At 33.0% G+C, this 72089-nt stretch overlaps 3 protein-coding genes and 3 long non-coding RNA genes across 9 annotated transcripts; 4 read left to right on the forward strand and 2 right to left on the reverse strand.

Moving 5' to 3' along the window:
* Positions 1 to 2192: 2192 nt before the first annotated feature.
* Positions 2193 to 17419, reverse strand: LOC112025003 (protein disulfide isomerase-like 1-6). Its single transcript, XM_065782408.1, has 13 exons — positions 17327 to 17419; positions 13911 to 14305; positions 13472 to 13617; positions 12294 to 12382; positions 10043 to 10111; positions 7734 to 7814; positions 7555 to 7644; positions 7069 to 7140; positions 6911 to 6979; positions 6106 to 6186; positions 5104 to 5224; positions 2734 to 2816; positions 2193 to 2648 (listed from the first exon to the last, which is right to left on the reverse strand). Exons 1-13 carry the CDS (start codon positions 17417 to 17419, stop codon positions 2553 to 2555), a joined length of 1485 nt encoding a protein of 494 aa, XP_065638480.1. The 3' UTR covers positions 2193 to 2552.
* Positions 3379 to 5293, forward strand: LOC136071313 (protein disulfide isomerase-like 1-6). The gene is made up of 6 exons (XM_065782427.1): positions 3379 to 3482; positions 3572 to 3661; positions 3783 to 3854; positions 3943 to 4011; positions 4736 to 4816; positions 5096 to 5293. Exons 2-6 carry the CDS (start codon positions 3572 to 3574, stop codon positions 5276 to 5278), a joined length of 495 nt encoding a protein of 164 aa, XP_065638499.1. The 5' UTR covers positions 3379 to 3482; the 3' UTR covers positions 5279 to 5293.
* Positions 17420 to 25891: 8472 nt separating the features above from the next.
* Positions 25892 to 29147, reverse strand: LOC111990941 (uncharacterized). The gene is made up of 3 exons (XM_024022713.2): positions 28188 to 29147; positions 26737 to 26922; positions 25892 to 26513 (listed from the first exon to the last, which is right to left on the reverse strand). The coding sequence occupies exons 1-3, from the start codon at positions 28650 to 28652 to the stop codon at positions 26235 to 26237; spliced, it is 930 nt and encodes a 309-aa protein (XP_023878481.1). The 5' UTR covers positions 28653 to 29147; the 3' UTR covers positions 25892 to 26234.
* An 11830-nt stretch (positions 29148 to 40977) lies between these two features.
* LOC136071314 (uncharacterized) lies at positions 40978 to 42134 on the forward strand. The gene is made up of 3 exons (XR_010632590.1): positions 40978 to 41332; positions 41695 to 41820; positions 41925 to 42134. It is a non-coding gene; the product is annotated as an uncharacterized LOC136071314 (long non-coding RNA).
* Positions 42135 to 42986: 852 nt separating this feature from the next.
* LOC112011685 (uncharacterized) lies at positions 42987 to 48243 on the forward strand. 2 transcript variants are annotated; one of them, XR_010632588.1, is made up of 5 exons: positions 42987 to 43196; positions 43608 to 43754; positions 43851 to 43922; positions 44609 to 44680; positions 44859 to 48243. It is a non-coding gene; the product is annotated as an uncharacterized LOC112011685 (long non-coding RNA). The 2 variants fall into 2 exon arrangements; XR_010632587.1 differs by having other exon boundaries at positions 42988 to 43196; positions 47647 to 48243.
* A 7127-nt stretch (positions 48244 to 55370) lies between these two features.
* On the forward strand, positions 55371 to 57570 carry LOC111992104 (uncharacterized). Of its 3 annotated transcripts, none has more exons than XR_010632589.1 (4): positions 55371 to 55858; positions 56070 to 56217; positions 56959 to 57084; positions 57189 to 57570. It is a non-coding gene; the product is annotated as an uncharacterized LOC111992104 (long non-coding RNA). The 3 variants fall into 3 exon arrangements; XR_002880804.2 differs by having other exon boundaries at positions 55381 to 55858; positions 56959 to 57041; XR_002880803.2 differs by having other exon boundaries at positions 55442 to 55858; positions 56959 to 57570.
* The last annotated feature ends 14519 nt before the right edge of the window (positions 57571 to 72089 follow it).

Raw genomic sequence — 72089 nt, forward strand, 5'->3', positions numbered from 1 at the left:
TATACTAGATAATTGGCACAATAAACAAAAGAATAACTTAGTAAGTATTGACATATTTATAAACATGACAAATATATATAAAAATAAAATAAAAAATAATTAAAAAGATAGCCTAATAGAGACAATTGATGAAAGAAATGACATAAAGACACTAAAAACAACTCTGATATATAGTAAAAAAGATAGTCACATAATGTAAAAGAAGTCAGGAATGATAGAAGTAGAAAAAGAAAGTAGTCTTATAGAAATAATGTAAGAAGAAGATGACATAGAAAGACAAAAGAGTAATAATAAGAAAGATGGCCTAATAATGGAAAGAATAACATGTATAGAAGATAAAGGAAAGAATCCTAGTACTATAAAAATAATGCAAAAGAAGAACCTAGACATAATTGATGAAGACAAAGAAAAAGGAATGATAAGAAAAGGCTTTGTAAAAGAGAGGTTAGAGAAAATTGAAAGACAAAAATGATATCATTGTAAAGATAGAAGACGTAAGAAATTAGATATAAAAGGAGATATAGAAAGAGAAAGATAAAAGAGTACTCTAGTATAACTAATTAACAAAGGATAAACAAATAATAGTCCTAAGAAAAATGATAGTTTTAAAAATTGATAAAAGACTAAAATCAATTAAAAGATCTATGATATATACCCAAAATAATAGTTTAGCAGAATTAACTAAAAAGATAGAAATTTTAAATTCACCTTTAGATATAGAGTATAGATAGAAAAAGAGACATAACAGATTTAAATACCACCAAGTCATTAGATAATAAGAAAAATAACAGACACACTGGAAATACTATTTGTCATAAATGTAAACAATATGGACATATCAAGAAACAATGTAATAGACATAATAAAATTGTTAAACAAATCAGTAAATTAGAGTTTGAGAAAGATGTAATAAATGAATTAATGGAAATGTTTGACGTTAAACAGAAAGAGATAGACCAAGTAACGAAAAAGAAAGAACTAGAATCAACTAACCTGCTCAAAGTCAATAAAAGAAAAAGGAAACAAAAAGACATAATAATGAAATTGATAGACAATCTATCTAATCACCTAAAAAGATAAAAAAAAAAATGCTATTTACTAAAATTGAAAGATTCTTTAGACATACCTATTGCTTGTATTAAGTGAAGAAAATATGGACACAATATTATGAAATGTGGAAAAGGAGAAAAAACTAAGAAAAATATAAGAAATAAAAGACAGAAATGAAACAAGATGGAACAAACATAAAACTAGTAACTCTACAAGACTTAATGACAGAAGCAAAAATAGTAAAACAAAAAATTAAAGAGGATAATTCCATAGACATAAATGAACAAAATATTGCTAAAATAGTGAACTTGATAGATTTTCCCACAACAGAAATCTAGAGGGGGATCCTAGTGGTATCTTTCCGGAGCATACCAAAACATAAATAAATAATAGTATTCACTTTTTGCCCATAAGATGACCCGAAAACCCCATGAGTCGAGCAATAACATGGTGGATACAACTTGGAACCTTTATATTTACGGTACATCACCCACCACTTGGGCTATCCTTGAAGGGGCGATACTAAGATTTTATTGCAATTTATTCTGTTGGGTCTATCCAAGCAATCACCTAACAGTAATCTGCCCACATAGAGAAATAAATAACTGCACATTGATAATCGCACACGCTCAGAGAACCCAAAACTTGGAAAGCTTTCAATTGCTGATTTTTCACATAGAAATGACTCATAATGCACACCGAACCTCCCGCGCCAGATATCAGCCCACCAAGCCATGAATATCCTAATAGACACTAACATGACCGGTTCATTGGCATAACACCAACATTCAATGGGCTGTGGCTGAGTACACAGTTTTTTTCTGGATTATTAATGAGGATCTTGGTACCAGATCTAAAACTAAGAGTAAAATGGTCAGCATATAAACGTTACCATTTTGATCTTCATCCTTTTCTCCCATGCTATCGTAGTATGATACAGGAGAAAAAGAAGGCATTGGGAAGCAGTTGTTTCAATATAAAAATTTGTACTCCTATAGCTATTCAGGTGTTTTTATGCCCCAAAACGTTATTCAATGTTTACAAAGGCTGACAGGGGCTTCAAGGTGTCTTGTGTCCTGAGACACTTCAAGGCATTATATGTCCCTTTCAATATCCATTCGTCTATAAAATTTTCATATAAATTGCTTATCAAAGGTCTCTTTTGATACTTCAGTTATCCATTAACTTTCAATAGAGTTACATAATCAAATGAAATGAAACTTTAGCTAAACTAATCTCAGTCATCTTGACAATATCACCGTCACAAATAACAAAACAAAACCCCTTAACTTAGTGTCTACAGTCTACTTTGGTAGGAAGAAAGACATGTTTATATATATTTTGCTACTATGGAAGAACCTTGACCAACAATGCACATATTGATGCCAAAAGAATGTTTATTCTTCCTTGATTGAGTGCTATTTTTTTCTCTCGGGATTCTATTGGCTAAAACTAATCCTGTATCATTTTCTTTAGGGTTTATATTCAGTCGCTATATTTTTCTACAATTCATCTTTCTTGACATGATCATTGGCTTTCAAGTGTTTGTTGATAGATGCTGCCAACTCCTTCAAACCGGATTTGGTAGATAGCTTAATCTGCAAGCATAGTAAATTTTTCCATCAATTGGCTGGAATACAAAAGTCAAAATAAATATATACAGATATGCCATGAAATAATTACCGGATTTGCTTTATCATTTGCTGGGTATAAGAAGAGTGCTGGATATTCATCTACCTGCAATATCAAACAAAAACAAAGGTACACTCATCAGATCATTATTCCATCTCACAACTTTAACAAAAGCTATAAGGCCAAAAGTGTTCCTCATTAATGAGCTTCTAACATTCTAAATTACAGGGAAACCTGAACTATGTTTATTCTAATCTTAATATGAATTTTTTTATTGGTAATTACACACGCATATAATGGATTTTGAATTCAAGACCTCACCCTCCACCTTATTCTTATAAGAAAGGAAATGCCATCTCATTAACAATGATAAATACTCAGGGAGAGACAATCAAAACAGATTACAATGCTCAAACATATCTAAAAGAGAAAAACAAGGAGGAGAATGAAAGGCAAGAGAAAAAATAAAGGAACTCTTTCCCCCCCCCCCCCCCTCCTGCANATGGAACCTGGTTCCTCCTGCACTCATATATATGTCTACTATTCTATTTTTCAAGATGCAATTAGTTGTTACCTTTTATATCAGTAGTTTGTATTTCTTTCCTGTAAAGCATTATATCCTTGGTGAAGCTTAATGCTAATTACAAATTATACATGCCACTACACCAGAATTGCTTATAAGGTAAATTTATTAATGAGTTGTTTTCATTATTGGCCAGGTCATTGTCTTTGCAGAGGTTGATGAATTTAAGAATCTTCTTGAGCCTCTTCAAGAAGTTGCAAGGAAGTTCAAGTCTAAAGTAACTTCTTTGACCTACATTTGAAGCCATTATAGCAATTAGGAATCTTCTGCTGGCGTGATTATCCTAACATAATCTTGTGAATGCAGATGATGTTCTTATATGTAGACATTACAGATGAGAACCTTGCAAAGCCTTTCTTAACTTTATTTGGGCTTGAAGAAGCAAAGAACACTGTGGTCAGTTTTCCAATTAGCAAACTAAAATTTACTGCTATTTTGTTCCTATAAGCTTTTCTTTTTTGAAAAATATTTTGGTGAAGCTATAAACTGATGGTATTGTTTTCTTCTTGTTCCATAGGTGACTGCATTTGATAACAAAATCAGCTCAAAGTTTTTGTTACAGTCAGACCTGACCCCAATTAACATAGAAGTAATATAACTTTCTTTTTCCAATTTAAAATTCCTTTGGACATATATCTTGAATAACTATAATGATTTTCTGAATTGGCTTTTTGTAGGAGTTCTGCACAAGGCTTCTGGATGGAACTCTTTCTCCATATTTCAAGTCACAGCCAATACCAGATAATGTGAGTGGTTTTTTTCCCCCCTAACTTTGGATAAGAATAATGTGAGTTTAAAAAAAAAAAAAAAGATTTTTTGCAACTGTGATTGTAGCTTGGAGCATCCTTCTTAGTTTTTCTTTGTTAGAAAATTCAGGAATAATAGCTCCTCAGCCAATTAGTGCAATTTGGTGACATCTTAAAAGTAATTAAGAAAAGGATAAAGTTTTCCTCCAAATCAAGTCGGATGAATCTCCTCCAACCCATTATATGGTGGTTCGTAAGACCATTTACACGTCTTTTAATTACATGACTCATTAAATAATCTAAACAAATTGCATGACTATTCAATAGGTCATGTGATTAAAAGTTCACATTGCAACTTATTTGAGCTGCTAGGTAGAGGGTTGGAGGAACTTTCTTTTAAACCGATATGGAGGAATATTCTGTTCTTAAGAAAATAGCTTAGAACATTTAGTTTTATACTTTAGTTCTCACTGTATAATATGTTGTTAAATGCACAAACATAAACTCATAAAAATGCTATCAAATGTGTATAGGTTCATTTTCAGTCCAATGCATAAGCATAATATGATGGACTTGATTAATTTTCTAAGACAAGTATGAACCAAAATATATAGAAAATGTTTGTTTTTTATTTTATTCTATGTTTATAATCTTTCAAATTTTTATTTTATGTTTACAAATCACTGTAATCTTCTAAATATGTTTTCTATTGCGAGAATTGCAGATAGAGGCAAGCATCCAAATCATTGTAGGAAAGACATTTGATGATTTGGTTTTGAGCAGTCCCAAGAATGTTCTTCTGGAGGTTTGATACTTTTGTGCCTTCCATCCATTTTACCTTTGCTCCTGACATCTAAGCACTGTTATGTTGATGGAAGTTGAAATATGAAATATGTGATCATAGTGAGCATTTTCTTGGTAATACATTCCCAACACACCAAACCATCGTTCCTTTAGCAGCCCTATGGTTTCAGAATTTTGTGAACTAATTTTTTTAATTTTTTTTACCTATCCAAAAAAAAAAAAAAAAAAAAAGAGTTCAATTGTCTCCTCAAAGGACCTTATATTGACTGTTGGAAAACAGGTACATACACCATGGTGCATCAGCTGTGAAACCACTAGCAAGCATGTTGAAAAGTTGGCTAAGCACTTCAAAGGCTTGGATAATCTGGTCTTTGCAAGGATAGATGCTTCCACTAATGAACACCCAAAACTGCAGGTAAGTGCTATGAAAAGTTGCATCATTGCAATTTTGTTACTATGTTGAGCATGCATTACCTTCAAAAAGTCAGTCTTTGTGGGGAAACCTTGCTTTTCAACTGGTTGAATAAAAAGGACCTAGATTCCTGTTAGGGGTGATATGACATTAAAAGGAAATTTGATTAGTTTTTTATGCTCTGTTTCCCATATCTTCTGAAGGTGTGAATTCATCCCTCATAATCAAGTAGTTTGATAGCATAAGGATAGCTATTAAGGGTGATATTAAAAGGAAATTTGATTAGTTTTTTATGCTCTGTTTCCCATATCTTCTGAAGGTGTGAATTCATCCCTCATAATCAAGCAGTTTGAAAGCATAAGGAATTAATTTAAAGCCCTGTTAGGCTGTAATCTAAAAGGAATCAGGTTCTGACCTTTTAGCTTTCTGGTAGCATGATGATTTCTTGGTCAGTGTTCAAGGATGGGCAAAACTAAACTATCGCAACAAAAAATTTAAAAACAATAAATAAAAAAATGAAGGGAATCTAAAAGAGGTAAAGAAATGGAAAGAAAGGAGTCTCTTTACCTAATTCCCTTTGCATGTGCAAGTGGAAGAATTATTAGTGAATTATTGTAATAGATCTCATTAACATGCATTGCAGGAGGGTTTTTTTTTTTTTTTTTTTTTGGATAGGTAAAAAAAATTAAAAAAATTAGTTCACAAAATTCTGAAACCATAGGGCTGCTAAAGGAACGATGGTTTGGTGTGTTGGGAATGTATTACCAAGAAAATGCTCACTATGATCACATATTTCATATTTCAACTTCCATCAACATAACAGTGCTTAGATGTCAGGAGCAAAGGTAAAATGGATGGAAGGCACAAAAGTATCAAACCTCCAGAAGAACATTCTTGGGACTGCTCAAAACCAAATCATCAAATGTCTTTCCTACAATGATTTGGATGCTTGCCTCTATCTGCAATTCTCGCAATAGAAAACATATTTAGAAGATTACAGTGATTTGTAAACATAAAATAAAAATTTGAAAGATTATAAACATAGAATAAAATAAAAAACAAACATTTTCTATATATTTTGGTTCATACTTGTCTTAGAAAATTAATCAAGTCCATCATATTATGCTTATGCATTGGACTGAAAATGAACCTATACACATTTGATAGCATTTTTATGAGTTTATGTTTGTGCATTTAACAACATATTATACAGTGAGAACTAAAGTATAAAACTAAATGTTCTAAGCTATTTTCTTAAGAACAGAATATTCCTCCATATCGGTTTAAAAGAAAGTTCCTCCAACCCTCTACCTAGCAGCTCAAATAAGTTGCAATGTGAACTTTTAATCACATGACCTATTGAATAGTCATGCAATTTGTTTAGATTATTTAATGAGTCATGTAATTAAAAGACGTGTAAATGGTCTTACGAACCACCATATAATGGGTTGGAGGAGATTCATCCGACTTGATTTGGAGGAAAACTTTATCCTTTTCTTAATTACTTTTAAGATGTCACCAAATTGCACTAATTGGCTGAGGAGCTATTATTCCTGAATTTTCTAACAAAGAAAAACTAAGAAGGATGCTCCAAGCTACAATCACAGTTGCAAAAAATCTTTTTTTTTTTTTTTAAACTCACATTATTCTTATCCAAAGTTAGGGGGGAAAAAAACCACTCACATTATCTGGTATTGGCTGTGACTTGAAATATGGAGAAAGAGTTCCATCCAGAAGCCTTGTGCAGAACTCCTACAAAAAGCCAATTCAGAAAATCATTATAGTTATTCAAGATATATGTCCAAAGGAAATTTTAAATTGGAAAAAGAAAGTTATATTACTTCTATGTTAATTGGGGTCAGGTCTGACTGTAACAAAAACTTTGAGCTGATTTTGTTATCAAATGCAGTCACCTATGGAACAAGAAGAAAACAATACCATCAGTTTATAGCTTCACCAAAATATTTTTCAAAAAAGAAAAGCTTATAGGAACAAAATAGCAGTAAATTTTAGTTTGCTAATTGGAAAACTGACCACAGTGTTCTTTGCTTCTTCAAGCCCAAATAAAGTTAAGAAAGGCTTTGCAAGGTTCTCATCTGTAATGTCTACATATAAGAACATCATCTGCATTCACAAGATTATGTTAGGATAATCACGCCAGCAGAAGATTCCTAATTGCTATAATGGCTTCAAATGTAGGTCAAAGAAGTTACTTTAGACTTGAACTTCCTTGCAACTTCTTGAAGAGGCTCAAGAAGATTCTTAAATTCATCAACCTCTGCAAAGAAAATAGCAGTAAATTTTAGTTTGCTAATTGGAAAACTGACCACAGTGTTCTTTGCTTCTTCAAGCCCAAATAAAGTTAAGAAAGGCTTTGCAAGGTTCTCATCTGTAATGTCTACATATAAGAACATCATCTGCATTCACAAGATTATGTTAGGATAATCACGCCAGCAGAAGATTCCTAATTGCTATAATGGCTTCAAATGTAGGTCAAAGAAGTTACTTTAGACTTGAACTTCCTTGCAACTTCTTGAAGAGGCTCAAGAAGATTCTTAAATTCATCAACCTCTGCAAAGACAATGACCTGGCCAATAATGAAAACAACTCATTAATAAATTTACCTTATAAGCAATTCTGGTGTAGTGGCATGTATAATTTGTAATTAGCATTAAGCTTCACCAAGGATATAATGCTTTACAGGAAAGAAATACAAACTACTGATATAAAAGGTAACAACTAATTGCATCTTGAAAAATAGAATAGTAGACATATATATGAGTGCAGGAGGAACCAGGTTCCATATATTCATTAAAAAGTTATGCATATAGGTTTTGATCAAGGGTCCAAACAATCATGCTTGCAGGCTCAAACTTGCATCAGAATATAGGCAAGTTGCTTTATAATTCAAGGTTCAGCAACTCAGAATTAAGAGAGATTAAAACAAACAATTTAGCGCAACAAATTTCCTATATTTGTTCTCCTGAATTCTTAAGTACATAAGAAACAATACTAAGAAAGGTCATATATATCCATTCCTTTTCCTAATATACATATATATAAAATCTAATAAGCATGCTTCCTGGAGCTAATTGACTTTTTAGTAAAACAGAGGTGAACTGTACATTTTACAGCATCAATGCTAGAAACTCTCCTGTAATTTAGGTCAGCAACAGAATTTTGTGATGCATCTGGCTGGGTATATTGAATTTTCAATCAAGATGAAAAGAAATTAAAATGGAAGGAGCCCTGCCCCATCGAGACAAAGAATAGCCAAAGAGACAAAGAACTATGATGAAGCAGCAATGCGTGAATTATTGAAGGTGTAGAGCAAGAAGGCCTAATGAAACAATTAGAAAAGCATGACAGCATTCTGGCTCTACATAGAGCTTAATGGAAGAAATGGGTAGCCCATTGTTGGGATAAGGCCCATTTTGGTGCTAAATTAAAAACTTTGAAAAAGGATTGATGTAAATTGCATTTGGCTTCTGGGATCTACAACAGTAAAACATAATCCTTTTTTCTTTTTCTTGATAAGTTTTGCCCTGAGGGTGGGGGGGATGGGAGAGGGAAATTTAAACTAGTGACCCCCACTCCATGAGGTGTGGTCCCTAGCCAATTGTGCTACCCTTGAGGTTAAACATAAACCATTTGAGCCTACTTTATGACTTATTTTCTTTGCCACTTAGCTCCTGTAAATAAATAGATGGAATGATGGATGTCAAATTACATATCAGTCATTAGAAAATCAACTTTTAATTGGCAGGAAAAAGGGGTTAAAACAGTCCATAATTTAGAATGTCACATTTGAGCTGGCCCTTAAAAATCCTAAAATTTAAATTAAGAGTTTAACCCAATTTTACTAAGTAGTTTTTTTTTTTTTTTCAAGTAAAATTTCAAAAAGCACAATTTTACTCAGTACTTTATGACTGGTAAATATGCATGTTTACAAAGTCAAGTCCACAATGCACCCTAACGAAGCAAGAAAAATTAGGAGGCATAGCTTCTAGCCAAGGCTGAAGCTATAACACACTAGATCTTTATCAAATTAAGAGTTTCATCTAATTTTACTCAGTAGTTTATGAATGGTAAATAGGAATTTTTACAAAATCAAGTCCACAATACACTCTAACAAAGGAATAAATATTGGGAGTCATGGCATCTAGCCAAGGCCTAAATTGCAACACAATAGATCTTTGCCAACACCTTCTAATAGGCATCCCAAAATTAATAGACAACTTTGAAAATTATAGATATCCAAAAGTAACCACCGCACACCTTTGGTGTGATGGTTACTCTACAAGTATAAGTACTTTTGGGGTGTGGGGGCAGGAGCCGGGGTTCAAGTCTTCAAAAAAAAGCTTTCACACACATATACACTTAGATTAGGTTAAAGTAGAATTTCTATCTTGTATAAAAAATAAAAAAAAATAAATAAAAAAAAAAGAAAGAAAGATATCCAAAGGTACCACATTAGCTTAATTTCAGGAGAATCATTTCATCTTCTATAAGTTCTTTATTCCCCATTACATCATTATCAATAGCATATTTTAGTAAGTGACTATCATAGGTAAAATCCTCTATTCAGCCTTGTTAGGTGTGAGGTCTACAATACCTCTTCATAACAGTACTTTTATGCAGATTGGAAGAACAGTACATGCAGGGCTTTCCACCTCCATACATTACTCATAATCTTTTCAATATCACAATTATCAACCTCATAGTATTAAACTTAAAAGGAAATGGAGGAAATATATACAATATTGAAAACAAATCAAGAAACAGGGAAAGTTTAGTAAAGGAAATATCAGCAACCTGAAGTTGGACAGGACTGGAGTAAACTCTGGCAGAATTTACAATGGACAAAATATTACAGTTCTTGGACTACAACAAGTTGCCGTTGGTTACCAAACTGACTGAGCTAAATTCTGCCAGAGTTTACTCCAGTCCTGTCCAACTTCAGGTTGCTGATATTTCCTTTACTAAACTTTCCCTGTTTCTTGATTTGTTTTCAATATTGTATATATTTCCTCCATTTCCTTTTAAGTTTAATACTATGAGGTTGATAATTGTGATATTGAAAAGATTATGAGTAATGTATGGAGGTGGAAAGCCCTGCATGTACTGTTCTTCCAATCTGCATAAAAGTACTGTTATNTTATATAATAAATCTTTATTACTTATCAAAAAAAAAAAAAAATTGTGGTGGTAGGATCAAACAGCTAGGTCACACCTAATCAACAAGCAATTGGTATATCAATAGCAGTTAAATTGATTACCTATCAAATATATACATATATGAGTAGCAGTCAAGATTTTCTTTATTGCTAATAGTTTCTAAGCACTGTGGGTGAATAAGTGGAAACTTTGGGCATAAGGAAAAGATGAGTGAGAGCCACTTAAGATAATTTAGTAATGCACGGATACTGATTAGCTGCATGAGGAAGAGTGATTTGATTCAAGGAGAAGTAGTAAAATCTAAAATGTAGGGAGGCCTAAAATAACATAAGTGGATCTAGTAAAGGATTCATATAGGACTAGGTAGGTAACAGAGAATATGATTTTAGAAAGAGAGGATGGTGGAAAGGGATGTGTGTAGTTGACATTGATTAGTTGAAGAGGATTCATAAAGATAACCCTACTTGATTGGAATTAAGCTTAGTTGGATTGGGTTGAATTGAGCTTTGTAGACAGTCAAGAATTTGTTAATAGTGATACAGTGTAAGAAATCAAAATCAAGAGTCGTAGAATATAGTACATTTATCAAATTATCACAATTTTTCATTTATTAATAATTGCATGCAAAGTTTCATTAATACAAGAAATAGAAGGTTTCTTTATTTTAATTTATATTTTTGTGGATAAGTTTTCTTATAATCATGACTGAGATAATAAGAGATATTGATATAAAAAAAAAAAAAAAAAAAAGAGACACCCAAGTACACAAGGAGTATACAAGGGTGTAACGTATCAAATACAAAAATTACATAAATCAAGTAAATCCAAAATTGAAGAAAAAGGTTGGTTTCTCCTCACTGAGAACCAATCCAATAAGGTTTTGAAAAATAGAAGCTTGAGATCAGGCATAGAACGCTCATTGTCTTCAAAACACCTAATATTTCTTTCCTTCCAAATACACCACATCAAACAATGAGGAACAACCATCCATATATTTCCATTAAGATGGCGACCAAATCGACCTTGCCAGCAAGCAAGAAGCTTAACAACAGACATTGGCATAACCCAACAAACTCCAAATAAACCAAAAACCATATCCCACAACTCCAGAGCAACCGAACAATGAAGGAATAGATGGTCAATAGTTTCACTATTACACTTGCACATATAACACCAATCCAAAATGCATACCTTTCTTCTCCTTAAATTATCAATTGTTAGACATTTCCCCAAGGTAGCAGTCCATACAAAGAAAGTCACTCTAGAAGGAATCTTCCACTTCCAAATGCTTTTCCAATGGAAAAACTGCTCACTATGGCCAACTAGAAGATGGTAGTACGCACTAACCATAAACCCCTTACTCTTACAAGGTAGCCAACATCTCTTATCCTCCCCAATCCCCCTTACAGGAGTGCTATAAATGGTATTTATGAAGCTCCAGAAAGCTTCCTATTCCCGATTATGTACATCCCTACAAAAATGTATCTCCTAATGAAGGACTCCATTGGTGTACCTCATTAGATCAACCACACTTGCCTCTTTGTTTTGACAAATCCTATAGATTTCAAGATAGCAGTCTGCAAGAGATGTTCCACACCATTGATCTAGCCAAAACTGCACTTTTGATCCATCTCCAATTTCATACAAAATAAACCGAGATAAAGAGGGCCATCCCCTTCTAATATTTTTCCACAAACTAACTCCATATGGACCAGAGAATGAGCTAGAACACCAACCCCCAATCACAACCATACTTCACCTCTATCACTTGTTGCCATAGAGCATCCCTTTCTTGCCCAAATCTCCATAACCACCTCCCTAATAAAGCTACATTAAAGGTTCCCAAGTTCCTAATCCCCAAACCACCTAAAGAAAGTGGAGTACAAACCGTAGTCCAATTAACAAGATGAAATTTGGGCTCATCCCCTAGGCCACCCCATAGAAAGCCCCGTTGAAGTCTTGCAATTCGGTTGGCCACTGAAGCAGGAATAAACTCAAAATAAACTCAAAAGAATGAAATAAGTGGTCCAGCAAACCAAGATGATACTTGGTGAAATGCTAGGCAATGCCATAACTGCTCTGCACCTAAAGCATTGTCAATCTTTCACGGAGGCCATGGTTGCATATGCTTATATGCTTACATTATTACACATACATATATTTAACTAAGCCATTCTGCACTATTTGTCTCTATAATTGGATTTTACATATTATGTACATAAAATAAAATCTTACTCCCCAACTCAATGCTGGTTAAAGACCAATTTCAACTATAATATTTAAAGGTCAATTATGAATAATTTATTGAACTCAGTTCCTTTCCAATTCCCTGTTACAAGGCCTGTACTTACATGAAAGTATATCAAATTCAAGAAACAAACTGCTACCCTAGTGAAGAGATACATTCATAATAAATGAAAGAACAATCAGACATATGAGACCTATTGAACAGGTTGCCATTGCTTTGAGCAGACAAAATAGGGAAAAAAGAGAGAGCGATTTTGATGAAAGAGAGTTTGCGATTCTAATTGGTTCTTCTAGTCATGTAATAAATTTTCCTCAATGAGTTGTCACAATATATCAATTATTTTTCAGTTTATGCTTGCACATTCCATTGTAGTCACTAGTCATATCACTTCAAATCCCTAAGTTTCAATGGTTGTAGGAGATATTCAAAAGAAGACCTAGCTATTAGTGAACATAGTCTAAAGACAACAAGTGCTATTAACAAGTGAAAGGACTAGATTCAGAATCACCAAGTGTCATTTAACAAAAATAGATAAGAGAAAACCGGATCTCGGAGGTAGAGAACAAACTTTTTTTGAGCATTGCTTCTCAAGTTTCCAATAGTTTCATTCATGAACCATGAAATATAGTTAGACCATTATAGTGAAAAGATTGATACAACACCTTTTTTAACACACAGTAATGTTTCCCTTTTAACATGATACTGGTCACAAGAACATATATACCATCAAGGCAAGAACATGGCATAAATTATATAGATAATATATTCATGGTTTGATATTTTTATTTCATCATCTTTCTAATAAAATTCTTAAAATGATTCAAATTCACATACCTCAAATTTCTCAAACAGGCCAATAACAAATGTGTGGTACTTTTTAAGAAATTCGTCTGCCTCTGCCACTGAGCTTATTCTAATAAGAGGTACACCAGTTTTTTTCCTTGCCCAGATCACTATTTCTTCCCTGAATAAAAATTAACCCCACAAACACATTAAAACATACATATGCTTTGACACGATACAAAAATTTATTCAAAACAAATTGTTAAACTATAGCATAGACCATTATGACAGCACCATCAAGGAAAAGCTATTTGATTTAAGGTGAATAGGTAACACCACAAGAAACCAAATACAACATGAATGAACCATAAGTTTATAGAACAAACCATCCTATGCAGGACATAATAATGAATGAGAATTATGAAACTGTGTTGATCTAATAATTATAGTTTGACAAGGAGAGTAGCTACTCACGCTGAAAGTCCACCAGTGTACGCTTGAGAAGTACCATTGACAAACAGAAGTAAAGTAGGAAACCCTTTGATCCCAAGAGTGGAGGCCGCCTTCGTATGCCGGTCGGCATCAAGCTTAGCCATCAAAAGAGGACTCCCCAATTCCTTGAGTGAAGTTGCAGCCTCAGCAAACTGAGGCATAAGCTCAGCACTCCTTGCACACCAAGGTGCATAACCCAGAATCAGCACAAACTCATTCCCATCAATGGCTCTCTTAGTATTATCATTGTTAAGCTCAAGAACAATCCTCTGGGCTTTGGTCAAAACCTCAGCCTCAGATGACCTCACACTGTGTGACCCTTCTTCTTGTTCTTGTCTCTCTTCCTCTTCATCCAATGCTATTAGTTCCTCAGAAAGCTATATATGAATGTTGGGTTTTTTGAGATTTGAGGTGGGAATTCTGGATGAGATCTGTGTTAGGACATGAAGGTTTATTGAGAAGCTATATATGAATCTCAGGAAGATCTTACTGTTAGAAGAGATAGATAGGTTTGGTCGAGTAGGAAATAAGAACTGAGATAAACGTGCAGTCGTGCAGACAAAAGGGCTTGTTTTCTTTTTCATTTCGGTCCTCCTCCTCCTCCTCCTCTTTCTTTTTCTTTTTTCTTTTTTTTTTTATTATTATTTTTTTCCCTTCTAGGTTCTTGCAATGCTATCCCACTCGTACGCAACAAATTTTATTTCATTTTTCACAATAATTTTATTTGCAAGCTTCCCCTAATTCTTAACTTTTTATTTGAAATCACCGCTAATATCATTTTTTACTTATCATAAAGTAAATTTGGTAAACTGTGGTAAACTGTAACAAATATTGTAATGGCAACTAGGAGCTTGGCTCAGCTGGTAAGACTCAAATACTTTATCTAACCCACTTAAGTTTGAGTCTCACTACCAGCAAGAGTTTGTCGATGGATAACCACACAGATTGACCCCTGGTTTTTAACCTTAGCGTCCTGCCCGGGGGTTAGCGTAATCTAACTAACCCTTATTTTTTTGGCTACCAAAAAAATAAATTAAAAACAAACATTGTTATGTAATAATTATTATAATGATTTAGCTATTCGTAGTTTGGTTATTTTTTTTTTATTACGGGAATAGTAATTCCAATAGCTATTCATTAAAATTACTAATACATATTCCTCTCTAAAAGTGTTGTAGCTTGTAATAGCTATATAATTGTAATAACTTCTAAAATTAATATATTTATAAATAAACAAACTTTCTATATGTACATAACAATTATGAAAATAAAAAATAACTAATATCTCTCTCAAATTTCATATATATATATATATATATTATTTTTAGAAAATATAATTGTATGAGTAAGATATTTCCTAAAATATATCTTAAATTTGATTCTAATGTTACAATTCATAACAAATGTTTATAACATCAGTTTACAACTACAAAGGTTAGGCCTTCTTGTAATTGTACTTTAGTTAGTAATGTATTATAAATCTGGTTTAAAAACACTAATATTACTATTTTCATGTTTGTTCTAATAAGTATTAATATTTACTAAAAAAAAATAGGGATATTTATCTCACATTAGTTATGTGTGTCTAGTGTCCGCTGTTTATACCCTAGTTATAACCCTAGTCTACAACTATAAAGGTTAGACCCTTTTGTAACTATACTCTGGTTAGTAATGTATTATAAACCCGTTTAAAATACTAATATTACTATTTTTGTGTTTGTTCTAATAAGTATTACTGTTTACTTAAAAAAAAAATGATGTTTATCTTACATTAGTTGTGTGTGTCTAGTGTCCGCTGTTTATAACTCCAGTCTACAACTACAAAGGTTAGGTCATTTTGTAGTTGCACTATGATTAGTAATATATTAAAAACCCGGTTTAAAACATTAATATTACTTCTTTCGTGTGTGTTCTAATAAGTATTATTGTTTACTAAAAAAAAAATAGGGATGTTTATCCCACATTGGTTGTGTTTATCCCACATTGGTTGTGTATATCTAGTGTCCGCTATTTATAACTCCAGTCTACAACTACAAAAGTTAGACCATTTTGTAGTTGTACTTCTGGTTAGTAATGTATTATAAACCCGGTTTAAAACACTAATATTATTATTTTCGTACGCGTTCTAATTAGTATTACTATTTACTAAAAAAAAATAGGGATGTTTATCCCATATTGGTTGTGTTTATCCCACATTGGTTGTGTATGTCTAGTGTCCACTATTTATAACCCCAGTCTACAACTACAAAAGTTAGACCACTTTGTAGTTGTACTTCTGGTTAGTAATGTATTATAAACCCGGTTTAAAACACTAATATTATTATTTTCGTACGTGTTCTAATTAGTATTACTATTTACTAAAAAAAAAATAGGGATGTTTATCCCACATTGGTTGTGTTTATCCCACATTGGTTGTGTATATCTAGTGTCCGCTATTTATAACTCCAGTCTACAACTACAAAAGTTAGACCATTTTGTAGTTGTACTTCTGGTTAGTAATGTATTATAAACCCGGTTTAAAACACTAATATTATTATTTTCGTACATAGGGATGTTTATCCCACATTGGTTGTGTGTGTCTAGTATTCGTTGTTTATAATCCCAGTCTACAACTACAAAAGTTATGCCATTGTTTACCCAAAAAAAAAGGGATTTTTATCCCACATTGGTTGTGTGTATCTAGTGTCTGTTGTTTATAACCCCCAGTCTACAACTACAAAGGCAGGCTATTTTGTAGTTGTACTCTAGTTAGTAATGTATTATAAACTCGGTTTAAAACACTAATATTACTACTTTCATGTGTGTTCTAATAAGTATTACAGTTTACTAAAAAAAAATAAAAAATAAGGATGTTTAGCCCATATTGGTTGTATGTGTCTAGTATCCGCTATTTATAATCTCAGTCTACAACTACAAATGCTAGGCTCTTTCGTAGTTGTACTTTGATTAGTAATGTATTATAAACCTGGTCTAAAACACTAATATTACTATTTTTGTATGCATTCTAATAATTATTACTGTTTACTCAAAAAAAAAATTTACAACCAAATTTATGAATAGGTTTAATTATTCCATTACAACAAATTTTATTCATAGTAATTGTGCGGCATTCGAACTGTTGGGCCCACTCAGCCCCTAGTCTCCGCTCCGAACGCACAGTCATTGGGCCCAATCCTCATTCGCCCTCAGGCCCAACCCTCGCTATCACAGTTCGGGGGGCCGAGCTTCCCTACTAAAGTTATGCTCGGCATATTTCTTACCGAGCATGTTTGGAAGTGTCAGTGAACGGCGCATCATCTCTGTTTGGCTCAAAGAAGGCCCTTTAAGCGCCCCTACCTAGCTTTAACCTGAAGTGGGCACCAAGTCCCAAAGCCACCCAGGCCTAGACTCTCACTTACCATCCCCCTGATTCGACCCTCCGTAGCACTAAGCGCGCACCGACTCTGCCGAGTTGCCGACGGGGGTGGGAACCAAGTCCCAAAGCCACCCATACCTGACCTCCCACTTAGAGAAAATCTTACTGGACCCTCTGTTGCACAAACTATGAGAGCACTGATAACCTACGCCGGAGCTGAGCACTATAAATAAGAAGGGAGGATTAGAGAGAAGGGTTGGTCAAAAAAGGAGGGGAGAGAATAGTGGTAATAGAAAAGCAAAATAGAGAGAATATCCGATGGGAGGAAGAGGAAGTATTGTGTTGCCGAGAAAGAGAAAAGTGATCTCATTGAGTCCTTAGTTGAGGAACTACCCATAGTAGGAAATTCAGCCCAACAAACAAATAAGTTGTGAGCCCAAGTGGGGCTGAGCCCATTGGCCTCATTTGTGATCCGCACAGTAATAAAGATTACTACTCATGTCGTAATCGTCATTCAGTGTATCAAACATGTCCTAACAATATGCCACATCAACTAGGTGTGAAATTTTGTCAATGTGTGTGTGTGTGCGCGCGCGCGCGTGTGTGTGTGCGCGTGTGTGTGTGTGTGCGTGCGTAGACTTCCTCTTTTCTTTCAAGTTATTGTACTTATATTCCTTTAAATATGCTAAGCATATAAATTTTGGACAGGGCTTTTAAGTCCAATGCATTAGTGCATTGAACACAACACGATACTAGTCCATATTGTGTCAGGTCCACCTAAGCTTAACCCATAAAATTTTTCCAATCTTTTCAACATGGTTGAACTAGTAAATGTGTTTGAAATAATATCACTTTTATTTAAGTGATAATACTATCACTAACATTAATTTTATTAGCACAAATCATAAAATAATAATAAAATGACTCCTGACAATGTTGTGAAATTTTTTTAAAAAAAAATTGAGTTTTCACACTTATTTATTCAATTTTAGTTATTTTTTGTATTATTAATAATTTAGTAACACTTTTTAGTAATTACTAGTCAGTAATTATAACATAATATGATTTTAATTTCTCTTTATTTTTTGTCAAAGTATTAAATTTGATAATAATAATATTTATTAATAAGCGTTTATTATGATAGTATTTGTATATGAAATTCTATATTTTAATATTATGTTTAACAAGAAAAAAAAAAAAACCATATTTTAGGATTAGACATTTATTATGATTTTTTTTTTTTAAGAAATAGACACACACACAAAGGAGAGGGAAAAGGTACACCACAAACTTCACTCAAAAGACATAGTAAAAGAGTGTATTGTGTGTAGTATAACTTATTTCACATTCCCTTAAACGTTACCATGGTTTTTTTAGTGAAATTTGTTGTGTGCCTTTGTATTAGAACCTCTCTCTCTCTCTCTCTCTCTCTCTCTCTCATGTGTGTGTGTTTGTTTCTCAAAAAAATAATGGATGATTGCTCATTAAGGGATGGGCAATTTATCTATGGATACCCAGACCCAAAACCCAATTATCACTAATACTCAATTCTCACCCAAATTTCTTACCTATGAATAGCCATACCCGTAGGGATGACAATTTTTCTCCGCCCTGCTTAACCCGCCTCTCCCCGCTTTGCCCCGTGTGGGTTTTCCCCGCTCCGCGAAGGTGGTGGGGTAGGGATGGGGCAAGATTATAGCCTCGCACTACGGGGTGGGGCGGGGATAGGTTTAAACTTTTTAAACCCACCCCACCTTGCCTCGCCCCTCCCCCTCCCTGCCCCGTCCCGTGTTGCTTAGGATTATAATTGTAAATTTTTCATATCTTACTATTTAAACAAACATATCAATATTGGATTATTTTATTCTAACCAATGTGGTTCTCTGCCTTTATTTTGTTATGTGTTATGTGTTATACTATGAGATTTTTTTTTTATTTTTATTTTTATGTTTGTCTTGTTAAACACTTAGATATATTATTCAATTTTTTCTAAAAATTTATTTGATTTGATGGGATAAATTTAGTTGTAATTTCAAGTATATTTTTATTAATGAAATAGGTTTCATTAAAAAAATTGTACTAATTGTAGGGCAAATTAACAAAAAGTAGAGTTTTACGGGGTGGGGCGGGGCTTCGCGAGGCCCCAAAGGGTGAGGATGGGGTGGAAAGGTTTTCCCAGTCATGCGGGGCGGGGCGGGGATGGGGCAAGACAAAATCATACGGGGTGAGGACGAAAACCCCATCCTTCGGCCCCGCCTCGCCCCATTACCATCCCTACATACCCATACCCAACCCAAGCCCAATTTATTTATTTATTTTTTTGCACAACACTTTAAAAAATGAGGAAATACACAAACCACTTATCACTTCATTGTTTTTAGTTACTTTTTAATTATAAAAGTCTTCAACCCCATCTCTTGTCGAATAAAACACTCATGCTTTTTTTGTTTTTGTTCTAATAATTAAAATATCAAATACATTTTTTTTAATCTCTAAGCTATAAACAACAATTCTAATTGAAGTGTCAAACAAACTAATTTAAACTTTCTAATTTTTTTTTTTAAATTTTAGAAAGGGTGCTATAATTTTATTTAATGAAAGGCCAATTCGGCTTGAATTACAGCGGAGAGGTGTGAAGGAACATCCTCCATCCACACCGATAACTCACTAACATGTCTCGCATGTCTAGCAATATTGTGAGCTACACTATTACCCTCTCTTTTTACATGACTAAACTCCACGGATTCAAACTGGTTTGCTAACCTCTTTGCATTGTCTACCAAGTGTCAGTAGTATGCCAGCAATGATCCCTCACACTTTAGGGCATCTATAGTGTTCTTGGAATCCCTCTTGAGGACAATAGGTGAGAGACCGAAATCTAGAGCCAACTTGAGTGCTCTCTTAGCTACAATCACTTCCACAACAGTAACTGAGTAGGGCAAAGTGATTTTCTTATCCATGGATGTTACGACCTGACCCTTATCATTATTAAAAACCGAAAACTTTTGAGCTTCCACAATTTTCACGTCACACATTATTTTCTTTTTTTTTTATTTTAATTTTTTTTTTTTTAGATTTTATATCTTATATATTTATTTTTTCTCCTCAATGTGTGTAATTATCTTCTTCTCCTATAATTCCTAAGTTGATAAAAATCTTATTTGATTACTATCCAAATTCTTGTACAATTTATTTGTTCATATCCTATCAAATTCTAATTCGTTTTTTTTTTCTCCCATTTTTTTTAAGCNTTCGGGTACAACTCCCACAACCACAAAATTTTGTTCTCGCAAAATAGCACCATCAAAGTTCACCTTCAGGATCGGGCATTGAGGTGGTTTCCAGATGGTGCGGTGTGAAGGCTGATTAGACTGATCCGGCTCATTACCCCTAATTGCTGTTGTTGAGAGTTTTTCCTTGTTTGGAATATTGATCGCATTAAATACTTGCCATTGGGATTGCTGGGAATTAGAGTTAATAGGAGCAATAATTGGTGAGTTGTCATGCATGGGTAATGTTGCTTCAATATCACTTATTTTTGTTGCCAACGTACCACTCTTTGCTGCATTTTATAGGAAGGTTGACATGCACATACAAAATCAATTAGTGACTAACAGGAGAATGATGTAATATGTTCTTATTTAACATATTCTCTCATAAATTCTTGAGAAATTTTTGTGAGCAAATTATGTAAATTTAGCATTTTATGGGAAGTAATGATACTAATGGCATCAATACTTTCCCTACAAGTGAAAGTCAAGATCATGATATAAGAGATTTGACTTTACAAAGAATGAATAAGTAGTAATAATACTTTCCATACATGTGAAAATCAAATTTATATTATAATCACAGACAAAAATTCAATTAAGCAAAAGATATCTATGTAAATATGTAACTAGTAAGACATAAATTTAATGAGTATTTTTTGGTTATTTAATTTATTAGAATGAGATGAAGGTCCATTAAAATTTCTCATGACATTTGACTCCGTCTTTTTAATTTCCAAATTATAGTTTTGGTAAAATAATAAATATTGATTTTATATTCTTTAAATCTTTTTATTTATTTTTATTTATCTTTCAATCACTACGTTTTGCTGCACATTTATGTATGTATAAAGGCTACGAAAACATGTAATATAAATAATATTTAATGGTGTTTGAAATGTTATTAATTGATTTGTTTTCTTATTTATTTGACTATTAAATCAAATGGATAGTAAATAGTCTATAACAATAAGTATAGTTTAATTACGGTAACTGATTATAATATAATCATTAACCTAATAAAGGAATTTAAAAGTAATTATTGATAACATCTTTTATGGGAAGAGTATTTTATTTTTTTATTTTATTTATTTATTTTTTTTAAGATTTTGTTTCACTATAAGAGAGGGAAACAAGTTTATTATTATTTATTTTATTTTAAAAAAAATGCAGGTTTAGTCGGTAATACCTATACCGATTCCAAAAAGTTTTGGTAAGAGAGGATACCTATACCCAATACCCAATCCGCTACCCAATGAGTTTGATCATCCCTAATTGTCTTATATAAGGACTAGATTTGATTATTTAGCCCAAAAGATGGATGAACTTAGGCCTAAAAAGCCCAAAACAATGAATTCATAGAGAATGGGTTGAAAAATTGGCTTTAGTGAATTAGTCAACAAATAAGGTAGATCTTGATGACAAGAGAATGAAGATAGACACGTTAAACTTAAGAAAATTGTCCTTGGCAAAGCCCGAGGAGATTGGTTCTTTTGTATTGATTCTCAAGTTGGATTACAAGTTTGTTCTAGATTGCAACAATGTTTTTCTCTCTTTTTTTTTCTGATTTTTCTTTCTTCAGGGGTTTCTTACATTATATATCTCCCCTGATTGATCTTGGCCTTCTATTTGTTGATCATCCAGACTATTACTTGAGTGCTTGTCCCATTGGATACCCTCTCTGGTCCTTTGTGAGTTGGGTAGCCAAGGCAATACTGTTCAGGGGTCTTCTCTACATAAATGCGGCCATAAAGTTAGTTGCAGAACATTCAATGTAGTTGCAGCAGTTTTTCTTTAGATATTTTTGAGCTTCCATCCCCTTGTACATTCATAATACATGTCCCTATCAATGAGATTTCTTGAAAAGTTATTTTGAATGATAGGATATACATTTGACCTGTGCTTTGTTTATCCGATGAGATATTTCTCGGACCATCTTCTCCAACCTTTCCTTTTGCAACTTCTCATTCGTTTTTTTTTTCTCCCATTTTTTTTAAGCAAAAGCGAAAAGTCAGACTGGTGGTCCTTATAGTGTTGAGCTTGGCCCATTTGAATCTGTATATTAAAATAAAGTCGGTTCCGTTCTTCATCTTCAAATATGATCTGTTTCGTATATAAAGCTTTTATTTTACAACATAGTCATGTGTGTTAAACAGAGTTCGTATCAAAGAAAAACAGTTCACTTTGCTGCTTCATTATAGGTATGATCTCTCTCTTGCTTAAAGTACTTTTGGATCATTTTCTTTTCTGGGTTTATTTTTTTAGTGAATGATATAGACATATAGTATATTGCTCAGTACTTGGTTTCGTTCAAGGAAAGAAAAGAAAAGAAAAGAAAAGTTCACAGATTAAAAACTGATATAGAAATTAATCTACTGACGTGATTACAATACTCTTATAAGGAATTGTTAGAGTAGTTTTGAATTTTTTTTTTTTGAATTTTTTTTTTTTTTTTTGAATTTTTGAGTGCAAGAGTAGTTTGGTGTAACTTTTACTACTATGTATTTTATATATAAAACCCTCATATGATCTTGGAAAAACCACTCTGTAAAAAAAAATTGTCATCAACAACAACAAGAAGAGCTTATTCCTAACCATCAAAATCACAAATTTTCTGTCATCAATAATCAATTTTATATAATGTTGTGACATAGTCCATAGGTTTTTTATTTTTATTTTTATTTTTTAAGGAGAAGTATAGTCCATACGGGAATGATTTAGATGTTTCCTACTCGATTTTGGAATCTCAGATTGATTAGTAGAATAATATGGAGCGAGAAGGTGCATTATTCATATTAAAAGTGGCAATTTACATTAATAAGAAACTAAACAAGGGCATGTAATAACCTCTATACATATGATGGTGCTGTAGTGCAAGTAGGATGCATATTTTAAATAAATAAATAAATAAAAAAACCGTAATAGTGGACAGTGGCTGCTTTTGTCTTTTTTATTTATTTAAATTTGCATCCTACTTTGTTGATACATTCTTTTTTTATTTATTTATTTAAAATATGCATCCTACTTGATTGATTTTTATACAATACTTATGGGAAACTATTTTAAATTATAAAATAATTTTTCTATTAACTTTTAATTAGTTTATTAATACCAGACTCTCTATTTTTTTTAAAATATGTGTAATTTTAAATTTAAATATCTCGTGCATCGCACGGGTTAGCGACTAGTAGTTATTAATGAGGCAACTAAAACGCATATCCCAGTTATGCATAAAACCTTTTTTTTTTTTGTTGTTGAGGAAATGTTATGCATAAAACTTGAAATAACAATTACTTATAAAAATACCTAAATATATAGAGTTATAAGAATAAATATAATATGCTAGATTAAAAAAAAAAGTACTTAATTAGGAAAAAATCTACAATGAACTCTAGAAAAAAACAACAACTAAAGATATTTATATTTAAGAATTACATGTGCAGTTGATGGTTAACATCATTAGTATTTTCATATACAACATAAAAATCTAATTTAACTTTAACATATAAATATACATTGAAAATGGTTCAATAAAAAAAGAAAAAAGGTAAATAGTCATGGAACTAAGGTTGAGCTGCTTATTAGGTCAAAACCAGGTACAGGTTAAAAAAAAGGCTTGTTGTGTAGGTTGTGCGCAATAAAGAGTGTGCACTAACAAATGGACACAAAAAAGAAAAAGAAAAAAGAAAGAAAGTAATATTGCATTTGCAAATATTCATGGCACTAAGGTTGAGCTGCTTGTTGCATAGTAAAAATGTACTCCGCCTCAAAATGTTCATCTCAATACGACTGACAGATAGAACTCATTAAGATTATGCATAAAACCTTTTTTTTTTTTGTTGTTGAGGAAATGTTATGCATAAAACTTGAAATAACAATTACTTATAAAAATACCTAAATATATAGAGTTATAAGAATAAATATAATATGCTAGATTAAAAAAAAAAGTACTTAATTAGGAAAAAATCTACAATGAACTCTAGAAAAAAACAACTAAAGATATTTATATTTAAGAATTACATGTGCAGTTGATGGTTAACATCATTAGTATTTTCATCTACAACATAAAAATCTAATTTAACTTTAACATATAAATATACATTGAAAATGGTTCAATAAAAAAAGAAAAAAGGTAAATAGTCATGGAACTAAGGTTGAGCTGCTTATTAGGTCAAAACCAGGTACAGGTAAAAAAAAAGGCTTGTTGTGTAGGTTGTGCGCAATAAAGAGTGTGCACTAACAAATGGACACAAAAAAGAAAAAGAAAAAAGAAAGAAAGTAATATTGCATTTGCAAATATTCATGGCACTAAGGTTGAGCTGCTTGTTACATAGTAAAAATGTACTCCGCCTCAAAATGTTCATCTCAATACGACTGACAGATAGAACTCATTAAGTGATTATTGTTTAAGTTTGAGTTCAGGATTTGTCAATTTAAATGTATCAGGAAGAGATCAAACCAAAAACGAGTTGAAATTTGACCCCCCGACCTACCTAATGACCAACCTTTTGAGTACTAACTTAGCTTGCATTTGGCTATGGTCACTCTTAAAAATTCAGTTGCTGTGCTGACATAAAAATTGGCCAAGGGAAGCACCAAAGGCTATTCTTTTGTTGTGGGATTTCTTTTTTCCCTATTTTCCTTTCCTTTTTTTTTTGTTTAATATATTTTTTTTATTTCCTTATTTCTGCCCTTTCTTTCAGCTTTAAGTTTTTAGGATATCCATTCGTAAGAAGTGAGAATTACAGCTTATACTCAAAAAGTGATACCATACCTTTGATTGAATGCCCTAACTAACTCTTAACGTAATAAGCTTAGAAATATTATTTAACTATAAACCCCCAATGCCTCAATGAGATATGACAAATTGGCATTTCCAAAAGTTAATATCGTCAAAATGCTTAAGAGGAACCATAATTTATTTCAATTGAACTTCAACCAAATATTTATGGTTTGTCTCATGAGAGTGACCCAACATGCCCTATAATATATGAACTCAAAGTTTTCAATGTCTTTGGGCAACCCTGTGGAAACCAAAGCAAACAATATCTCCTATCAAGTGCCACAGCCCCAAAACTTCACCAAGGAAATCATCACAATGAGATCATTTTTTGGCACCAAAATCAAAATTAGTAAAAAGGTATTCATTTGACTAGAATTGCTATTTTCATAAACTTGCATAGTTCTTCTTGTCCATACAACCTCGTGCTATGAATGCCATCTTGATTACTAGGTAACAGAACTAATTATTGTGTTTACTAAACTTGATGGAGTTCATAAGTAACAGTGTCAGACATGAACAAATACCCCTTAGTTATCCCCCTAGATTTCACACAAGGTCAACGGAAGTGTAATGTGTTTTATTCTTGCAACAATCTTATTTGTCCTTAGAAACTAATATATATCCCACAAATTTCATCAAATCCATACATTACACCTCATACAGAACCATCCATATCTAAACACACACATTTATTTGCACAATCCTCACAAGGGTAAACCACATATAAATGCGTGAACAGATTTCTCCGATGCAGACTTTTTCTTCCCCACAAATACAAACCACAGAGACTCAGCAACACAAACAGCAGTTCATGTGATTGGACAACATTTGCCTGCAGATAGTTCAGGCTCAGCAACACTGCTAGCTTTGAGTATTAGATGCAACAAATGGATAGGCAATTACTCAAATTTGCATGAATTCTTTTTGAACTTGATTGGTTTGGTGCTAATGGGGTCGATGACCAAAGGGCAAGATATTTGCTTTTGGTGCTTTACTCTCACCAGCTTCCCCACCACATCTCCTCGAGACCGGATTTGAAATTTCAATGTCAATGGAACTACACGATCATTTGAAGAAACTGACAAACTTGATCCAGCCCCATACAGGGGAACCTTAGTTCCTTCCAAGTTCACTGATACAGTACGATGACTTTTTCTTGGCTGATAATATTTCTTCAACTGCATATAATAGAGGCAGATATGAGAGATGTTATACTCAAGCTTCCAAACAATTATTATGGTTTAATTATGATTTACTTTTTAGCTCAAGAAATTTATGCCATGTCCTCGTTGCTTCAAAAGTTTCAAAAGTGTAATTTGAATAGTCTTTCATCATTTAGTACTTCCGATTTACTTTATAGGGGGCAAAAAAGGTGGAGGTGTTTGTTGACTTAATTCTCACCTGACCACTAGCAACAGTTATCTCTGAATATATGAGATTGACAGGGTTGGAGCTAACATGAATGCCAAACAATGTGGCAGGATTGTATATAGTCATCCTCAACGAGCCATTCACTGTCAGCATCTTTGTTACAACCCCAGTGGAGTCTGAACCCTCTCCAATATACAAGTTATTTACTGCCAAGCTCTGCAAGATCATATCTTCAATTAGGATGTACGCAATTAACATAGAAAAGAAGTAATTTCTCAGAAGAGAGAACTAATTCAAGTGTGTGTGTGAGAGAGAGAGAGAGAGAGAGAGAGAGAGAGATAAAGCCACTTGAGAGCTTAATTATCTTGCTCCCATGGAGATTAAGATGCAATGATGTGAGATTCAACTGTGTATATATATTAAGTCAAACTATAAAACACCATTATGGGAAAGAAAGTGTAGTTGTGAATGTCCAATTATGAAAAATGATTAAAAGGTCCATGAGAAGCTTATTTCTCAGACACACAAATAGCTTTTCAAAGAATTAAGACCATATGAACTTATGAAGTGCATGCTTTCTGCTTTTTACCAAAAAGTTTTTCAAGAGCATGAGGTATTGAATGATATCAGATAGCTCAATGGTAAATATCAAATCAAAGCTAATCAGTGCTTTGCATTTCATACTAAGGTTGACACCATTGACTGGGGGAGATAGGTCCTTTTGTAAAGCCTGCCCCATCTACATGAAATTATGCTAATTGCTTAAAAGATCAGAACCGATTCTGGAATTAGTTCCTTCTATTAAAAAAATACATCCAATTTACTCAATTTTGAAGGCATGTATGAACCAAGTATTAATTCCCTTGTATCTGGAGATTGACCTTGCACTTGAACTGATAATTGATTTGAAGGTGCCAATAGAATTTGTAGGAAGTAAAGTACGGAAATCTAAGGAACACAACCATTGCGTAATAGATATATAAGCTACACATATAGCAGTAATACCTGTCAACCATCAGTCCATTCACAAGGGTCCCTACAATAATTGCCTACTTAGATTATTCTATTATTTTTTTCCCTTAATATGTACCTAACCAAGTAATCAAACTTTTTCCATAGCCTTATTTTATATTATCTTCCATTTCTTCATTATTGTGTGCACTTAGGGTTTCTCTGAATCTAGCAATTGAAACAATTCTGCTCTATATGCTACTTCTTTGAAGTCTAACCCAAATAATTGACTTCTCTTTGAAGATTTTGAAACTATGGCCATTTTCCCATATTAGCCTCACAAGTCAGTGACACTTAAAATGAGAAGGAATAAAGCAATCAACATCAAATTCTTGCAAATTTATAATGATTTTAACACTCTAAAGACATATTCAACATCATTAAAATATAGTTATAGTTACTAGAAAGTTGATCTCCACCATTTTCATGCTCCAAAATTTTCTTTACCAGAACTAAACTCACTAGCATACCTTCATTGTAATCTCTGCCTTGAAAGGCCGGCTAGCTCCCCATATAATCAAGCAAAACGTGGTGAACAACAGCACAAAACTAAACAGAGCAATCATAGCCTGGCACCGCCTTGTAAACGCCTTATCCTGTAGATCGTCATAAGCACCTTCCTCCATGATCACATTACACTCAGGCCACCCCTTGTCATTCCTTTTCCTGCTTCCTTTTCTCCCGGAAGATGAACGGAAAATACCCGAGAACCGGCTGGCAGAGGAGTTCCTCGAGTGGCGCCCGAAAGACGGGTGCGAAGGAGACTCCATTGGGCTGTTGTTGTAGATTGGAGTGGCCTGCATTGAAGAGGACTTGTCTCCATCGTGGGAGTCCCTTGAAGGGCTCTGTACATAGTATGCAGGGCGCTTGGGAGACCTTGAAGGTGATGATGGAGCTAAGCTAGTGATATCAGACTCAGATTTTGCCGAAAGCATGATTGCTTAAAAGAGTTACAAAGCAATTGAATTTGAAAGCTTTAGTTCATGTGCTTGCACAGACTCTTGAAAAAAAAAAAGAAAAAGAAAAACAAAGTATTTACCAAAATTCACAAAATTAGAAAGAATTGTTTGAGACCCAGAATTTTTCTGAAAGAAATTCCAAATTGGTAATCAAGAAAATAGCAGTAAGCAGAGAATTCGGTAGCAAAAGATTGAGCTAAAGCCTAAAGATGCTAATGGTAAAGATGGTTTTTGAACTGTTATAGCAAATGGTAACAAAGATTTCTTTAAAACAAAGAAAAGAAAAGCCACAATAAAGCTTGCTCACTCTCTCTCACTCTCGGACTCTACTGTTTGTCCCTCTCTGTGAGCATGAAAGCAGAGTGAGAAGGGAGAGACAGATAGGTTTTTCTTTTTCCTCAACAAGCAACGAGGACACTCGTTTTGATGCTTTGTTGAGCAACAGGGTAATATAATAGGCTCGGAGGAAGAGGCTTGTACCAAGCCTACAAAACAAAAGGCCTTAAATTAAAAAATAGTGGCAGGTTCGGGAATAAGTGTCGGCAGCCTATCTATAATAATAGTGCGGTTGAACAAGTGTCTATATTAGGTCTAGCGTCGACTCCGTCGAGTAATACTGGACTTGTTAAAATTGTGATATGTATCAATTTTTAGATATGTGTCACCATTTTAACAGGATTAGTGATTCGAATAAAAAAAAAAAAAATTAGACTCAAACGGCTTTCGTTGAAAAAATATTATGATATTTTTTCTTCTTTTCTTTTCAAAAATTACTATGTACTTTTGACTAAAATTTAAATTGTTTATTTGTAGTTTGAAGTTTGAAACTTTATCAACCTTAGTTTTACTGAAAATTAAGTTGTTTATCGGTAATTTGAAAACTTATGATGTAAGCATTTTGCTTGATTCGTTTGAATTTTATTTGATCTTATATTTATATATATATATATATATATTTTGTTTTTAGAAGAAAGGAATAAAAGTGGAGCAAAATTACATATTTAGTCATGTTTTTAACAAATGTGAGTTAAAAAATTCTAATTAAACTAATATTAGGTAAGTAAAATATCAAATTTCAAACCACAAGTAAGTAACTTAAATTTCGGTCGAACTACGTGCGAGTAAGTTGTAATTTACCCTTCTTCCTTTTTTTTTCTTTAGATTAGATCCGTCCATGGTCAGTGGTCACTTGACTCACTTTTACTATTTTATAATATTTTATCTTGCTCCACTCATTTTGTTTTTATTAGGAGGTTTATGGAACATGCTATTATGCTAATAAGTGACCAACAAAAATAATACTATTCTCTTTCTTTTTATTTTCTGTTTTAACTTTGGGGTTATAAATATGTTTTTGATATTTAATTATTTTGTCTTTTATACAGTAGTGGGCTCAAGTCAAATTGGGCCTGAGATAGCCATGAAGCAGCCTATGGGCCAACCAAATAGCAAGGAAATGGAGGGCTCGGAATCTCCTTCAAATTTGGTTCTGTTGGACTCCTTACAAGGCAGCCCACACGAAAACATTTCCAAAACCTGTAGCTGGAAGAGATTGGTTCAGGAAAGACCTCCAACTGAAACCCAGACAGTGTCTTTCTTGAAGAAACGAACAGTACGTGAATATGAGGATAGTAGTGAAACAGGGCATGCAGGAAAAAAACTTTGTGGTTCAAATACAAACCCTTTGCCAACGGTGGAGGCTGCTCAGCAGCCCCGCCGAGAGCCATGAGTTGTCTAGCTTGGAACTGCCGTGGGCTTGGGAACCCACGGGCAGAGGACGAGCTCGAAAATTTTATTCGAGTACAAGCTCCCCTAATTGTTTTTTTGTCAGAAACCTGGTCTGGGAAGAAGCAGTTAGAAAATATAAAGTACAAAATGAAGTATGCTGGTTTGTTTATGGTTCCTAATGATGGTAGAGGAGGCGGTTTGGCTCTCTTGTGGAAGGCAGAGGATGCTGTGTGGGTTGACAGCTTTTCAAAAAACCATATCGATGCGGTTGTAAATGGTGGAACAGAGGATGCGTGGAGGTTTACCGGGTTTTATGGGGAACCTGAAGTCAGTAATAGGGATGATGCGTGGAGTATGCTTCGTATGTTAAAATCAAAGCCACATTTACCATGGTGCTGCATGGGTGATTTTAATGAACTTTTACACATGGAAGAGAAGAGAGGTGGAAGACTTCGGCCACATGCCCAGATGCAAGCTTTTCGAGACACTTTAGATTTTTGTGGTTTCATGGATCTTGGTTTTATAGGTCCAGAATTTACCTGGCAGGGTAGAAGACATGGGCATTCAATTTGGGAGCGTCTTGACAGGGGAGTAGCCAACTATGATTGGTTATCAAAGTTTCCAGCCGCTACAGTCCGCCACCTTCATTGCTATTCTTCGGATCATAGGCCTATCAGCCTTACTTTCAATCCCAACAATGAAGCCCAACGATGGAGTAGACGTCCATTCAGGTTTGAAGAGATGTGGCTGACCGACAGTGGATGTAGTGATACGGTGGTGAGAGCTTGGCAAGTTGATCATCAAGGGACTCCAATGTTTAAGGTAACTAAGAAGCTGAAGAAGTGTAAGAAAATGTTAAAGTCTTGGAGTAAGGAGCACTTTGGAAGTATAAAGTCTCAAATTGTTAGGAAGAAGGAGTTACTATGGAAAGCGGAAGAAGTGGCTGCCAATGGTGGAGACTATGAGGTAGTGGTCACTCTCAAACGTGAACTCAATATTCTGTTGGACAAGGAAAGCCGAATGTGGAAACAGAGAGCAAGAACACAATGGTTGGCAAAAGGAGACAAGAATACTAAGTATTTTCATGCGGTGGCTACCCAAAGGAAAAGAAGGAATTTTATAAAGGGAATCAAAGATGATGAAGGGATATGGCAGGCAGAGGAAGAGGTGGTGTCTTCAATATTTGTTGATTTTTACACCAAGCTCTTTACGTCATCAAATGCCCATAACATTGACCGAATTTTGGAGGGAGTAAATAAGGTTGTTTCTGATAGTATGAATGTCGAATTGGTGAAGCCCTACAGCAAGGAAGAGGTGGATGTAGCTATCAAACAAATGGCACCTTTAAAAGCTCCGGGTCCAGATGGGATGCCACCTATTTTTTACCAGTCCTTTTGGCAAAACATAGGCACAGAAGTCACTGAAGCTGTCCTATCCTGCTTGAATTCTGGTACTCTCCTCAAATCCATTAATCACACTTTCATTACTTTAATCCCTAAGGTTTGCAATCCTGAAAGTGTTACTGAATTTAGACCCATCAGTTTATGCAATGTGCTTTATAAAATCATTAGTAAAGTTATTGCAAATAGACTCAAACCCATCCTAAATTCTATAATTTCAGAGGCTCAAAGTGCTTTCATTGCTGATAGACTTATCACTGACAATATCTTGATAGCTTTCGAGTCTTTGCATTACATGAATTCTCAATGTACAGGACGAGAGGGGTATATGGCCATGAAGCTTGATATGAGCAAGGCCTATGACAGGGTGGAATGGAGTTTTTTGGAGAAGATTCTTTTGAGAATGGGCTTTTCAGAATCTTGGGTGGAAATGATTATGCAGTGTGTATCTACAGTTACATATTCCATACTCATTAACGGAGAGCCCAAAGGCTTTATTCAGCCTTCACGTGGTTTGAGGCAGGGCGATCCTCTTTCTCCTTTTCTCTTCCTGTTTTGTGCAGAGGGACTAAATGCTCTTTTATGCAAAGCAGCAGAGGATAAGGAAATTACGGGCCTATCTCTATGCCGACAGGGTCCAAAGATTACTCACCTGTTTTTTGCAGACGATTGCCTTTTGTTTTGTAGGTCTAATGCAATTGAATGCCAAAAAATTCAGCTCCTCCTTGATTGGTATGAAATGGCTTCAGGCCAACAGGTGAACAAGTCCAAGACCACTTTATTCTTCAGTCGGAATACGCCTGAAGAAGTGCAACAGGAGATCAAGGATCTTTTAGGAGTGCCAGCCATAAAGCACTATGATAAATATTTGGGGTTGCCGTCCTTTGTGGGGAGGCAGAAGAAAGCATGCTTTAATCAGATCAAGGAGAGAATATGGAATAAGATGCAAGGGTGGAAAGAGAGACTACTATCTCAAGCAGGGAAGGAAGTTATGATTAAGGCTGTGATCCAATCTATCCCTACCTATTCTATGAATGTGTTTAGATTGCCACTTGGGTTGATCAAAGACATAGAGTCTATGATTCGCAAATTTTGGTGGGGAAATCAAGATAATACAAGGAAAATGCAATGGGTGAAGTGGAGGACACTGTGTTCCTCAAAATCCCTTGGAGGTATGGGGTTCCGAGATCTTCGACAATTCAATGATGCACTCCTTGGTAAGCAGGTGTGGAGATTTTGCCATGAAAAAGATACTTTGCTTTACAAAGTGTTCAAACCAAAATATTTCCCTTCGGGTTGTATCCTTGATGCTGAAATCAACCCACGTAGCTCCTTTGCATGGAAAAGTATAATGCATGCAAGGGATGTTATCTGCAAGGGTGCTAGATGGCGTATTGGAGATGGCTCTTCAATAGATATTTGGAAGCATAGGTGGTTGGACACTTCGGGGGGTGGCAAAATCCTTACTCCTCAGTTAGATTCATCTCTGGCTGTAGTTAAGGATTTATTTATAGCTGGAACGAAGATGTGGAATTCAGGCCTTATTGATCAAATTTTCTTCCCTTGGGAGGCAGAGAGTATAAAGAACATGCCAGTTAGTTTTCGAACTGACTCGGACTTACTTACTTGGCCGTGGACCGCAGATGGAGGTTACTCAGTCAAGAGTGCCTACCAGATTTTGGCTAATGAAGCGCTCTCATCCCAGGCGGGTTCGTCCAATCCAGAAGCCTCAAAGATCCTATGGAGTGGTATCTGGAAGCTAAAGGTCCCCAACAAAGTTAAGCACTTCATGTGGCGAGCGTCAAATGAGTCTCTACCCACGAAGTTCAACCTCTGTGCAAGACATGTCCTACCTGATAATAGGTGCAGCCTTTGCGATGAGTGTCCTGAAGATGTAATTCATAGCTTATGGTTATGTGATCACGCTAAGAGCATATGGTTTTCGGACCAAGCTTTCCACCACCCACGCACAAGAACCTTCAGATGCTTTGGTGATTTGATGACCTTTGTGCTCACGGAGTTATCTTCAAGTACAGCGGCGCTCTTTTCGATGGTGGCGTGGTGCATTTGGACTCGACGCAACAATCTGAGGGAAAGGCAGCCGGTTTGGGACGTCGGAGTCACTGTGAAAAGAGCGAGGGAGTTGTTGCAGGAGTTCATGGATGTGCAAGTTACTCCTACACGGCTTCCCATCCCACAGGAGAAAGTAAAATGGAAGCCACCTGGTGCAGGACTGTTCAAGATCAACTTTGACGGGGCTGTGTTTGAGGATAAGTCGCTGGCTGGTCTGGGCATTGTCATACGAGATGAGTATGGGCTGATCATTGCGGCCCTTAGTCAGAAAATCTCCTTGCCAGGATCGGTGGACATGGTGGAAGCTCTGGCTGCTAGGCGTGCTCTTGTGTTCGCCCAAGAGATCAGCATCTTTAAGGCCGAAGTGGAAGGTGACTCCTTGAACGTCATACAGGCCCTCAACAACCCAAGGCCCAATAGAACTTTGATGGGCCACATTATCAGTGATATTAAGTCCTTAGGTGCTGCCATGCAAAAGTGTGTTTTTATGCATACACGTAGGGGAGGCAATATGTTGGCCCACTCCCTTGCACATAGAGCAGTTTTAGCTGCTGATACAGATGTGTGGTTAGAAGAACTACCACAAGATTTAGTTGATGTTTTTCAGTCTGATTTATCTGAATAAAATTGACTTACCTTTCTCTCAAAAAAAAAAATATTAATCGAATACTTTCCTTATCCCACCAAATAAACATTAGCATCTTTTGTCTTTTTCATTACTTTGTCTTTTCATTTTTTTAAGCAAGGAGGAGAGGAATCAATTCCAAAACTAATCTAAAGTTAATTTTTTACTCAATTCCTTATATACAAATATTCTAGGTTATACAATTAAATATAAATATATAGTTGTAATGTCCAATAAAGTACAAATAATATTAAACTTTTCAAGAACTAACTAATTCATTGCAAATTAGGTGTTTGAATTCAATTGGATAATTTAATGTGCTACACCTAAGAAGTTGTACTTAAGTTTAACTTAAAAAAAAAAAAAAAAAAATCCAAACTTGGCTATAAGGAGGATGGTTTTAAAAACTGAAAAATGTTCAATTTTCAGTTGAACCAATGATTTGTTTTATTGAACTACCTTTTTATATTGTTTTTACCCTATTAATTTAGGGTTCAATTCCCAGTTAAACAGGCTAGTCCTATCCTATTTTTAAAACTATGATAAGAAGTAAAGGTTGAACTATAGAATCAGATACAGTGCAATATCTTAATGTATAAATCCTTACAATTTCCCATTTAGCCCAATTGAAGCTTGCTTCATCAATGAAAAATCAACTTAGTTCCAACTAAGTCAAGTTAAAGGATGTCAAAAAATCTCTCCCCAACCTTTTTTTTTTTTTTTTAAAGAAACAAACACACACACACAAAGGGAGAGGAAAAGAGGTTTTAATACAAAAGTATATCACAGCTCCACTCAAAAGCCATGATAACTTTTAAGAGAGGTGGGGCAAGTTATGCTACACACAACCTTGTTAAGTCTCATTCCTCTCTTTAACCCCAACTCAACCCGGAAGTCCAATAATCTCTGTCCCTATTCATATTGTCTCATTTAACTTAAGTTATAGATTCTTTTTCAAAAAAAAAAATAAATAAATAAAAATACCTTAGGTTATAGATTACAAATTTTCTAGTGCGTAAATTGTTGAAAAATGAGTTTTGTTTTGTTTTGTTTTTTTTGTTTTGTTTTTCAAGTGTTTGGGTAGCCATTTAGAGACAAAATAAAATGTAGGACTTATATGTCCTTTGAAGTAGGCTCAAGTGCTTTTCTTTGTGAACCATTAAGAAATGAATGAAAAATTGACTCATAAACTGCCTACTTGAACATAGTTTAAAATTTTGAAATCTATAAATCTTACATAGGATAAGAATGGTTTTTGGATCGCCATACATATATATATATATATACTTACTATATATAAGAGGATTCCCCTTTTTCAACTGGACTTTTATGTGGTTCAAAAATATTCTCATTAACGAAGGGTAATTTCATTTAGAAATAGAGTCATAAATATCAAATAACAAATTTCATTTTAAATTTAAATAAAGAATTCCTAAAATTTAGGATTTTTTTTCGTTAAACAAAAAAATACAATTACGGCTTATCTCCAAAGTTTATCCTTTTTATTTGTTTGAAAAAAATAAATTTCTAAATTATGATAAATACAAATTATTAATCTTTACATCAAAATATAAAATTTTGATAAAACTTATAACGGTCCATATTTAAGATTCTCAAGTATTTTTTAAATAATAATAATTTCAAAGTTAAACTTGGAAACTTTTGACAAGAATTCTAGTTTTATTGAAATATTTAGATATTATATATGTGTCATAAGTTTATGTCAAATTTGCAAACATGAAAATTGGTTGCATACCCTACAGTCCTACACTTGGCAATTTGGCATTATCAAATATCAATACTACAAAAAGCCCCAAATTTGTATAAATTTGGCAATTTGGTTACAAACCCGCTTAAAGCCTTAAACTTCTAAATCTTTTTTTAATTTTTTTTTAGCCACGTTATCTCTATTAGAAATTTTTTGTTGTTGAGAAAAATTTCTATACAGAAGTGTCAATTTAGTACACTTTCAAAGTTCATGTATCAAATAATGCCACATCACTCACTCATATAAATCCTAGTTATCAAGCATATTCCACGTCGCCCATCTCAGCTGGACCAAAAAAAAAAAAAGCATAACAAAGAGGAACGATGCTGTTTACTTTTAGGACGAAAAAAAGGGAAGTTATCTAAAATGATGCAGACAAAAATTGAGCAACCCCACACTAGATCTTCGATTGATTTACAATCAACGATGTTGCAACCAGGTAACGTTTCATTATTTTCACCTCTTCATCACTTTCTCACCAACCAAAACCACAACCACAATATTGTCGATCACGACCACTGTCAAGAAAGGCTAGCTCAATTCTGCGCATGAAGGTCATTCTCTCTATCTACATATACTTCAATGGTCCATTTGGATGGCATGATTTGGACATTTGAATTTAGATTTGGGTGATTAGAATCTGAGCCACCATTTGGATTGCATTGAAAAGGGCTAAGTTTGCATCTGACGTTTTATATGCAGGTCCTATGAACTGTTCACGGGATCTGCAAATATAATATTAAAAAAAAAACTTTAAAATTGGGTCCCACACAGCACTATTCATATTTAAAAATTATTTTGCTATAGTATTTTTAGTTTTCAGTGTTCAATAATAAGTAATATCCAAACAAACCCTAAATCCACCAAGGATTTAAAAACCTTTAGGGCCTGTTTAGTTTGAGCAAAAAAGGAATGTATTCTATATTCATTTTCAGTTTTTTGTAGGACTGACCACTAAAGCCCTTGTTTGACTTTGTATTTGTATTCAGTTTTCATTTTTAGTATAAAAAAAGTTAGGATTTGAATACAAAAACTGAATAAAATTTTTTGGTGTTTTCATTTTCTTGAAAATGAATATAGTGACATTTTTGTAAAAAAATTAAATCTATAGGTCTCACTATTATCATCTTGTCACATTAAAGAACATTTTTTCTCTCTATTTGTTGGTAGTTGTTAGAGAAAAAAAAAGTGAAGGGAAGACAAATTAGAAAATGATGCCAAATTAAAAAATAGATGAACAAAAAATGAGTATAAGATTTGAGTATAGAAAATGAATAAAAAAAGGAAAATAGAAAATGAATACAATCTCAATACAAACTAAATAGCCCCTTAAAATCAATGAATTTGAAATCAAATTCATTAATTAATATAAAATATAAATCCAAATCCAAATTCAAGTTTCTAAATACAGTCCAAAAGTATGAATTTGAAATCAAATTCATTAATTAATATAAAATATAAATCCAAATCCAAATTCAAGTTTCTAAATACAGTCCAAAAGTACTAATGGACAAAATATATATATATATATATATAGACACAAGGAAATTGGCTATTAAGGAAGCCTTACCCAAGTGGGCCTTCTACCACACTTGTGCTGCAAGCCGGAAGTGGATTGAGATGGGCATGGGTCCACGTGGTTGGACCCAACAAATATCGATCGTTATTTATTTAACATCTGTTCAATTTTTGCACCATTTTGAAAACGTTCAAAAGATTAAAATTTAAAAGCACATTTTTGAAAACGTCCAAGTGATATTCAAACATGTGAATTTAGACTATAATATTTATAGTTTTTTTTTTGGGTAAATTACAAATTATTTCTCTAAAGTTTGAGGGAAGTTTGGGGTGTTTGAATTTAAATCCTAAAGTTTCAGAACTTAGATTTTACTCTTTGAAATTTAGGGATGTTTGGATTTTACACTTTAATATTTTAGAATTTAAACTTTATCTCCTAAATTTTAGAACTTTTTGGATTTTACATCTCTAAATTTTGGGAGTGTTTAAATTTTACACTATAAAGTTTCAGAATCTGGGGGTGTAAAATCCAAACACCCCAAACTTTAGGGAATAAAATCTAAATTCTGAAACGTTAGAAGATAAAATCTAAATTCTGAAAGGTTAAGGTGTAAAATCCAAACATCCCTAAACTTTAGGGGGTAAATTCCAAATTCTGAAACTTCAGGGTATAAAATCTAAGCATCTCTAAACTTTAGGGGTGTAATTTGCAATTTGCAATTTTTTCTTTTTTAACTATTTATGAAGACAATAATTTTGAACAAACAAAAACAAAATTAATAATATAAATTTTCAATTTAAACATAATAGGATGCTAAGCTAAACATACAATAAGTGAAATACAATTTTATTAATAAATTTATTTTATAATATTTCACTAAAATATTATTTTATCTTATCATGTTGTATCAATTGTGGAATACAAATTAGGGTTCTACTCTTTTATTGTCACAAGACTCACAAAACATATAAATAATAATAGTTGTTCTATTATAATTGCTTCTATTCTACTGATTTATTTTTATTTCCATGCAATTATTATAATAGAATGTACAATGTATCAAACATGCCCGTATGATCACCTGGAATCAATGAAAAACCAGGTGCGATGTTTTCTTATATTAATTTGAAAAGTTTTCTGAAGTGTTTAAAGGGTTTCCTTTTATTCTTGTATAGGCTTTATTTGTTTTGACATTAATATTTTTTGGAAAATTTTGTGAGATAAAATTATTTTCTAAAAAATTTTAGTGGAAAACAATTCTATCTCCTACTAAGAGCATTCTCATCAGCTCTCTCATAAAAAATGCCATTTTAACACACCAAAAACCTACTTTATTATTTTAACACACCATTTTACAACATACCATTTATCAGATGTTCTATACTTCAATTCTATTCATTAAAATAATATTTACTATACACTAAAATAATATATTAATTACTCTCTATCATCCTCATCATCATCTTCAACAACAACAACAACAACAACAACGGCACAACCACCACTGCCGCAACAACGGCTACCAACAACCACTGCCGCAACAACACCGATAGCCATCACCGGCACAAACCACATCCACCAACGCCACCTCAAAAAAAAAAAAAAAAAACACAGCCAGAGAGATCGGCACAAACCCACATCCACCAAACCAAACAAACCCACATCCAAACCCACCAATCAACACAAACCAACATCCACATCCACTGGCACAAACCCACAAACCTGAGATCGGCGTGGCGAGAGGGTGATGGGAATGCTAGACAGAGACGTAGAACGATGGTGTATTGTTGATCGGTGAGGCCGCTGTATCGTTGAACGATGGCGTACATAGAACGATGAGACGGATTGATCGGTGAGGCTTGATCGGTGATCAGCGGCTTGATCGGTGATTGGCGGCTTGATCACTGTTGATTTGAGGGTGAGGGAGGGTGATCTGAAGAAGAAAGAGAGAGAGAACATTGGCAGGAGAGAAAGAAAATAGTGAGAAGAGAGAGAAAACGTTGAATTAAATATTGAGAGGAGAGAGAAAATGTTGAATAAAAAATTATTATTCTGAAATGGCATTTGTGTCCGTACCGTCTCATATTTGAGACGGTACTGTAGCATGTTCTAAAATTATAGAACATTTAGAGCAGCTAATGAAGCTTGAACAGTAGTGTTTGGTGTGCCCAATGCCAAATATTTGGCATTTGGCACACCTGATGAGAATGCTTTAAGTAAATATGGAAAGATATGAGATAGTTTTAAACATAAAAAAATGCAAAAAACTATCTTCACATGAAGTTTTCCATTGAAACAAATAGAGCGTTAAACTGCTAGAGTCTGCTTGATTGGGATAAAAACTGGGAGGATAGAAAATGGAAGAGAGAAAATAGGGTATATATATATATATATACACACACATTGAGGTGTAAAATTATGGGATTTCAAAAGCTTATGAGGCAACATAAGAAAATGCCAAAAATCATCTTCACATAAGGTTTTTCATTGAACCAAATGGTGCATTGAGAGTCTGTTTAGTTGGGTGAAAATTGTGAGGATAGAAAATGGAAGAGAGAAAATCAGCGGCGGCTTTAGGAATTTTCTTGAGTGGGGTCATTAAAAAGCTTAAATTAAACAAATTTTAATAAAAAGAGAACTTGTATATATTGTGTTATTAAAAAAAAACACAAATACATGAAATTTTACAATTTCTTTCTATGAATTTTTATATTTTAAAATCGTCACATGATAGTTTATTATCAATTGTCATTATCTATTGTCAATGTAGATGTGACTATTTTATTTTGTTAAGTTTATATAACATTTTTATTTTTATGTAGTTGTCATTATTTATTTGTTATTTTTTATTATAAATTATTAACCTTATATTAATTATTAACCCATATAACCACACTCATTCATAAATAAATAATACATTTAACAATCACTGACTTTACTTTTTTTTCTTGAATCAATGGTTTTATAACAAAAGGTTATTATAACATGATAACAATATACATATATAACAAACACACACACTCTCACCCACCCACACACACACACCCACACACACATATAACATATAAATCTAATACTATATATAAAAGCCTCATAACGTTAACACACTGTTTGATAGCCTCACACTCCCTTAGTATAAAAAGAAAAATAACCGGTTAAATATATTCCAATACTCCCAAAAAAAAAAAAAAAAAAAAACGCAGATACAGAGAGAGAAGTAGAGACTTCGTAAGCCTCAACTTCTGTTTCGAATACTCTTTTTGTGTAGTTTACCAAATTCGGCCCTCTTTCTTTCATCTTGCATGTTCCGTTCCAAACCAACAGACATAGGAAGAAGAAAATCCAAAATCGCAAACCAATTTTGCGTCTTCAGAAATTGAAAAGAACCCTCCTTTTTTCATCAGCATCTCTTACAATCTAACCCATTTTGCAACTATCAAATTTTCCAAAAAAAATGTTTGTGTTTGATCTTCCATTGAACGAATATTGATTCTTGGCTTAGATTTTATTCGACAATGAATTGGGCCACAATAGATTTTATTGGTAAGCTCATATAAATATTCAAATCTTGCAATATGTGTTTCATTGCTTGCTATTGTGTCTATGATGTTACTAAATTGGACTCGAATAAATTATATAGATTTATCACGGTATGTAGTGGGAAAAATTGAACCCAAACATCACATATTAAGTCTAAGAGGGACTTCATCAAACATGTGGAATGCAATAAAAACAGATATGTACAACAATGAATATGAATAAAAAGTTTAGAAGAATGAAAGCCTAGAAGATATCAGCATGGTGACAAAATGAATTATGAACTAAATGTGACGCAATTGGTAATATTACATAACATGTACATAGTTTTTTTCATAGCTATGTGATGGTGTGCTTACTTATTGCAGACAGTGTTGCACCACAATTTCAGAATAAGCAACTGTCCTCCAAGAACTTCTCAGGCATTTTCTACACAAACATCAACCCAACTGTATGTAATTGATGGTCTTTACGTTAGAAATATTGTTCTAATGGTAATGGTAACTGCATTTTAGTTACATGCTTACAAATTGTTTGATAAAATTATAATGTTGCTTTTATTCTAAAATTTTATTTTATATTGTTCATTATACCTTAGGCCAAATTCGAACTCTGCATAAGACTAGAAGATTAACACAAACCATTTATGAGGAAGGTAGATCAAGATCAATCTCAAAGAAAATAACCCATTTGGCTGGTCATGGATTCAGCTGTGGAAAGAAATTAGCATAAGCCTCAATCTTCCAGTCCAAAAGGAAAGTTATGAGAGATTGACTTTCAAAATATGGAACATGATATATTTTTCCCACAACTCTGTAATTCTATATGTTTCTTTTATACGCGTGAGTAGCTCAAATAATTTCCTACAATCTTGTATTAGTGTATTAAATCTATTGTTATATATTATGCTTGGACAATTAAATACCAACTTTAGTTGTAGATGTAAAATAATTTTCTACAAATAATAAGAATTATTTTTCACTTGCTTCCCATTTTTCAAAGCTTGAGCTCATAAAATAGAGGGATTGTCGATTTGGCTATATCAGTGTAAATTACATAACAATGCTACGTTTGCCTAATTTTCAATAACAAAAGTAATCTGATGATCATGCTTGAAAAGATAGGGCACACAGTAGATACCATGCACATAATTTCAAGATCATGTTGGCTAGTCAACTTTATTATGGATTTAATCTATCTATATATTACTAAAAACTGAAACGTAGCATTTAATGTTGCTACTCTCACATTGAGCCACATCAGCAGTCATGTCATTTCTATCATCTTTTCTAAATTTGTCCTATAATTTTAAAATAGTTTTTATCAATTTTAAATACAGATAATTATCTATATCTAATACTATATCTATATCTATATCTAATACTATATATAATAGCAGAAGCTTTTAATAAGGTGCTGACACGTAAGCAAAATGACACCCTTAAAATATCGACACGTGTACAATTTTTTCTTTAAAATTTCGCACGGTGCGTCTGTAAGACTCACTTTCAAATAAAACAGCTTTCAACTAAAACAGCCGCACGTTACGACGTTTGGCCTTTTAAAATCTGCCACGCTCAAAACCAAAAAAAAAAAAAATTCACTTTGTGAAAACACTGTTTGGGAGCCTCTTGGTATAACAGGAAACCAACCGCTTAAAACACAAAAAAAGAAAAAGAAAAGAAAAGAAAGATTCTTCACGGAGAAAGGGGAGAGAGAGAAAAGAGAGACAGAGAAATAGAGAGGCAGAGAGAGTTCTCCGTTCCCTCGCCAGACTTAGAGCACCGGTGCAAGCAGAAAGAAAAATCTATGGGCATCAACACCGTTAGGCTATATATCTGCCACCATCAGATCGTCGGAACCGGCTCCGGTACGTTTTTCTCTATTTTTTTAGATTTGGGTATGAAATATTACTTTTTATTGAGTTTTTTTGTTGGAAAGGTTTAGATTTGATTTTGGTTTTGATTCCTTTTTGTTTCGGGCTTTTGGGTTCTCCATGAAAATGTTTGTTTTCTCAATTTTTCGATTTATTTTGATATCACTAAGCCTTTCCCTGTTTTCTAATATCTACGTTCATAGTTTTTTTTTTTTTTTTTTTTTTTGGGGGGTTTTGATTTGGAAAACCGATTTTGATTTGGAAAACACCTTTTGATCTGTTTGGCAGCGTTAAAACACCTTTAACCAATTAACTGAAAGTTACTACTTCAATTTGGTTTAAACATATTGCGATGTGAATTGTTTATTGTCTTGGGCAACATGACTAATACTTTTGGAATTCCAGACTGCAATTGGCGAAGGTAGTGGAGATATTGGAAAGAAAATAAATCATGGTGGTGGTGATGTCGATGGCGATGAAGATGATTACTTTGATGATGGCGATGAAGGGGATGGCGGAGGCCTATTTAGGAGACAGAAATTTCTTGAGGAAGTTATAATTCTTAAATATGCTCTTTAGTAGATTAAATGTTTTTTGGGTGCTGTGTTTTTTTTTTTTTTAAAGATGTTTAGCGCTACTGCGTTACAGAGGATGGCTGGCCATCGCCATCTGATCTGCTGCTCTGCCTCATCTCTCCTCTGCAACAAAATTTTCCTAAAGGTTAGCGTACTCTTTTCTTCTTCAAATACTGTTTTGGTTTTCTGAAACTTTTCACTATTGCTTTTCCTTTTCGAATTAGCATATTAAATCTCCAATATGTATATGTTTTTAGTTTAAAACCAAATGTTTGTACTACAAGAATTACCATCTTCCTTTTCAATATATCTATATTTCAAAATTTTCTCCATACCGAATTTTCTAGGGTTCTTCTTTGACTCCTTTTGAAATATAGATGGGTTTATCTCTCTTTCTATGGAAAAATTATAATTTTCGGTTTTAAGTACTGGTAACATAAGGGATTCTGCCCTTGATTTTAATGGCCAAATTTCAACTTGGATGGTTATAAGTCTGAAAGTTTAGAGTGTGTAATGATGGGTTTATTCTCTCTCTATGGATGATTTGGTCTGAAATTATTATTTTTGGTTTTAAGTTTTAGTAACATTAGGGATTTCGCCCTTGATTTTAATACTTGGATGCTTTAAAATCTGAAAGTTTAGAGTGTATAGTAATTTATAATTTTTTTCTAAGTGAAATTATGGTTTTTTGGATTAATTACTGGGTTTTTGAAAAATAAATAAATTAATTGATAACCAACTGATTACTATACACCTTCCAACAGATTGTTAGACACTATGTTATTGAAATTATAGAAAACCTTCTTACCCTGCCATTTTGTTGAAATTCAGATTTGCTGCATTTCTCTGTCAAGTACAAAACTTGAGTAATCTGCAAGCAGAGTTGCTGGAACAAACTGATAGGTTAGGAAAGCCTAATTTTTCCTTTGTTTATCTGATAATTCTGTCTATTATGTATTCGTTGTTTGAATTTCTTCTGTTTTTGCATATTTTAGACTGCTTTTTCTATTTAAAAAAAAAATGCATTCCATGATTCTTTTTCAACTAACCTGTAAAATTGTTATGTGTTTTTTTGTTGCAGTCATGCTTTGTGATCAACTTCCTTATAATGATTACTTCAGCTTCTTTTGTAGACTTTGTTTCACCTTAGGACGGCCTTACTATCCCTCTATTTATCTGATATTTTGGATTACATTTTGTTGATTGATGTATTTGGGATAGTTCTAAGCAAAATTAGATTGTTAGAGTTCTCTTTGGTTTATTTTTTGAAAATAAAAATCCTTTTTTTAGGCTTTACATTTCAGTCTACCTCACAGATTAAATTTTCTTGATTCTAAGGGATTTCAGTTACTATTTGTGATGATTCTGTGAATGAAACTTTCAATTTCAAATAGAGCTCTTCTATATTTTGTTTGTGATCTCTAGCATTTTTCCCCACCCATGTTTGTAAGATTTGAGTTGCTATAGTGGCAAATTATTTATTACAAGTTTTGGTATCTTATATTTGTATCTATTTAATTGTTAGCCTCTATCTTTCATACTGTTGAATACTTTGTTTTGTTGAGTTATTTTGGAACTCCGTGCATCCATCTTAATTTCGGTCATTTTTGCGTATAGGCTCAGGCTGTTGTTTTTCCTATTAAATAAGTAGTGTTGTTCTCAAAGAAGTTGGTTGTAAGTGAATGGTTTGATTCAAGTGCTAATTTGAAGATTTTATTGATTAAGGTAGATCAAGATCTTTTTTCATATTTAAGTGTGGGTAGACTCATTACATGAAATTGAGTGTCCATGTGCTGAATTAGCAACATGTGTGCACCTTAAGGCAATATCTTTACATGAGATAACATAGGAGAAGAAGACTAAGACTTGGTGACATTTGCTGGCTGTATTAATGGTGTGGTGGATTTTTTATATTATTTTTAAAATGTATTTGAACAATGATAATTTGTACCATCTGTTTAGTGCACAGTTTTTATAGCCTGGATTTTTTTTTTCCTTCTTAATGCTTTCTTTTTGTTTCCTTTAAAAGGTTGGATGGAATGCCATGTTGTCTTTTTATTTTTATTTTTATTTTTATGGACTGCCATGTTGTCTTTGGCAAGATGCTATATGGGATGGATGTTGTTTACAAGAGTGACAAAGAAAGATATATTTAGTTATTGTTTTGGGATGTTATTTTATTTGGTCAAATATTATAAATTTTACCATTTATCTAGAGATGGTGCCTTTTGGAAAAGTCTTCAGAACTCTTACCCACAATCCATATGTTTCTAAGTAATTTTTTTAGAACAATGCTTGCTCCTAAATTTGTGTATATTTATTCTTTTTCTTGATATGCAGAGTATTAAGAAATTTAATATTTTTTAAATGGATAAATTTAAAAATATGTTTTGAACCAGTTCAGTCTTGGTGTCCCATGAGCAGTCAATGGTATCAATCCTGCACATTTTTCAATTCAAGCCAGATTACAACTTCAATTTATTTTCTATAATTTAAGAAACCTCCTTTTCCCATCCTTTTGTTGAAGCACAAATTTACGGAGTTCTCTTTCAGATAAGATATTTGGGTGTTTTTTAAGAAGAGTTACTGAATCAAACTGAAAGATTAGGATAGACTGATTTTTCCTCTGCTTATCTCATATTTTCGGTTAAATTTTCCCAATTGATGTATATGGGTTTGAATTGGTTTTTGTTATGGATTCAATTGGCCTATAACCCTATTATGATTCCATTAATCTTTTTCAATCTTCTTCCGATAGCCAAATAGATAGAATTCTCTTTTATTTTCTTTGTCTGCTATGTTTTGTAATCAAGTTGCTTTATTTGTGTTTGTGAGGTTTTCCAATTCAGTCTAACTCAATGATTACATTGTCTTGCTTTTGATGGTTTTGAGTTCTATTAGTGATATTTTGTAAGCATTGAAAACGCATGATTTATGCTTTACGAAAAAAAAATTAGTGATTCCCACACGTGAAGTGCTGTTTATACCTAAATTTTATATGTCTAGAAGTTTACATTACAGTTAAAACTAAAGAAAACAATACTTTATGATCTTATGATTGCCAAATGCTATAATTACAAGCTTGGATTTAATTATTGTTACCGGATTACCATATTTTGAAGTCTTGATTTTGGTACATCTAAATATGGTAGAGACCACTTTCAATTCTTAAGACTCAATTTGGTTAGTGACTATGTTTTGATGAGAAAAAAAGTTTTGGCTTCCCATTAGTCACTTATCTTTTAAATTTTGTAATACATTTCTAGGAGTCATTATGCCAAAAAAATTATTGAATCAAGGTTAAAGGTAACCTGATTTCCCATTTTATTTTTCCAATTTTTTGGGTTCTGTTTTGTCGATTATTGTTATTTGGTTAGAACGTTTTTCCCTGTTTGGCAGATTTTTGCAAGATTTTGTTTTTCTTTTCGCTTGCCCTTTAAATTTGAAATCATTTAATTCTAACATAAAAAGTGCTTCCAAATTATGCATCAAGTTCGTTTCTTCATACCTTTTTCTTATTTACTTAATTTTCTGTTTTATTTCAGATTGTGAGAGTTTAAATTTTCTTTATTTAGGTTATGGTTTTCTCATTGCTGGAGGATTTGTTTCAGTTTCTTTATGCCATCTTTTTCCATTCAATTTTAATTTTTGTCATAGGATAGTCAAAGCATCCTAAGACTCTTATATCAACATGAATTGCAAGTGCTATAATATATGCGATTCCAATTTTGAATCCAGCTATAATTCTTTCTTATTGTTGGTTGCTAAAATTCAGTTATAGAGATAGGGTTTTTTAGGTAGATTCTTGCTTACATCTCTCATTGTTGATGTCATTTTTTTTCCCATCTTTTCATTTGCCTCTTTGTTAGATTGTCACTCTGTTCAAGTCTCAATTGGTAACCAAAGTACCATGTTGTATTCGAAGATGCCTCAATTTGTACTTGGCAAGTAAACTGAAATCTTGACTGTTTCTGAAGTTTTCACTGTGGCATGCCACTTATTACTTACCACGCATTGGATATGTACTCTCACTTTTGCTGATTGGTATAGCTTTAGTGTTATCTCATGGAGCTGGTGCAACACAGGAGCTGTGATCCAAGCTGATGCAAGAATAGTAGTGATGCTAGCTGCTGTAATTTAACAAGAGCATAGCTAATGTATGGTCTGTTAGTGTAGGTCTATTAGCTCATATATGAGCATAGATAATGTATGATCTGTTAGTGTAGGTCTGTTAGCTAATGTATGAGCATAGCTAATGTTTTAAAAGTGTATCTCGAAATGTGAAGTTGTATTTCTATTGTACAATTTTATTATAATTTCCCTTGACACTTGATTTGCTGTTATCTTTAACAGCATGATCTAATAACTTTCTTTTTGGGGACCTGAATTTGAAGCAAAGAAAAAGAAAGAGAATGTGTAATACGACTGTTAGAGAGAATAAGAAGGAAAAATGTATTTTATTTTAATGGTAGATAAATGCAGAAAATGTATTTTGTTGTTCCAACTTTATGGTTGTTGGTGGGTGAATTTCCTTTAATAAAACAATGAATGTAATTGCTATTAAGTTGACAGAAATTGCATGTAATTCATTTTGTAGATCATGTTTGGTTGGAGGACACCTCTTATTCTTTGAGTTTAACACTATAGAATACATTCAAAGTTTGTGTGTGCGGCAGCCAATGTGGCATGACCACAAAGCTGAAGCTACAAAGGGGTATCAAAGATTTGATTGATTTACAGATACTTATTTTAAAGCAAATATGTGTATGTTACAATGAGAGAATACTATGCATATCGATTGTGTTTGTAACTAGATTTCAACATGCATACTTTAGAATGTATAGTAATAATAATTTTTTTTTAAATGGAATTATGGAATTTTTTGGATTAATTACTGCATTTTAAAATAATAAACAAATAGATTGATAACTAATGTGTCTTACACATTTTGCAACCAATTTTTTTCTTTACAAATTGATTTTATTGACCAAATTTCTCTTCTACTTATTTCATACTTCAATAATTATATTCTCTGGAACCCATAGCATTATCAATTAACATTTTCTCTAGATCATGCGTTGATGCTAAGTTATGTCTGTCTTTTAGAAGAAGGCCTACACATTAACATCATTATTTGAACAACTAACCATCCACTCCCTTCCCTATTTTACCATCACATTAAATATAATATATTAAGTTGATTGTTTTCTAATTCATAAAATGACCCCGCGCATTGCGTGGGTTAAACACTAGTAATAATAATGATGACAACCACTGTACTTATTCATGAGTAGTATTGGGGAATAGTTTTTACTTCGGGTTGATGATTCTATTATGTGAGAGTAACTAAATAGTTTTCGCATTTCACTTATGACAAAGTAATCTATTTTGAGGGAGTCTGAAGATGAAGGAGGCACCACACTAGCGTTGGAATTAAGGTGACAAGTCTGTTGACATCATACTTGTGATGACATTGATGCTTTTGAAATGACATTTGAGTCCATTAGAACTCCAATTGACCCGCTTGGCTTCCAAATTTCATTCCCATAATTTCTTGGACCCCATCATTGTGATGACATTGATGCTTTTGAAATGACATTTGAGTCCATTAGAACTCCAATTGACCCGCTTGGCTTCCAAATTTCATTCCCATAATTTCTTGGACCCCATCATGAATGTAGTCCGATAAGCATCTTAATCTAAATGCAGTTACCATTATAGGTATAGTAAAATCTATCGACTTTTGACACACATGTAGATGAACCATTGCAACAATTTTCCACTCATGTGTGTTGAGAAATTTAGACCCCGGTTGATAGAATTAACAAGTTTTAAACCCAAGTTGTTAATTAGATTTATTACGAATAAAACTTGTTAAAACAAACAAACATCAATATCATGTCAAAATCATGCAGCGGAAATAATAATAAGACAAGATATGATGACTCAGGAAAACCAATAAAACCAACCAGTTTCACAGTAAAAAACCTGGGGGAAAACCTTCCCAAAAAGCAATCCACTATAGTAAAGAGAAGTTTCAGATCTAGTACAAAACCTTTGTCCCTAGACTCTACAATCCCCGTAGATGAACTCACAGCAAAAACCTTCTATCGCTTCAGAACCTCTGAACTCTTCAATATATGAATGCCACCCTTTAATGTTGCACGGATCCCAATATGTGACTAACTCCTTTGCACGAATCCCAGTACGTGACTCACTCACCAACTTGAGGAAGAAGAATGTTGACTACAAAGTTCTTCACTTCATCAACAATGAAGATCAAGAAGCACTTAGTTACAAAACCCTAAGGCGCAAAGACATAGTAGCTTCGTTCAGAGAAAATAAGGCATCGGTCACCTTTTGCATATGTTCTCCTTGTATTCTCTTATATGACGGCCTCTAAAATAAGCCCTATATAGGTCTAGGGTTGTGAGAAAAGAACCCCTACACAAATACAAAAGTCTGGCCAAAAATCAAATCTAAAAATTTTGATTTCCCGTAACCTCGATTGATCGGGAGGTGCCGAGGAGGTGTTGAGCTTTAAACCTTAATAGTTAGGTGTCGAGGAGACAAAAATTTTCTCGATCGATCCACCATGTGTCGAGAAGCTATTGAGATTACGATAAGAAAAGGCTTAAGAAGCTCGATAGATAGCTAGCTGTCGGGATGTGTCGAGCAGCTGTCGAGCTATCTGTCCACAAGTGTCGAGCTATCTGTCTAGCTTTAATGAACACATTTTCTTCACTTGTTTCTTGGTCTAATCTTCATGGCTTTAATACTAAACTTGAACAACATGTTTCTTGAAGTATTAAACACATCTTAGATCTACCCAAGTACAAGTAAAATGTGTTTTGTCAAAAGATTAGCCAACTACATAAAATATGTCCTTAACAATCTCACCCTTTGGCAATCTGTGACAAAACCACAACTAACAAATGAGAATATGAGAGAAGTCATAAATCACTCAACTCATACTCACTTGTTGAATACAATAAAATCTATCCTAACACAAACTCTTGAAAAACTTTGCAAAAAGAGAGTTTATGACAAGTAAATTTTGACAACCTGTATTTCTGAAACACTTTAAACAAAACTCATCAAGGCATCTTTGTGTAAAACAGAAATAATAGATTGCATACAAGTAAAGAAACATGTGTATAAAGAAAGAAAAGAAACAACACATGTAGAGATAGGTGAAAGAAACATACATCAACATATCATATAACAAAGATAAGAACAATATATGTAAAAATGGTCACAAGACCCAATGTACAAGAAGAAGGAAGTAAACACTCCCCCTAACAAGATGAAACACATCTCCCCCTTACAAAGGAATGTATTTCTCCTCTTAACATATAGAATCTTCCAAAAAGAAACTACATATTCTCCACAAATTCTCCCCCCTTTTGTCATGATTGACAAGGGGTACAAAAAGCTAGAAAGCTTCACCTGAGAAATATAAAGATGAACAAAGATGATCAAGGGGACATAAAGAAATCCATATAAATGCATGAATGTAATGAAATAAGATGCTATGGATGACAAGATAATAGAAATATGCAAAAAACACACACACACACACACACACTAAACAAGTCTAACCAATTTTATATTTCAAAAATGAGTCAAGACAGTTTAGTGAGTATACATTAGCACATGAAAACACTTGTGATGGCCAAATCACATTGTACCTGCACATGTATCAAAAGTAGCAAAGAATATTGCGTGTTGTGTGTGGAAAAACATAGTAAGATTGCATATGTGTATACATGTTATAACGATCTGAGATATGAGAAAATAACTTTAACTCACACACAATCATAACTGTTGGATGTGGACTATCACCTTCGAGGCACATCCTATATGTCCCACATCTCCTAGAATACACGCTTGCAATCATATTTAAAGCATTTTTGATCTTTTTGCTTTTTATTTTCTTTTATTTTAGCATATCATGCATAGGCATATGAAAGAGAGAAAAGAAATACCCAACATGTTAAGTATAGACATTGTATTTTTGCTATGCCGAAGCATATGGATGTTTTTGACACTACACTTTTGTTATGCCGAAGCATATATGTGTCGTATTATGATTAGCAAGCAACAGTGGGGGGAAACCTTCCCGTAAAGCCTGAGGGGAAACCTTCCCGAAAAGCAATTCACTATAATAAAGAGAAGTTTCAGATCTAGTACAAAACATTTGTCCCTAGACTCTACAATCCCCATAGATGACCTCACAACAGAAACCTTCTATCGCTTCAGAACCTCTAAACTCTTCAATATATGAATGCCACCCTTTGATGTTGCATGGATCCCAATACGTGACTAACTCCTTTGCATGAATCTCAGTACGTGACTCACTCACCAACTTGAGGAAGAAGAATGTTGACTGCAAAATTCTTCACTTCATCAACAATGAAGATCAAAAAGCACTTGGTTACAAAATCCTAAAACACAAATACGCAGTAGCTTCTTTCAGAGAAAATAAGGTATCGGTCACCTTTTGCATATGTTCTCCTTGTATTCTCTTATGTGACGGCCTCTAAAATAAGCCTTATATAGGTTTAGGATTGTGAGAAAATAACCCCTACACAAATACAAAAGTCTGGCCAAAAAATCATATCTAAAAATTCTGATTTCCCGTAACCTCGATTGATCGGGAGGTGTCGAGGAGGTGTTGAGCTTTAAACCTCGATAGATAGCTAGGTGTCGAGGAGACAAAAACTTTCTCAATCGATCCACTAGGTGTCGAGCAGCTTTCGAGCTATCTGTCCACAGGTATCGAGCTATCTGTCCAGCTTTAATGAACACCTTTCCTTCACTTGTTTCTTGGTCCAATCTTCATGACTTTAATACTAGACTTGAATAACATGTTTCTTGAAGTATTAAACACATCTTAGATCTCTTATGTGACGGCCTCTAAAATAACATGTTTCTTGTATTCTCTTATGTGACGGCCTCTAAAATAAGCCTTATATAGGTTTAGGATTGTGAGAAAATAACCCCTACACAAATACAAAAGTCTGGCCAAAAAATCAGATCTAAAAATTCTGATTTCCCGTAACCTCGATTGATCGGGAGGTGTCGAGGAGGTGTTGAGCTTTAAACCTCGATAGATAGCTAGGTGTCGAGGAGACAAAAACTTTCTCGATCGATCCACTAGGTGTCGAGCAGCTTTCGAGCTATCTGTCCATAGGTATCGAGCTATCTGTCCAGCTTTAATGAACACCTTTCCTTCACTTGTTTCTTGGTCCAATTTTCATGACTTTAATACTAGACTTGAATAACATGTTTCTTGAAGTATTAAACACATCTTAGATCTACCCAAATACAAGTAAAATGCGTTTTTTCAAAGGATTAGCCAACTACATAAAATATGTCCTTAACAATCTCCTCCTTTTGCAATCCCTGACAAAACCACAACTAACAAATGAGCATATGAGAGAAGTCATAAATCATTCAACTCATATTCACTTGTTGAATATAATAAAATCTATCCTAACACAAACTCTTGAAAAACTTTGCAAAAAGAGAGTTTATGGCAAGTAGACTTTGACAACCTGTATTTCTGAAACACTTTAAACAAAACTCACCAAGGCATCTTTGTGTAAAACAGAAATAATAGATTGCATACAAGTAAAGAAACATGTGTATAAAGAAAGAAAAGAAACAACACATGTAGAGATAGGTGAAAGAAACATACATCAACATATCATATAACAAAGATAAGAACAATGTATGTAAAAATGGTCACAAGACCCAATGTACAAGAAGAAGGAAGTAAACACTCCCCCTAACAAGATGAAACACATCTCCCCCTTACAAAGGAATGTATTTCTCCCCTTAACATATAGAATCTTCCAAAAAGAAACTACATATTCTCCACAAATTCTCTCCCTTTTTGTCATGATTGACAAAGGATACAAGAAGTTAGAAAGCTTAACCTGAGAAACATAAAGATGATCAAAGATGATCAAGGGGGCACAAAGAAATCCATATAAATGCATGAATGTAATGAAACAAGATGTTATGGATGACAATATAATAGAAATATGCAAAAACACACACACACACACACACACACTAAACAAGTCTAACCAATTTTATATTTCAAAAATGAGTCAAGACAGTTTAGTGAGTATACATTAGCACATATAAACACTTGTGATGGTCAAATCACATTGTACCTACATATGTATCAAAAGTAGCAAAAAATATTGCGTGTTGTGTGTGAAAAACATAGTAAGATTGCATATGTGTATACATGTTATTACGATCTGAGATATGAGAAAATAACTTTAACTTACACACAATCATAACTGTTAGATGTGGACTATCACCTTCGAGGCACATCCTATAAGTCTCACATCTCCTAGAATACACGCTTGCAATCATATTTAAAGCATTTTTGAACTTTTTGCTTTTTATTTTCTTTTATTTTAGCATATCATACATAGGCATATGAAAGAGAGAAAAGAAATACCCAACATGTTAAGCATAGACATTGCACTTTTACTATGCTGAAGCATACGGATGTCTTTGATACTACACTTTTGTTATGCCGAAGCATACATGTGTCATATTATGATTAGCGGGCAACAGTGGGGGGAAACCTTCCTGAAAAGCAATTCACTATAGTAAAGAGAAGTTTCAGATCTAGTACAAAACCTTTGTCCCTAGACTCTACAATCCCCGTAGATGAACTCACAGTAGAAACTNTATGAAACTTATGTATTTTGTTGTATTGTTTTTTTTTTTTTTTTTTTTTTTTAATTTCTTGAGAAGAGTAAACTGAATGTACTGTTAACTATTATGATTGCCATATTTCCTTTATGAATTATCAAATTAAATCTCCAATATACATATGTTTTTGTTTTAATCTATTTAAAATCTGAAAATTTAGTAATTTTAACAATCTTTCTTATCCTGTTATTTCATTAAAATTTAGTTTTGTAACATGTACCAGATGTTTGCAAGAAACATTGCTGGATAAAGCTGACAGGTTAGGATAGCTTTACTATCATTATGTTAGAAACTATGATGGTCTCAAAGTGGTTGATTTAAATAAGCTAGATGAAGAATGGGGTCAATGGGAGTTGGAGAAAAGTTTGGATAATTGAGTTTTTGTTTTGGGTAATAAATGTTGTTTACCGATTTTGAGTGAATAGTTTACTAGATATAAAACAAATTGCATTTTCTTCAATGATCAAAATGAAACTCATGTTTTCAACTTAAAAGATAGTAGCAAATAATGATTTCCCTAAATCAGTTTATGATTTGATATGCAGATTATTTATGAATAGAATGTGCTATTTATGATATAGTCCTTGCTGAACATTCTTGATATGCAAATTACTTGCTGAACATTGAATTCACCTTTTAAATCAGTTACGTACAGTTTTACTGCTAACAAAATGCTTCTATCCGGATCTTCAAAAGCTGCCATTTCCAAAGTTTGGATTGTGATGAGAAAGAGTCTTTAAAATGTATAATAATAATAATTTCTTGGTAAATGGAATTATGGAATTTCTTTGGTTTAATTAAACAAACAAATTGATAACTAACGTACCTTACACTCTTTGCAACAATTTTTTTCTTTTAAAATTGATTTTATTAGTCAAATCTCTCTTATATTTAAGAGATTTTAAATAATCCTGCGCATCGCGCGGGTTAAACACTAGTATATATAATAGACGAAGCCTTTTAAGGAGGTGTTGACACGTTTACAATTAAAGAGCGATAAATAATATTGCTTCGTAACGTTACCACACCGTTTGATAGCCTCTCAGTATAAAAGGAAAAATAACCGGTTAAATATCTTCCAAAAAAAAAAAAACACGCAGATACAGAGAGAGAAGGAGAGACTTCGTAAGCCCTCAACGTCTGTTCCCTCGCCAGACTTAGAGCACCGGAACTGCGACCACATAAAGAAAGAAAATTCAAACATTAAAACCGCCAAATAGAACGTGGAGAGAGAACGATAGAGAGACAGAAATTTGGTCAGGCATAGAAAATGGAGGGAGAAAAAATCTGAGAAGACAATCACGCTTCTGCCTCCGTCAAACCCCGTACCCTCCACCGGTATAGTTTTTAATTTTTGGTTCTTTAAATTTGGTGTCAAATATGATTTAGGTCTGGGTATTTTGGTTAGATTGGATTGAATTCAGGTTTTGGCCTAGGTTCGGTTTTGAGTGAGGAATTTGGTTTATAATGGTTTTTAATATCAGTTATTTGGTTTTTCTTTGGGATATTTGGGTTCAATTCGTTTTGGCTATATGTCTTTACTCTTCAGATCTTTATGGATCAATTTGGTGCTGCATCTCAACAAGAATGTTATCATCCGCTATTTCCGTTTCCTTCAACAAAAACGAGCAAAAAAAAGGAAATTCTTCCCTCTTCACGCTCTGTTCGTTTCGTTTCTGCAACTCCATATACACAAGGTCAGTATAACATTGTTAATTTTCCTGTTTCGAATACTCTTTCTGTGTAGTTTACCACATTTGGCCCACTTTCTTTCCATTTGCATGTTCCGTTCCAAACCAACAGACATAGGAAGAAGAAAATCTAAAATCGCAAACCAATTTTGCGTCTTCAGAAATTGAAAAGAACCCTCCTTTTTTATCAGCATCTCTTACAATCTGACCCATTTTGCAACTATCAAATTTTCCAAAAAAATGCGTTTGTGTTTGATCTTTCATTGAACGAATATTGGTTCTTGGCTTAGATTTTATTCGACAATGAATTGGGCCACAATAGATTTTTTTGGTAAGCTCATATAAATATTCAAATCTTGCAATATATGTTTCGTTGCTTGCTATTGTGTCTATGATGTTACTAAATTGGACTCGATTTGAATTTTTGGGTTTCTTTGAACACAGATAAAAGTTGCACTGATCTACATATCTGTTTTTATTGCATTCCACATGTTTGATGAAATCCCTCTTAGACTTAATATGTGATGTTTGGGTTCAATTTTTCCCACCTCATACTGTGATAAATCTACATAATTTATTCATTTATGAACAATGAATATGAACAAAAATTTAGAAGAATGAAGTCTAGAAGATATCAGCATGGTGGATAAAATGAATTATGAATCAAATGTGATGCAATTGGTAATATTACATACTATGTACATAGTTTTTTTCATAGCTATGTGATGGTGTGCTTATTTATTCTAGACAGTGTTGCACCACAATTTCGGAATAAGCAACTGTCCTCCAAGAACTTCTCAGGCATTTTCTACTCAAACATCAACTCAACTGTATGTAATTGATGGTCTTTACGTTAGAAATATTGTTCTAATGGTAATGGTAACTACATTTTAGTTACATGCTTACAAATTGTTTGATAAAATTATAATGTTGCTTTTATTTTGAAATTTCATTTTATATTGTTCATTATACTTTAGGCCAAATTGGAACTCTGCATAAGACTAGAAGATTAACACAAACCATTTAAGAGGAAGGCAGATCAAGATCAATCTCAAAGAAAATAACCCATTTGGCTGGTCATGGATTCAGCTGTGGAAAGAAATAAGCATAAGCCTTAATCTTCCAATCCAAAAGGAAAGTTATGAGAGATTGACTTTCAAAATATGGAACATGATATATTTTTCCCATGACTCCTGTTTTGTTTGTTCAATTGACAAAAGCATTCTTATTTTTCCTTATACTATGCATGAAAGTCTTTGGTAGCTCTGTTTTGTGACATGAATTGGTACTATCTATGCTGGGTTACTTTTATGCTCCTCATTGTGCTTAGGAAGTAATAAATTGCTGCATTTCTGTTTATTTTGATGTTTGTTAGTTTAGATAAACTTGGAATAAGATTAGGGAAAGGCACCCAGTTGTTAATTAGAGGGCTTTGGTTTGTTTTTCTGCTGCTATTTGCAAGCATGCCATCATTTGTTGGCTAACTCTTACGGATAGACTTCCCACTCCTAACAGGGTTGGTAAATGGGGATAAGTCTGACGTTGTATGTGTGTTCTACAGGAGAAAGCAAGAGTCTAGAGATTACATATTTTATGACTATTCATCTAAAAAAAAAAAACTTTAGGCCAAATTAGTTAATTGCAAAATGATCAAATGTATGGGAAAAAGTCTTCCCTAGAAAATTGTAGAGAGCCCTTTCAACTCTATGCACTACTTGGCAAAACCGGGAAATTTCTAAAGCCAAAAAAACTAAGGTACCGAATTGCTTTAGGCAAAGCAAAAATTGACTAAAAGCCAAAAGCACTTTTGCTTTGTTCATGAACTAATCTATGATCCTCTTGCAACAAACCTTGCATATGACCTAAGATGGTTTCAAATTTCTGTCTACCCCAAATATTAAGTTTTCTTGATTCTGAGGTATTTCAATTGTGATTGGTGATGACTGTAAATGAGAGTTTCAATTTCAAATGGTGTTTTTATATGGTTTGTTGTCTCTTACATTTTATCCCACCAGTGATTGTAATGTTTGAGTTGCTATAGTAGTAAATTACCTATAATCATTATTTAATATTTTGTTGAATTATTATATACAAAATAGAGCATAAAACGTTACTTTATGTAGTTAAATTTAAGTTTGGTATTGATAAACGTTAAAAATTTGTAATGGTTCATTTATATAAACCTGCCATCTTTTCTGAATTTTAGACAATTATACTTAATTACCTGGCACACAATCTCATGTTTTATAGGATCTCAGTTTCTAGCATCTCATTTATGTTGACTCTTCTCAGGAATTTTGTATTTACAATGACATATTTTCCCCCACATGTTAATGCAAATCAGTCATCCTTGACTTATAAGACCTTCAGCTACTATTTGAGAAGAGCTACTAAATTAAATTGAAAGGTCAAGAAAACTTAATTTCGCTTTGTATCTATTATTTAATTTGTAACTCTTGAAGCATATGGGAATTCTAAGTGTTTTTGTGCTCTCAACCACAAATAGCTTGAGAAACTTTTTGAAAACAGACAAATTCAAGATTGGGTGAGTGCAGGTGCTATTGGTGCCTTCAAAGTCTATTAACGTATAGAAGTGTTGGTTAATAGGATTGATATCCAGTAGTATTGGCTCAATGTATTGAATTCTTTGTCCTCTGTTGGTAGGCAGGGGCTTCTGTTTGGTCCTGTATGCATCGAACCTTTTATTGTGTTTGTGTCCTGTCTCCTTTGTATCTAACTTATGTTTTGTTTTGTGCTTTATCAAAGTTACCAGTTTACAGTATATAGTAAGGGATGTGGTGGACATGCAACCAGTTTGACCAATGTGTTGGAAGACTGTTTTTTGAAACTTTAGCTTTAGGCTCAGTAATTAAGCAATCTTCGCTTAAAAAATCGTTCAAACAGCATTACACATTGTGCTTGAAATTTTAGCTTCACAATCAACCACTACGGTGAGCACGGTAATTTAATATATAGTTAGACAATCAATATAAATTTTTTTNTAATTTTTTTTTTTAGGTTTGTTTTTTTTTTTTTTTTTTTTTTTTTTTTTTTTTTTTTTTATTTTTTTATTTTTTTATTCTTTAAGGGGTAATAACTTGGGCTTAATCACAAACATTAAGAAAGATCTCTTTGATTTCAAATTTGAATATGTTCCTTCATATCCTCGCACGAATTATGATACCTCAAATTAATACTTTCCCTTGACTTTTTATTTCATAAATTTGTAACCATTTTTTGGTTTTAAACTTTTTTGTTGTCAAATGTTCTATAGTCTCATGGTTTAATTCGTTGTGGTTCCTAGGAATGGTAGATTGGTGTTCCAAATTGTCAGCTTATAGATTTTATAGGAAAAAAAATGATTTTAAGAGATGAAATCTTGATTACATTACTGCAGGCCAAAATTGGTAGGTTTCAGATTTGGTGCGTTTCAAGTTTATATGTGGTGTTAAGTTATTTACTTAGGTTAGTTTGTTTATGTGAATCTCCTTATTTTTGTAGGTTCTTACTTTGAGCAAATTAGTAAATGCTTTAGATATATTTACTTTTGCAGATTATTAGAGAGATCAGTAAACAACGGATAATTAGGCCAAAACCGCATAACTCCGCACCCCAAAGTGTACTTACCCAACACATGGTTCAAGCATAATTTTTATATTTACATTTAAATTTATTTACCACTTCACTAGGATGAACTTTTTACTTTACATTATATTTACATTTGAAATTTTAAAGGTATTTCTATTGTCTATGCAAGGTAAGGAAAGGACTACATACTTTTTCTTAGTATCATGCATCTTGGAAATGTTTATTTTGTTAGTGAAAAAATGGGCTTAGATGAGTAGTTGGGTAGTTTCAAGGTAAAGTTTAATATGACATATCAAGTCTTATGTCATCATGTAATCATTAGTCTTTCACCATTGCATAAACCAAAGATTTTGTCATCCACTATCATGCACATTAAATTAAGCAAGTTTTATTTAGATTGGGAGATGATGAGATATTCTTGAGGTTGGTTTGTATTTTTATAATTAAAATTGTCTTATCAAATTTAATGCTAAATTTGATATCTAAATAGCTTTGATTTTTTTTTTCCTATATGTGAAACGAACAACAATCTTGCTTCTCCACCAATTTGCTTGCAAGGAAGGACGATCACACTATTCTCTCTCTCTCTTTTTTTTTTTTTTTCTTTAATTGCTAGAAATATTTTTCTCTCCATCACAACAGATGTTACAGTTTTAGTTTTTTTTAGAATAAGCCTAAAAGAGAATCTACTTGTAAGATAACACATATTTTTATGGATAGCATATGGAGTGTAATATGCATTTTAAATTTGAAATTCATACCAAGTACTATTTTTCAAAATTTATAAATTCAATTGCATTCACTACATACTTATTTAATTAAATTTATTTAAGTAAGACTTTTGAAACAAAATGTTTTCTCCAAATATTTACCTAAAATTATTTGAATATATTTGCTTTCTTGGATTCTAATTATTTTTATATACAAAAATTTATTTGTGGACTCTTACAAAATTTTCATTATTTTTATTTTTATTTTGTTAAAAATAGATTTTTTTTTTCGAAAATTCGAAAATACATGTACTTATGTAATTCTTGTGCATTTGCACGGGTTTAAAAGCTAATTTATAATAAAGAGAGACACTCAGAACTCACAAACACTCACATTTTACTTTTAGAGTCGGATATACATAAAAAGTCAGATAGAGAATAGAGATGAGATGAGATTCATGAGAGAAAGGGAGAGTGATTTGTGTTGTTTATTAGTTTTGGGATGAGCTGATCTATGTTGTTTGATTTTGGGCTAAATTGATTTGTGATCAGAGTGTGCAAAATTTAAGCCAAGTTGTGAAAAAAATATTTTTAAGGGTAATTAAATTAATAATATGTATATATATATATAAATATTTATTGAACCTCCTGAATTACAAGTGCAGCCGCCCTTGGAGAAATATGTTGTATATATATATACACACACTGAGGTGTAAAATTCTGAGACTTCAAAAGTTTATGTGGCAAAACAGTGTAGATAAACCAAAAATCAATTTATTTGAGAATGAACAACCACAAGCCAAACATATTTCCTTATTTGAAGTTTGGAATATACTTTTATATTCTAAATTTGAAATGGATTTCCTTTCTTGGCAAAGCCTTTTCATGTATATTATTCTCAGAACATTACTCCTAGTTCTTCCAATAAATAGACGGATTGAGATCTTCTAAAGTTCTTAGGGTATTTTACCATGTAGAGTTCTTTTAATCTTAACATTTCATTTATATTAATAAAAAGGTCCAGATTTTGTCATATCATTAATTCACTAACAAATCTACAAAAATAATGATTTAAAAAAAAGAACTATTCATAAATGATAGTTATTACCTTAAAAGTGAAAGAATTGATAGTGGCTATGGCATTGCAGCATTAAATGCAAAAGAAATTTGCTTATTTAAAAAATTGATTATTATGCACATAGACCGTGAAGCATATATATATATATATGTATGTATGTATGTATATATATGATATATGAATGGCAGAGACACCTGAGTTTTTATTCCAATTTTTTTAGTCTTTTATTAATTTTATTAAATTAAGCATATACATTTTTTTTTTCTAGTTCATGATTAATTGGCACATAGGATCATAAAATATGATTTTTCTATGTCCCATTTTTCTATGATTTTTCTTAGAAACCTGATTTAGGTAAAAGAGGTAAGGCAACAATTATCATTTATGAGTAGTTATTGTTTAAACCATTATTTTAGGGGATTTGTTAGTGGATTAATAATATGAAAAATCTAGACCTTTTATTATAAAAGAATTAATGGTAAAGATTAATAGAACTCTATATGGTAGAGAACCCTAAGAACTCTAGAGGATCTCAATAAATAGGCGTAGCAAATACCTTTCAACAATAGGCTTATCCTTTGTGTTGTTGAAGATGGCCATAAAATACGGTTTTTCCCTTAGCCTCCTGGTGATTCAAATTGTACTTTCTCTCTTGTTTTCAAGCCACCACTTTGCAAAAGCCGATAATGAGCTTTCGTCCCTAGTAACACCAATTTGCAACCGTACTGAGTTTCCTGATGTTTGCATCTCAACTTTGGAGTCGGATCCTCGTAGCTCTACTGCAGGTCTTACTAACCTTTCCAGAATTGCCTTGGAGATAGCCGTAACCAAAGCTAATGAGACCAAAGCAGATGCTTTTAAACTGTTTAATAATGCAAGTATGCAACTAGTGATGAGAGTCGGGAGACACGATTAGCTTGTTATGAATATGGATTTAATTCTAGTGTCTATCAATTCGAAGAGAGTCTCCAATACTTTGATGAGCAGAATTATACTGAGTCAAGCAGAATTGTGGATATATATTTTTAATGGAGGTTTATATTATTGTATTGACGTTGGCGTAGTAGAGTTAACTGCAAGTATCAGATTCCTAAAGAAATTCATCACTGTTGTGAAGGAAATTCTAGATCTCCTTTTCTAATGAATAGTGTCCTTACGAATGAATATCTATTCTAATAAATGTTTGAATTTTAACTAACTTTTTATCCCTTTTTTTCTCCTTTATTTTTCTTTTCTTTTTATTTTTAACTTTTATTCATGAATTTTTCAATCTTGTAAGCTATAACAATATTAAATTTAAAAAAAAAAAAAAAAGCTCACAAACTATTTACGAAATAGGTTTGGAACCCATTGGCGGCTCTAGGAATTTTTTTTTAGGGTAGTCACTAAGAAATTTAAATTATACAAAATCTAATAAAGCGATAACTTAAATATTTGCCACAATTGCGAGTCAAGTCACCAAGGAGAGCAAAATTGTTGCGATTGCAAAGCCAAAAAAAGTATAACTGTCATCACCATAAAAAATAACTCACAACCACAATATTTTTCTTAGTACCATTTTTTTTAAGGAAAAATGAAATTAGAGATTATTTTATTGAATAGGTTGAACGATTTACAAATTTAAATGATTAGTGATTTTTATCTTTTTATTTTATAGTAGGCTTTTTGTTGAACAATTTGTTCACTTCTTGTTGTTTGGTCTTGTCTTGTTTTTGTTTGGTTTATGTTTGTTGTTATTTGGGTTAATATTTATTGTTGTTATTTAAGATTTTTTTTTTTAAATTTATAAAAGGGATTAAGGATTATGTTTGGGGGGTAGAATTAATTTTGAAGTAATGCTACGTTCACAACATTTTTACAATAAATCTTATGCAAAAAAATTGTTATTGGTGGGTAAAAAAATAATATCGGTATTTAGGTCAAATTAGAATTAGTAACAGCTTACTACATTGAATTTGTTGTAAAATTATTGTAAAGAGGTTGTGAATGTAACGTTGCTCTTATTTTTGTTGAACCCAAATTTTTGTAATTTTCAAGTCAGGGTGTTCAACATTTTTATTAGGGTGGTCATAGTAGATTAGTTTAGCATATAATATTTTTTTACAAGTATATATATAATGTTTTTTGCAAGTTAGGTGCAAGTTAGGGTGGTCCTGTGACCACCCTGGCTTGCATGTGGTGCCACCAGTGTTGGAACCCTAAATCTAGGTTTAAAGCAATAGGCAATTTTGGATGCTTTTATGGTCTATTCGTGACACTAACATAAAAAACTCTATTATTAAGCAAAAAATAAAAATAATTGCTTGTTTTTTTTCCACCCAAAGATGGAGTAAGATAATATTGAAACCTTTTACAATTGAAAGAAGCATAATAAATTGAGAGTAATTATAGAAGAAACCTTTTCTTGTACATTTTATGGTTGCTGAGAAGTGGGTTAAATAGAGAAACCTTTAAAAGAAAACTAACAAAGTGGAGGAGGATTGAAAATTTTAAGGGGTATGTTTGGTAAACTATAATAGGCATTCTAATGTAATAGTTGTTGAAAAATTTAGACCCCGGTTGATAGAATTAACAAATTTTAAACCCAAGTTGTTAATTAGATTTATTATGAATAAACCTTGTTAAAACAAAAAAAAAACATCAATATCATGCATAACAGAATAGTAGATAAGACAAGATATGATAACCTAGAAAAACCAATGAAACAAACTAGTTTTACAGTAAAAAAACCTGGGAGGAAACCTTCCTGAAAGGCAATTCACTATAGTAAAGAGAAGTTTCAGATCTAGTACAAAATCTTTATCCCTAGACTCTACAATCTTTGTAGATGAACTTGCAGCAGAAAACTTCTACCACTTCAGAACCTCTAAACTCTCTAGTATATGAAAGCCACCAATGATGCATGGATCCCAGTACGTGACTAACTCCTAGCAACTTGAAGAAGATGTTATTGGTTGCAAAGTTTTGCATTTCATCAACAATGAAGATCAAAAAGTACTTGGTTACAAAACCTTAAAGCAAAAAAGACGCAGTTAACTTCTTTTTGAGAGAATAAGACATTAGGTTACTTTTTGCATGTGTTCTCATTGTATGACGACCTTTAAAATAAGCCTTATATATGTCTAGGGTTGTGAGAAAAGAAACCCTACAAATGCATGTCAGTATGAGCTGAAAATCAGATTTGAAAATTCTAATTTTGTAGATCTCAACAGATTCAGCTTCTGTCAAGCTTTTATCGAGCTTTATTTACTAAGTCTCGATAGATATTGTTTCTGTCGAGGTATCTGTCAAGCTTTAATGAACAACTTTTCTTCACTTGTTTCTTGGTCCAATTTTCATGGCTTTAATATTTGGCTTGAACAACATGTTTCTTGAAGTGCTAAACCCATCCTAGATCTACCCAATTACAAGTATAGTGCATTTTTTCAAAGGATTAGCCAATTACATAAAATATGTTCTTAACAATAATTATTCCTATGGTTTAGCTATTCAGTAATTTGGTTATATTTTTATTACAGAGAATAGTCATTTCTTATGAATAACTATTCTTTAAAATGAGGAATAATTATTCCTCTCTAAAAGGGTTGTAGTAGCTATTCCTTTGTTAGTGTATTAATTTCTAAAATTAATATATTTCTAAAAAAAAAAAAAAAAAACTTTCTATATACACATAACAATTATGAAAATAAAAAGTCATAAAAAATAACTAGTCTTTCTTTCAAATTTAATTTAATTTTTTTTTTTGGAAATAATTATATAAGTAAGATATTTCCTAAAATATATCTTAAGTTTTATTCTAATCTTACAATTTAGACAATTTGATTTAAACATTCCATTGTCTTCAAGGTTCTATTCTTGTGTTGTCACCAAACAAATGAACAGTAATGATTACATTACAGCATCTTGTATTCCTTGTAATACATATTCCTATTCTTATGTAATCACCATTACATTGTGCCAAACTTGCTCTAAGGGTTAAAATTGTATTTTGCTTGGATTGATAAATAGCAATGTTGATGTGTTATTTTGTACCAGGTCACTTGTCTATTTGGTTGAAATACCAAAATAGCATGCTAAGTTAGTGTTACTATAACACATATACTTTCTATGTATGCTTGGATTGCAGATCCATTCAACAACTGATAAAAACTACAAAAATAATCTAATTTTACTTTGTAGAATGTAGTGGTTGCATGAAATTATTTGAATAAATCAGCTTAAGGCCATGTTTAGTGCTCGTTTGTTTGCACTTTTAGATGACAAAAAGCGTTTTTTGAAACCAAAAAAATAAATCAGGCGTTTGGTAATGTTTCAAAATGTGCTTTCTCAAAAAAGTTGAGTTCTGAAATGCAAAGAATTGAGCCTTTGGATGAAAGCAAGTTTGAGGAGCTTTTGCAAACGCAAAAGCGCTTTTGATCAGTATTACTGTTGGAAATGCAAGGAATGACCCAAATTACCCTCATCTAACTAACCATAAAATACACTGAAAAATGAAAAGACAAACATTGAAAATAATAGCTATAATATGCCAGAACCTCCACTGCCAATCTCACTCTCAACAACACGATCAGAATCTTTTGACATGGTTGAGGTTGAGTAACAAGGAGGAGTTATGGTGCATAAATCTGACTTCAATTCCCATTTGATTTTGGGGTTATGAAGAGAGAGAGGTATTGAAGGTTTTTGGTGAAATTAAGAGAAATTACCTTAGGTGAATCTTTCTGATTTGAAATAAATTCCTTTAGAGATGAGTGAGCCTTACCTTTTTCCTATGGAGTTTTCCGATGAACCTTGTCGGAAAATGATGGTGGAGGTGGTGCTATGGAGTGGTTACCATGGAAGGGGATGAGGGAGTGATAGATTGTTTGTTGTATGGAGAGAAAATGAAAAAAAGAAAAAAGAAAAGGAAAGAAGCAAATGAGTGGCCGGCCAAGAGAGTGAGGATACTTGTGAGATGTGTTGTTGAGGGGAGTAGGGTAGGTGGGGTCACACGTGTGGCTCCTTAAAATATCTAACCCCCCCCCTCTCCCCCCCCTTTTTTTTTTTTTTACTCTTGAATTGAGCTGGGGCATTACAAAAGGTGTAGGGTTGGCTCTTGTGGCTAAGGAAAAACGGAAGGAAAAAAAGAAAAAGAAAAAGAAAAGGGAAATGGGTTGGGTTGGGTGTGGGGCAAGGTGCCAATAAATATATTAAAAGAATAGAATATATTTGAGTACCACCAGTTCACAATATTGTGAAAATATTATGGACATAACACTTTTTGAAAAGAAAAATGCTAAAGCCAAGTACTTTTTTACAAAATCTTTTATTAAAAGAGTCATTTATTATTAACATGAAGTAATTCTATGTCAGTACAATATTAAAAAAAAAAAAAATTTCTAAAACCCAAACCCGATGCTTTGCCTTCTCTTTCACAATGCTGTACCTTTTCTTTTAGCAAAACTCTTTCACAACCCTCTGCCTTTTCTTTCACCAAAACTCTTTCACGATGCTTTGCCTGCCATCATCTATATATATATATATATAAACATAGACCCACGACCAATCATGACCGTACACAACTTTTAGATTTATTGCTCTCAACAGCTATTTTTGTTGCAGATGGAGCCCTATCATCGTTGCATGTCGTTTTCGTCATCAATGGAGCCCCATCACCACTGCATGTTGTGGGTACTACTGAAGTGAACTGGGTCTTGATTCTTGATGAGAATCATGGAGTCACCGATCAACACAATGGTCAAAAAGTTGTTTCAAAGAGGGGTGCTAAAGTGGGTCTTGATTCTTGATGAACTATGACTCACTGAAGTCACTTTGTTGAAGTGTGGGTACTGGGTTAAGGCAAGCAATATTTGAAACAGAGTTAGAGAGAGGTATTGAAAGAAGTTTACGGAGGAAAATTGAGAAAGAAATAAAGAAGACAAAAGGTGAAGGAAATGTGGCTGAGAAAAAACGGAAGAAAAAAGAAATAAAAAAAGGGTGTTGTGTTGGTTATGACTCTCCGAAGTCACTTTGTTGAAGTGTGGATACTGGGTTAAGGCAAGTAATATTGGAAATAGAGTTAGCGAGAGGTATTGAAAGAAGTTTGTGGAGGAAAATTGAGAAAAGGGAGAAATAAAGAAGACAAAAGGTGAAGGAAATGTGGTTGAGAAAAAACAGAAGAAAAAAGAAATAAAAAAAAGGGTGTTGTGTTGGTTAGAAGACAAAAGATAAGCTTACCTCACTTGTATACATTAACCTGATAAAAAAAAATTAAAAAGGGTGTTGTGTTGTTGGTTTAAACATTGAGTATAAATAAATTAATAAGAAAGCTATCAAAACATGTCCAAAATCCGCATGATGAATTCATTGCAAAATATTTGGTATTCCTCGATTATACAAGGTTGCTTATTCTATTATGAGGTGTGCATACATGGATTATGAAGCAATGTTATGAGGAGATGTAAACGATTATAACATATTGAATGAATTCTACTACAACTACCATCTATAGCAACTTTTATTAATAATTGTTAATTTCTCTTAATTTGTTAATAATTGTTAAATTTGAATTATTTACTTCAATATATTTGAAGAGGAAAAATATAAGTTGATGGATCCTAGTGAAGTGGGCTGGGCAATTCCTCATCCATGGGTTGATGAAGGACTGGCCTATTGTGTGCAAGACCTGTTGAGGACGGATCTATTATGAACAGACACAACCTAGACGGATCTATCTGCCGCGTGTCAGACAGAACCCCTAGATGGGAATACTTGCGGCGCACACCATAGAATCTTAAGGTAAATAGAATCCTAGCGCAAAAAGGATTCTAGAAGCTACGCACATTAATGAAGATCTTCTCTATAAGGAAAAGACTTGTCCATCACGTTTAGGACTTCTCAATATGATTCTTATAAGGAAAGGACTTTGACTCCAAGGAAAAGAGGTCAACCTTCGACTACTATAAAAACCCCAATATCCTCACAAATCAAGGTACGCATAATTAACCCTTCTCTAGCACTCTAGAGTTGTGAGCAATCCTAACTTGACCTTCGGAGGGTATTTGGCCGGCACCACATCAGTGTCCTCTGTTAGGTCTTTTTTTGTTTTGTGCAGGTTACATTCTAAGCGTGTGAGTATCGTGTGGCTCACTGGTGAATTTTTCGGCTTCATCAATAGTGATTTTAATATTTCGAGTAGGCGATGACCACCAAAATTATCAAATATTAGTTGTATCATCTCTTTGATACCTTATGTTATAAAAGTGCATGGCATTATTTTTTGAATCTTACATTTAATAGTTTTCCTGTGCATCGCACAGGTTAGCGACTAATTATTATTATTATTAAGAAGAAGTTGATACTAAGTACGAAATAAACTCCTTTATATATATATACACATTTTGTCATTTTTAGTAATTTACCACTCAAACCACCGCTTTTATAAGTGTTAGCTAAACACTTAGCTTTTTCAAAAAACCCAATTTCATACCGCACTTTTTGAAAATCCTACTTTTTCAAAAAGCCCAATTTCAAAATGCTAAAGCAAACTCATCCTTAGTGTGGTTAAACAAGTCTCAATGAATTCATATTCGGCCTACACCATCCATCAACTAAATTTTGAGCTTTTTTTTTTTAGCCTCATCAGCTTTATCATTTCCATTCTTTTGTTATACCCATGACTGTGATACTTGTTAAATGAGGACAAAAATGTTTGACTATCCCATAAAAAAAAAAGGTTTTGACTAGGCTGGATTTTCAAAACATACATTAATTACTAGATCCTTTTAAACTTGTGTCGGAAATAGTTTCTACAATATAAATAAGCAATAGGCTCTTTTATTGTGTTGTAAGAAATGGCCATGAAAGTTGATGTTTCTCTCTGTCTCCTAGTGATTCCTATTGTACTTTCTCTTTTGCTTTCAAGTCACCATTTTGCAAAAGCAGAAAATGAGATTAGCAAGCCCCTAATAACAACAACTTGTAATTAGTGCAAATCTTAACTCTGAGCTTTGCATCTCAACTTTGGAGTCGGATTCTCGCAGCTTTAGTGCAAATCTTACTGACCTTTCCAGAATTGCCTTGGATTTGGCCGTATCCAGAGCTAATGAGACCCAAGCACAGTCTTTTGAATTGGTTCATAATTCAACTAGCTATGAGAATTGGGATTACTGATTAGATTGTTTTGATTTGGAGCTTCTATCAATTCAAAGAGTCTCCAATACTCCGATGAGCATAAGTATAATGAATCAAACAGAATTGTGGATACTTTTAATAAAGGTTTAGATTATTGTATTAACCTTGGAGTAGTAGAGTTAACAACAAGGATCACATTCCTAAGGAAATTCACCACTGATATATAGAGGCGATTCTACATCTCCTTTTCTAATAACTAGTGTCCTTTGGGCTAAGGCTTTTTGCAGTGGATAAGAAAGTTGGGCCTAACTCTTTCCCCAGAATCTGGTCAGAACCAGGCTGTGCACAAGACAAGACACTCCAAAAGATAAACAAGATATATATATATATATACACACACACACACATAAACACACTCACATAAAAGAGAATCTTTGTAGGAAGTAGGCTAAAAAGAGCCCAAACTCCAACTAATATAACCTCATTACCCAATTAGGCCATAAAGTTATGCACTTTAGAGGATGGGTCAGAATAGCTACATTATCCAATGAGATTACAAAGAGTGGGTTTGTTACGTGAGGGAGAAAAAATATTTGTCTGTTGATCCATATTGTTTTTGCTGTAATCACTTATCTCTCTTTTCTAATTCTCACTTCACCTTTCATTTTTCTCTCTTCTTTCTCTTTCAATTTCCTACTCAAATTGCCTAGGTCATTGTTCTTGTTCCCTTTATGGACACTATTCCTATTTATATACTAAATCAACTCATGGAATTTCTCATTTTTACCCTCATTGTTTACCAACCATTTTTGTCTATTGCAGACACCCTTCAAAGGTGTCCACTGCCCTTTTGGCCGCATGGGTTCAACCTACTACCCTCTAAACATGTGCAATGTTTTCTCTTTCTCTTTCACTACATATCCCACAACAAACTCTCACCCAATTCATTCTGTCATGTACCTATCTCTCTCCTTTTAAATGGTAAAACCTTGGGTCACTTTCTGCCATTTCCCTATAGTATGCATCAAGTGGTCACAACTGATTTATTACCTATTTTGGGTAGAGATGCTTTCCCAGCAGAGCACCTCCGAAAAGAGGTCCTAGTAGGATACCAAAAATAGACTCTTTTCCCCCTTCCACCAAACCACACTCTCTATAGTCCCTTTAGCTATGGGGCCACCTTCCTTGCATTGGTTGAGTTATAGGTTGGTAGTGCTCCAGCCATTACATTGCTGTCTTCTCCCCCATGCTTTGTCTTTTCTTTCACCACGCGTTTTTGTAACACCCCATATTTTTATTACTAATTTATTTCTTATACATGAATTAAAGAGGAGGCCCATAATTAAATGGATTAAATTGATTTGAGCCTAAGATATTTAAATAAGATAATTATTCTGGTATAAGAGGCCTAAGAAAGATGGCATAAGTAAATATATGGGTCTTGATAAGCTTTAAAACCCTAGCCTTTTATCTTTGAGCTATACATATCAATTCAATATATATATAAAAGCAGAGACCTCATGTGAGAGTGCATGAGGTCCTGCCACGTGGTACTCTAGTATTGCATTTAACTTTTTTTTACATTTTTTCATTAAGTTTTTTTTACTGTTACCCAATAAATCATAGTAACTTATTTTTACTATTATATAAATTTAGCATTTTTTATCTCGTTTTATTAAGTTTTTTTATTATTTTTATTTTTTACTGTTACTCAATAGATCATAGTAACTTATTGCATTTAACATTTTTTACCTTTTTTTATTAAGTTTTTTTTTACTATTACCTAATAAATCATAGTAATTTATTTTTACTATTATATAAATTTAGCATTTTTTATCTCTTTTTATTAAGTTTTTTTATTTATTATTATTTTTTTTTTACTGTTACCCAATAGATCATAGTAACTTATTTTTACTATTATATGGATATGAGTTGTTCTTGACAATTAGACCAATTAGACCAAAATTTATTCACCATAAAATTGATTACCTTTTAAAAGTAGACCAAACCTTATGAAAAACTCAGGTCCAGTTCTTACCTTACATATTATGACCCAAGTTTAACCATTCCCACGTGTAAATTAAAGCAAAAACTCTTACCCTCTTACAAACTCTCTTCTTCCTCCCTCATGTATAGATGATACTTCTAAAAAATCTTATTCTCATGAAATATCTCTTCATTTTTCCCCAATTTCAATTCAATATGCTTTTGTCTATTAATAATATTCTATGCAATTTATGCAGACAAATTCTCTGTCATTGACCAATGCAACAAAAATATATATAAATCTTGAGATCCCTCAGGTTGCTGAAATAATTGACAAGTGCATATTTCTAAATTTTATAATAACAAAAAAGTCTAATAAAGAGCATATACTATCTCACAAAATG

The sequence above is a fragment of the Quercus suber genome, unplaced genomic scaffold (assembly GCF_002906115.3).
Source record: "Quercus suber isolate HL8 unplaced genomic scaffold, Cork oak 2.0 scaffold_301, whole genome shotgun sequence".
Lineage (NCBI taxonomy): Eukaryota > Viridiplantae > Streptophyta > Magnoliopsida > Fagales > Fagaceae > Quercus > Quercus suber.

Bases quoted from the DNA above. Each gene is read 5' to 3' on its own strand.
- LOC136071313 (XM_065782427.1), top strand. From the start codon at position 3,572: ATGATGTTCTTATATGTAGACATTACAGATGAGAACCTTGCAAAGCCT. The intron at 3,855-3,942 runs GTAATATAACTT...GGCTTTTTGTAG, and splicing joins TGACCCCAATTAACATAGAA to GAGTTCTGCACAAGGCTTCT. The intron at 4,817-5,095 runs GTTTGATACTTT...GTTGGAAAACAG, and splicing joins CCAAGAATGTTCTTCTGGAG to GTACATACACCATGGTGCAT.
- LOC112025003 (XM_065782408.1), bottom strand. From the start codon at position 17,419: ATGGGTGGCTTTGGGACTTGGTTCCCACCCCCGTCGGCAACTCGGCAG. The intron at 7,645-7,733 runs GTAACTTCTTTG...TTGTGAATGCAG, and splicing joins CAAGGAAGTTCAAGTCTAAA to ATGATGTTCTTATATGTAGA. The intron at 6,187-6,910 runs GTGAGTGGTTTT...CGAGAATTGCAG, and splicing joins CACAGCCAATACCAGATAAT to ATAGAGGCAAGCATCCAAAT.
- LOC111990941 (XM_024022713.2), bottom strand. From the start codon at position 28,652: ATGCTTTCGGCAAAATCTGAGTCTGATATCACTAGCTTAGCTCCATCA. The intron at 26,923-28,187 runs GTATGCTAGTGA...ATGATCTTGCAG, and splicing joins AGGCAGAGATTACAATGAAG to AGCTTGGCAGTAAATAACTT. The intron at 26,514-26,736 runs GTGAGAATTAAG...TATTATATGCAG, and splicing joins TAACTGTTGCTAGTGGTCAG to TTGAAGAAATATTATCAGCC.